This window comes from Spinacia oleracea, chromosome 1 (genome assembly GCF_020520425.1).
Source record: "Spinacia oleracea cultivar Varoflay chromosome 1, BTI_SOV_V1, whole genome shotgun sequence".
Lineage (NCBI taxonomy): Eukaryota > Viridiplantae > Streptophyta > Magnoliopsida > Caryophyllales > Amaranthaceae > Spinacia > Spinacia oleracea.
The window spans coordinates 93,119,549-93,191,637 of record NC_079487.1 but is presented as its reverse complement, the minus strand read 5'-3'; the positions used below and the strand labels follow the sequence as shown (position 1 = coordinate 93,191,637).

Below are 72,089 nucleotides of genomic sequence, written 5' to 3'. Positions count from 1 at the left end.
ATCGATTACAGATCGGGTTTCGGTCCGGAACTTTCCGGATCAAAACAGTTCGGTTAGAGTTCGAAACAGATGGTTTTTCAGAGTCGGGTCAGCTTCTGACACCTCTAGTCTGAACTAGATTATAAAATATAAAGAGCCCAATTTTAATTTTAGATCAGGGTAGTAAAGCGCTAGCACTCCCTAGAGTAAGGCTCGTTTCCCAAAATCTTCAAGACGACCTTGTTTTTCCCGCCTTCTATGATAACCGAAGCTCATACTTTGTTAGTCGTAACTGTTAGGTTAATTCAATTTGTGGAATTGTCAAAAATGAAATAAAAATATCAATTTGTTGAAGGTTAGACAGTTAGTGGAATACTAGGTTAGCACCCGTGCGATGCACGGTTTTATACAAAAATATTGTAAATTTTGTTTACTACTACGTATAATTTTTTTTCTAACCTCTGAACATTAGTAAATTGTATTTTGTATAACATATATATTTTCAGATATACTCGTATGAGGAATATTATTTTATGTTGCTCCGTAATCCGTAAAACATGATATGAAGTAGCAATTACAATTTTGAATAATTATCCTCCAAAAAATTTATTTTTAAATTCGGTTTTTTAAATATCTCATTTAACAGCAATCATTAAAAATCTCAACCAAGTAATTCCGAAAACAAAAAATCTCAACCAAGCTTTCCTCTAACTTCTTTTCTTTTTTACGGGAGCTTTGCACCAACTCAAATGGAGGAAGCTCCAAAAAATTGTACCACTAAATTGATTTTCTTTGTAGTACAATCGATTTAATTAATAAAAAAATTATATTATCACATGTAATTAGAGATTCCCTAAATAACTACGGAGTACTTCGTATCTTCATTATCAAATTAACGATCCATGATTGGAGTTATTATCAACATGTTGGCTTCTGAATTTGCAAATTCAATCATAAGAAACAAACTAATATAACTCTATAAGTATTATTCATGTCCATGGTTAATGGAATACAAATTTAAATAAGAAGATAGAGAGGAAAAGACATACACTTGTTGGGTTTAATACTCTGTTTACTGGTAGAGGTACAACTTAAAGGGAAGTCACATCTATTTATATTTATAGTATTCTAATTGATAGATTAATGTAATTATTATTTCAGTATTTTGAAGAGTCATGCTTGTTTAAAATACCCATTAACAAATTATCTAGTACAATGAACTATTGAGTATAATCGTTTTAGAAAAATGGCTTTGTACATTTCCATCTAGAAAATTCCCCCAACTGTAATATAATAATTTATCTTCCCAATGCATGGAAATCTGATTCCAATGTGAACATATTTTTCAATTAATCTAAAAACATTAGTTTTCATTATTCCAGTGCACGGATAAATATGTACACTTTACATTCCACTTTAATGGGAACATAAATAATTAATAAAATCTGATTAATAAGAGATGATAAATTGTGTAGCAAGCAATGTACATTTGGGCGGGAAAATATTGAAGGAGATAGTGACATGTGTACAGTTTGGAGGGAAGGATGATGTCAGCGGTATTTCTTTTAGTATAGTTATAGATTTCCTCTAGTTTTTTTAAATGATACAATTATTTAGGCACGTTTGTCAATGCACGATTTCAAACATTAATATTTTCCATTATGGATAAGAAAAAAATTATAAAAAGTTGATATTTAAAAAATACTTATTGAGACGAATCTAATAAGCCCCCACACGACTATGTTTTTTCTTAAGTATAAATCACAGAAGGAATTCAAAGGAGTTTGTGTAATTAGTGTCAAAAAATCTAATTGTGTCATATAAATAAAACCAGAGGAAGTATGTAGTAAGAGTTTGGGTACCACTCTATTGTGGGTTGGCCTAAACCTATCAAAAATTAACACGCCCCGTAGATCTGACCTGAACCCGACCCAAATTTTTAGTTTTGGAGCACGATTTTCCAACTCAAAACCCAAATAAAACCCGAACCCTACAACGTACTTGTACTAAATTGCAGGTCTTAACGGGTTGGTTTAGGATTGACCCGATGGGTCAAGGGAAAAAAAGAATTGCAGTTGTAAAATGAAGAAATCCTATTTTAACGACAGTATTTTTCAAGCCTCACTCAGAGATGGCCTCGCATTCGGAAAACATTTGTATTCAGCGACACTATTAAGTTTTTATTATTGAACATTGAAAATAATATGATTGTATCATTTTATTGATTTAAGTCATATATTGTTACTAATATGATTGATATATCGCTATATAGACGAAACAAGTAGTTAGATAAACAAAGATTACTCATTTTTATGAAAAATATAAAAACAAAAAAGTTAATGAAAAGGCGTCACAAACCCATATTTGAACCCTAATACCAAGTTAAACTCATACACGTTCAAGCGTTCAACCCGTATTTACCAAATCCGAAATACACCCGACTCGTTTTCAACCCGAACCTGTTTTAACCCGACTCGAACCCGACCCACCTAACCGTTTGACAAGTCCTTGCCACTATTTTTGGGCTTAGTGACGGATGGATGCCGTGAGGGTTAAACGGGTGACGGGTGGATGCGGGTGGTGTGGGTTGATAAACAGGTGGATGTGGGGAATTTCCACATGATCACGGCTATACTGATACTCCCTCCATCCCTAAAATATTGCCGCATAGCCAAAAATCACTTTATTAAGAATTGAGTGTAAATATGCACATGAGTTGTTAGTTTTGGACCCATGAGTAAAGAGATAGAGAGAAAACAAATGGAAAAAATGTAACATTTAATATATAAGACAAATTTAAAAGAGCATCTATAAAAGAAATATTACATGAGCCCCGATGTACGGTGCACCCTCTCACATTTTCTCCTTACATATGAGGAGATATGTGATACGCCAGAGGCGGAACTAAGGGGGGCTGGCGGGGCCATGCCCCCCCCCCCCCCCCCTATGATTTATCTTAAAAATAAAATCTGCATAAATAAATCATAAAATTTGCTTGGCTAAGTTGGCAAACTCATTGAAACGGAACTACTAGTTAGACGATCAATCCCAGGTTCAATTCTCGCCTGCCTACTTCCCTTCATTTTATCCTTTTTTTGCAATCAACATTCAAATGATTAAGCCATTTTCAGTTTACAACTCTTTTTTTGTAGACTATATCATTACTAATAAGGTTCTGCAGGGTAAGGGAGCTGGTAACTTTTTGCAGAGAAGTCCAACCTGGAAACCACCCCCAAAAGGCTATCTTAAGCTGAATGTTGATGGCAGTTGGAAAGCGAAGGATGTAGCAGGTGGGGGAGGAGTTTTCGGGAGTGATACAGGCAACTGGTATATTGGGTTCACCAGCAAGTACAATGTTGTTACTCCATTGGTAGCTGAGCTATATACAATAAGAGAAGGGTTACAGATGGCTGTTGATTACGATGTCAAGCAATTAGAGGTGGAGACAGATGCAGAGATCTTGGTGAAGTTGTTGGGTTCCATGGATGAACAATATCATCACGAATTGACACCAGTTTTAAAGGATGTGGCATGTCTCATGACAAGGTTTAACTCATTGGAGGTGCGTCACATTCCGCGTATGTATAACAAGCTTGCATATCAGTTAGCGCACTTTGCAATAAAAATGGCAGTTGGCCACAAGATGTTCCTTAACCCACCCCAGTTTATTTCGCTGATTTATGAGGGGGAGTTGGAACATGTCAAAAACAAACTTAGGGAGGAAGGTGAGTCGTCAAGAGCAGGTACCAGTGCAAAGTCTCATTCAGTGATTGATTTGGAAGCACTTCCTCCGCCTGAGGACAGTTTAGGAGTGGTTACAACGGAGATTCTATTTGGCACTATAGCAACAAGGGTCACCACTTCAGCTGTCACCAAGAAGAATGCAAGTGGTTCAGTTATGGGAAACCAGAAGGGGGACGACAGCAGCGGGAAGTAGAAGACGTACTTTGGGTTCAATCTCCTCAGCCATGTTTAAATTGGACTTATAGTTATGTACTTTAACGTCAGTGGGGGGATATATTTTGGGCTTTTGGTTGGTGGGTTAAACTTAGGATTTCTTTTGTAAGTCAGGTTGTAAGTTTTTGGTGCTGTCCCGACTCTTTTGTATCGTTGTTGGACTAATGCCTTATTAATATAAATTTCTTCGTTGTGTGCGTAAAAAAAAAAAAAAAAAAGACACATTCAATTCATTTTTTCATATATCGTATAAAACTTATATCATGTATTTAATGCATATTTGAGTATCTATACTAATATATTAAAAGGCGTTTTGAAGAGCGTATACGTGTCACGTAGATCTCTCCTTATTACGTACGCCATGTCACCACTAATTAGCATCATGACATGTCATTACAACCAAAAAATATCTAACAAGGATCGAACACCAAACCTTTGTGTTAAAAGTTACACTTCTTACCATGTTAACCAACTACAACTTATGTAATATCTTTCTATATAAGCCTATGTATTCTTTTAACAATAAACAATACATTGAATAAAAGTGAATGCAAATAAAGGAATGAATACTTAATCCATAAATTTACAATTATTATTTTGAAGAAAAGGATATGACATTGTTTAGATTTTTGGATGTGGGGTTTAATCGGGGAGGTTGTTGATCGCCACTAATCTTATTTCACCACCGTAATTTGATGATGACACCATCTCTACGTGCAACCGCCCGAATAAAAGTCAAAATCCGGGGCAACCGCCCGGTTACATACTAGTTACTTTTTTAATTTGTGAAATATTATGTGTCTATGTGCAATGAAGTACCCCGTAATTTCTTTTTGTTTTTTTTTTCTTCTGATGCATATTTAATCTTGTCCAGTCGGCCCCCAAATAATTTTTTTTGGTTCCGCCTAACGCATCATTAATGGACATAAAAATACTCGTATGTGATGCACCCGATTACACCTAATAACTTTCAAATAAATATGGGCTAATCTCTTGAGACAATAATTTGTTCCTCACATTTGATTTGTACTCCCTCCATTTCTTTTTGTTGTATCCGTTTCTATTTTAAGCGTTTCTTTTTGTTGTATCCGTTTCTGTTTTTAGACATACATTTTATCCTAAAATACCCTTACATTTCTATCTAATTACCAAAATACCTAAAGATTCTACCCATATTCCCACCTAAATTTCCCCACCCCTATTATTTACTCCCTCCGTCCCGGAATACTCGACCCGGTTTGACCGGCACAGAGTTTAAGGGACTTGAATTGACTTATTTAATTTAATAGGTAGTAGTTGATAGTGGGGTATTATTTTATTGTAGTTAGTGGGAAATGTGTAAAGGGGTGGGGTTGGGGGAGAGTAGGGGTTGAATTTTTAATTATTTTTTGTATGGAGTAGGGGGTAAGTGGGTTAATATGGGTGGAGTGAGAAATAATATAATATTGTTAGAATATTTCCATTTTTAGAAACAGGTCAAGTATTAAGGGACGGCCCGATAAGGAAAACAAGTCAAGTATTCCGGGACGGAGGGAGTAATTCTTTTCCTTTCCCCATATACCCACTCTCTCACCTCCTTTATCACCCATCATTATCACTCATCTCTCTTACCTTATTTCTTTATTATTTTCTCTCTTCTTTTCTTTATTATAATCTCTTACATACAATCATTTTTCTTACACCCAATCATTACACTTATACCAATACAAACCAAGATTCCAATTTTCTTAAAAACTCCCCACTTTTTGAAATGGATACATAAAAAAAAATGGAGGGAGTATTACTCAATTGTCCACATAGTTTATGATTTAACACATTGAGACAAAAAAAGTCTCCAAATCATTATTTTTACGGTCAAAAGTCCGCAGACATTGTGACAAACTGACAATGACTATAAGAAGAAGACAAATCTCATGTTGGAGCACACTAGCAAAGCGAGAAGCAAGTAAAAGCAACCCCATCTCTACCTTTTTTTATTTTTTATTTTTTATTTTTATAATTCTCCGCTAATCCCCTAGTCTAACACGTGGTGTCTACGCACGCATCTTACCCTCTATTCAAACAAAGAAAGATATTTTAATATTAACTCATCCAAAAAAGTCATATGACATTTACAAACATATCGAATCCAAAAAATACATAAATAATGAACTAAATATCGATTTTTTAATTTCATCTTTTATATTTGATGTATTTTACAATCTTTTTCGACGATAGGGTCTATATATCTATTGTAGTCGTGGTTAAAATATTTCTATGTGTTTTATCTTATTGTACTGGAATGGTTGACATGTCTTTCGACCCGACATAACTCTTTACCAAAAAAATAACATGCACTCCGTGCTATTCTAAACTCAAAAAATGTACTCAACTTGAACGTAGGGCACTTACTTCACTTTAAAAAAAATAGATTTATTGAAGAAAAAAAAAACCAAACTAAAGAAAAAAGGTCGGAAATAACTAAATTTCTTAGAAATTTGGTGTTTTCGGCGAGGAGACTATAATATATGTGAACCCTAGATAGAGGAGGAGAGGAGAAAACAAAGAGAGATTAGTACTCAGATTAATCTAATATGGTAAATTTGTTATGAAATTATAGAGAAAGAGAGAGAGAGAAAGAGAGAAATGGGCGGTTATAATCTTATTCCCATCAATATAATGTGTACACATACGTACATTATATAGGATAATGATGTCAAGGTCTAATGGGCATCCACAATACAATATATTTATAACACTCCCCCTTGGATGTCCATTATCAAAAATAATACAATGACTCTGTAATGTACATGAGATGATGCCTCATTAAAAACCTTTCTAGGAAAACCCTGTGGGATAAAACCCTAGTGAAGGAAAAGAGTACAACACTCATCATAATACACTTGGGATGTTGCCTCGTTAAAAACCTTACCAGGAAAACCCAATGGGACAAAACCATGGTTAAGGGAAAAAGAGTGCAACGCGTATTTTCTCCCCCTGATGAATACATCACTTGAGATCTTCTAGTTCAATGAATCTAATACCGTTGATAACTTTCCAAATGTAGCAACATGAAGCTCCTTGGAAGTTGATTCTCCACAATTTGAGTTGAATTTTCAAATCCTCACTTGTATGCACTAGGTGAGTATATATCACCAAACTTTTGAAAAAAAATACCTGAAATAAATATATATTCTTGCATATAATATTACAAAATGTATCCTTTCATATTGGACATATGTAAACCTTCTTCTGGAAGTCATAAGTAGTAGTAATCATCAATGTTGATCAAAATTTCTCTAGCCATATTTTCATGACAATACATGATAAATAATAATATCACTGTCCAACTTAGGATCTAATGTGATTTATGGTTCTTCTGGACCATAAAATAAAACTCAATGTAAGGACATTACATACTCTTATCTTATAATTCTGAATCAATTTATATTTGAACAAGAATTCTTTCGCGAATAAACTAATATGTATATTTCATAAGTCTCAAGTACTCAAACTACTGGTTGAGAACTTGATATGACATTTCAAAAACACTCTTTTAGAGTTTTGATAATATTTTATCAATGTTATGATATTCATATGTAAAACTTAAAGGGCTAGATGTTTAAGAACATCATGTATAAGTTCTTCAGGAACTCTCCTTATTTGCATGATTCATAACATGCTATTAAATCAATAATACATATATACTTCTTTCGCAACTATTCGCCCATTGGAGTAAGAAACTCCTCTTATAATGCTCATAAAGTTGCAAATTCGTCTTACCTTTCTTTGGATGCATATTCATATACGACATCATAATAGTTTTGAAACATGTAATATGAAATTATAACTGGATCATCTACATCATACCATGTACATAAACACAAACTAAATGTATGATGAATGATGCATTTACCTATTAACTACACATGTATATGAATGTAAGACTCAAATGCGAAACACTGTACAATGTGGATATTTCAAATCCATAACTTGTTGGACTTCAGGCCCATGAGCTCATTTGATCATCATAGTTATGTCTACGTCGAAACATACATAGATTCGCGATCCCCTATTCAAAATCCATTATTTTTCGCATATGCATTATATTTCGGTTCCATCATCTACCGGTATCATCAAAATTATTCAACATATATTTTGCATGCTTTTTATCAATGATATCTGAATACTTATTCAATAGGTACCATTCATCTTTTCTCACGGGCCATCTATTATAGTTCAGATATCTATACCGCTTCAAGGGTATTTCATACACTATATAATAGTGTTTTCTTTCTTTTCAATAATATCATCAACTGCATTATCTTGCCCTTTTCATATAAATAAATCTATATCTCATCATTGTGTTGGAACCGTATATATAATCTACACTTCAGGTGCAGAGATTTAAATAAATATTGGCAAGATCATTATAGTAACATCGAGCACTATGACCATTATACACATTTATGCATCTGAACTTGTAACAATTTAACATAATCAAGTCATAGATATTTATGTCCAAACATACTTCGAGGACATATAGTTGGCATTTACACTTACTCATATGGGGATCAATATATTATCTTTCAATTTTGCCAACTTATTCTAGCTCGTCTCCCCTTAAATTGGGAAAATATTTTCAATATATTATGGGACATAAAATCTTTCACCAACTAATAATACACTTTTCAGCGTGTATTTTAATAAATGTTTCTTATTTTTTGTTCTCTCCTGGAGATTAACATTGATCAAGGGGAGTAGATACACTGTGAAGTTGTATTTTTTTCTTCATATTTTCTCATTTCGTGTTGACGTATGATCGCCCCAATCAAAAGATTTATGATACTTAGATCAATTACAAAACACTTGTAAACTCCTAGGTGATCTTCAAGTCACCTACTATCATTATGGTGAATTTCGGGTCACTTACTATCATGGTGAACTTCAAGTCACCTATCATATCATTATACAAGTCACTTACTATCATGTTTCATTTTTTGTAAACTTTTTGGTGATATTCAAGTCACCTACTATCATTCTGGTGAACTTCAGGTCACTTACTATCATGGTGAACTTCATATCACCTATCATTATAAAAGTTTTCAAAGCTATTAATATCTCTTGTATTTATTTTCTCAATCGATTCATTATAACTATTCGATTGAAATACAACTCAACCTCATCAATATGTCTTGCCTTTGAATATATATACAACATATGAGGGAATGTCAACACATAAATTCTTATTTGACAAGAATTTTCAAATTCTCATGACGGGTGTTCTTAAACCCGGATGGCCTAAATTATCACATCATATACGTATATAATATCATATAAAATATTTCGTTTGATAACTGCTGGTTATCTTCCCTAAGTGATCACTTACTTTAATTATAAAATACTATAATTTGGACATGTTGTGATGTGATATAACGACACAAACTGGTGTCTCATTTCTAATAGCAAGACAATTTAACAAAAGTTGTGGAAAGATAGCGTGTACTCTTCTGGAATATACATTGTAAATGTGGTACATATCAATTTCAATAAACATATATATCTTTCTTCATCTGGTACATATCAATTTCAATAAACATATACATCTTTCTTCATCTTCGGGATGATATCAATATCATAAGCTCATACTCGTATTCATAAAAGGAGTCATTGATTTATGAACAAAAACTAGTACCACATTTAACATCCATGTATCATTTTAATCCATATACCACTATTTTTAAACTAAAAAGCTATCTCCCACTGATCTTTATATATATTATATTCTTAACTATTGTAAGAAATATTGTTTTCCCCACTAAATACATCTCTTCATAATTATTCTCATTGATGTATGAGGGGGCATTCATAAACTTTAATAACTAATTATTTTCTTCAGGAGTGGTGATCAAGAAATCAACCATGATCAAATGATTCCAAAATCAATTTCTCCAAAATTACAAACATGATTTATATATCATAATATAAACCACCCAAAATAATACAATGTCTAACTTAAACATAAAATCACAATACAACCATAAGACTCGCAACATAAAAACACAATTAGTGTAGGTAAACTATTGGTGTTTCATACTTAGAATTCAAGTGGCGGACTATTTTCCTTTTCAAGGATAATAGCAGACTAGTGGCGCATTATCACAAGAATTCACGATGAACAACTAAAAAAATCAAAACTATGACAAAATTAAAAATAGTAACCGCAAATTATAAGAATTGTGAATACCGTAATAATTTATTAAATTAATAGCAACTTGGTATCAAAAAGATAATTACGGAGTAACTGCTTGCAATCGAGAAACATAATATTGGCAGTCCTAATGCATAATATTCTTGCAATATGATATTACCAAATAAATCAAATCAAACCGCCACAAAGAAACTAATATGAAAAGATAATCTGTAACAAATAGTACCGCATGTCCACATATATGTATCAACAAATAAAAGTTAAAGAATTATAAAAACAAGAGAAAACTAAATTTTATAAAAAGAATCAGAATTGGCGTACCATTGGGGGGTTTAATCTTGCAGTTTGCTTTGATTGCGGCTAACGATTATCAACGGGAGTGATAACCATCAAATTTAAATAATCAGACAATTAAAATCTAAACTTACATTAATGATTATTATCTCCTTTGCTTTTCCTTTTCGTTCTCATTGTTATCTCCTGTCGGTAAGCGATGGTGCTGATAACGTGTTATGAAATTATAGAGAAAGAGAGAGAGAAAGAGAGAAATGGGCGGTTATAATCTTATTCCCATCAATATAATATGTACACATACGTACATTATATAGGATAATGATGTCAAGGTCTAATGGGCATCCACAATACAATATATTTATAACAAAATTTAAATTATTCGTTGGTCTAGTACTAAAGACCAATCATGTACAAATTAAAGTATGTGATAAAGTATGTGATAAATTTAAATTATCCTTCTCGCATTTGTAATTCTTAATGCTTCGGTCACGCATTTAGACAAAAAATATAATAATAATAATTTAAATTGTATTTCGGCTTCCCACTAACTATTTGTAAAGTATTTGACTTTGTTGGCATTTGATTTATAATAATAATAATAATAATAATAATAATAATAATAATAATAATAATAACAAGTCTCAATCAGGTCATATCATTCCAATCAGGTTACTCATGTTTGATAAGTTCAGATAAGTCCTAACAAGTTCATATAAATTCCAATAAGTTTTAATAAGTTCCAATGAGTTCAGATGAGTCGAGATAAGCAAGTTCAGGTCATATTAGTTGAATAAAACGCATCCTAGGAGAAAATATAATTATACTTAAATAATTTAACTACATTTTGTATCTTAGATTCATTTTTATACTCTGTGAAAATTTTATACAGTAATTAGTAACCACACGTTAAAATAAATCTAACAAGACCTCGTGCTACGTATTATCATATCTATCAGTAGCAATAATCCGTGGTCAAGATTTAAGATGTTCTTTTACAAGAAACTACAAGTATTGTAACAACTAAGACTATAACAAGAAAAAATCTTCTTATAAATCCACAAACGCATTATTTTCATTCAAGTTGTACATATTAAAGTTATCATGTTCAATTAACCTCTTTATCTTTTCTCATCATTTCTCAACCCTTTTCATTTTCATCCGCTTTTACTATCCACATTTTTAAGAAATCTTCCATTTGTTTTGGTTTTTGTTGTTGGTGATATGCGGTTAGAACTCTTAGGAGCTTCCAAAAATCTACTCCGTATATTATTGATCAGGAGTAATAATTTTGTCCTAAAAAAGCCTCTATAATTCATTTTCGACGCTCTATTTCCTTCCCACGCTCCACCGCACGTGCCACCACATTTCGAAGCCGGAAAACTCTCTCTCTTCGCTTTCTCTCTCCTTCAATCTGACTTTCCTATATTTATACCCAAAAAAAATCCAACACAGATCTAACACTTTACACTCTGCTAAAGCCACTCTCTCTCTTTCCAAAATACAAAAAAAAAAGAAAAAAGAAAAAAGAAGAAAAAAGGAAAAGGGGGAAAATCTTTAAAAATTTCCATTTTCTAGAAACCCTAACCCTAATTTAATGCAATTGTTGTAGATTTCGATGATTCATGCTGTACATAGAGAGAGAAACAAAAGTCGTTTTCACTTCACAAGATTTCCGAGGAACTCAATTCGCTTTTTTTGAATTCTTCTCCTAAATTTGAAATTTGTATTTATTTCTAATTTTGTCAATTTTCCAAAGCTTTTAATTGCCCTATTTTATGTTAATTTTTTATAGGTAGATTTCTCTCAAGCTTCAATTATTTCAAAAAAACATTTGCGAAAAACAGAATAGATGTTTTTGTTCGGATTTCAGTTTTCAATTGTTGTAGAGAAACCAAAATTGTGATCATATCCAGCTAATTTATACGTTTATTTATTAAAATGGGGGCGGTGACATCGACAATGGCGGCGAAATTCGCGTTCTTTCCACCAGACCCGCCGTCGTATAAGGTGGTGGCAGAGGAAGGAACGGGAAAGTTGAAAATGACTGAAGTGGCGGAGAGAGAAAATGCTGATGTATTGAAGCTAGGTACAAAAAGAGGGAATGAGATTGTAGCAGTGTTTATGAGAAATCCAATGGCAAAGCTAACTGTTCTGTATTCACATGGTAATGCTGCTGATTTGGGACAAATGTATGAGCTTTTTGGAGAGCTCAGTATTCATCTCAAAGTTAATTTGATGGGGTAAATTGATTAACCAATTAAATTTTATGTTTCTAATTAGAGGAATCTGCATTCAATATTTTTATTTTGGGTTTTTTCTGTAGGTTGATTTGATTGGATTGTCTATTTGTGATTATAAATTTGTAATTGCTCTTTGATTTGATGGGTGGTTTATTTATTTAATTGCTTTTGAGTGTTTGTTTGCTGTAACTAATGGGGGCAAGAACTGTTTGATTGATATTTTTTTCCCAATTATTTGGGAGAACAAGAAAAAATACGTCTGAAATAGCAACAGTTCGGTGTTTATTACAGTCTGCAGTGTTGCAGGACGTGTCTGATTGTTTATATACTAGTGGAAGTTAGGGAGCATTCGTTATACAAAGTTATTTGTAGAAGGATTATCCGGTTGAGGTGATTAGGTCGAGCTGTTGAGGTGATTGGACACCTAGAATGTGTTTGTTATTTACATTTGTGAAGTTTTGCAGTGATCGAGTTTCTATCTGGCAACCGAACTGAAATTTACTGTTAGAATTACATATTGTCTGTGGCTGCTGTAATTGGATTTTTGGTGACATTATTGTAGCTGATTTGACCAGTGATCACACTGTTTGTTGGAATCTACTCAACAGTTGGTTAGCTTATGATTGAAGGTTGATCCTTTGAATTTTTGTTGTTGCATTGCAGATATGATTATTCCGGATATGGACAATCTACAGGCAAGGTATGTTAATGCATCACCAAATGCTGCCTCTTTATATCCACCTTTCATAGATGAATTGTGATTCTGTTCTTATGGATTCAACAAATGAAGATATAGTTCTTTGATTTATGTTCTTGTAGCCGAGTGAGCAGAATACTTATGCAGACATAGAAGCCGCATATAGATGTCTTGTGGAAAGATATGGAGTGAAGGAGGAAGATGTTATATTGTATGGGCAATCCGTCGGAAGTGGGCCTACATTAGATTTAGCTACTCGATTACCGAAATTAAGAGCTGTTGTTCTTCATAGTCCAATTATGTCTGGCTTACGGGTTATGTACCCAGTAAAGAGGTCATATTGGTTTGACATATATAAGGTGAGAGTGTTTGTTGACGGTTAAACATGACATTGATTTTTATTTTGGTTTTCTAAAAGGTTTGAACACATGATATTCTAACTTTAATTCTATGTAATGCAGAATATTGACAAAATTCCATTGGTCATTTGCCCTGTTTTAGTTATTCACGTAAGTATCCTCTGACCCGTTGAATCTTTTCAATTCCGAAGTATCTGCATTCAATTGTTTTTCTTGAAGCGTGTCTCTCTTCAAATCCTTTGAATTGGAATAAATGTGTGCCTTTGGCCCTTTATTTTAGAACCTTACTGCAGTGTAAGTTTTGTTTTGTGGTGATGTGTTTGCTGATCTTCTACGGGGTAAATATTGACTCGAGATTAGAAATCCTTTGGGAGATGTTTTACTTGTAATTATGAGACTTTTAGCACACCGTTGACTCTTTGGGTAAAGGAAGAGATCTACAGCTCCAGAAGGGTGTTTGGACATATGTATGCTGCTTATTTATAGCAACTCACATAAGAAGCAAATAAAGAAAGCAATCAGCTTCAGACACTGTCGGGCAATTGCAATCAACGAGTCATTTACTTACAGAATGTACAAAAGCAGATCAGACAATGATAAAAAGAGAACTAAATATTATTAAGACGGAGCTAATGATTAGAGGAGTAATGGTTTTTGAGCTACAGACTGTGAGGAACATGTTCAATCAGCTAATCATTTACTTGTTTTGAATACAAGCAGCTTCCAACTGTACTAATCTGCTTGGCCAACATGATACAAGACTGTTATACTGTTACTTGCCTTCTCTTACTTGATTACATGGGTGTGTAATGGTTATTTTTGCACATCTCCTTTCTATTGCGTCCAGCCAAGGTCCAAGGGCATACAAGTAAAATCTAGTGAGTTGTAGCAAAAATAATACAAGATAGGAAGACGAGGGGAGGGGGGGGGGGGATCCTAGCTGACAGAAGTCATAGAAGTGCATGCACAGGAAAGCGGATGTTTCTGAGGTCTGGTTCCGCACATGGTTCCAAGCCTGTTGGAAAATTTTATGAAATGGATTTGAAGCTTGCTGAATTATTGGATGGCAGTACATCAACTAAGTTCTTGTTGTTGCTGTTGAATGGACGAACTCCTGTATTATCTTCTTTGTACTTCTTGAGATTAGGAAGAGAACCTAATGTGGGATATTCGGATCCTGTTGTTAATGTTGTGGGCCTTGTGGCAGCTAACATCCTTTGTACTTCACTCTTCACTTGGTACTTCTGGTGAAGCGTATTCTGTATTATTAACAAAGCAAAAACTACTGTTGAACTGTTAGTTGCCATAATAGCGTGGACAAGGACAACTGTTGATTTTAAACTATGCAAGTCGGAAGTCCTTTGTGCCAATGTATTGACTTGGGAATGTCTCTCTGCCATTCTCTCCTACACATTACAATTGTCTCTTATTGTTATTTGAGTGCAAGATGGAACAACCAATTATCTAAACCTATACTAATCAGTGAAGAAGTATGATCTGGGGCCTCGTGAAGAAGTATGATTTTGGGAGCCGCAAAGCGCATAGTTTTATCTCCAATTCTCCACAGAAACTTTCCCATGCTAGTTTACTATTACAGTTTTCCTAGTCAAGGAATAAGATGTATAGTTCAGCTAAAGGGAGTTAACTGGCTCTACTAGCTTCCATTGTTGTGTGACCATGCTATTGAATTCTTGAAGGGTAGATAGTTTAAAGTTACTGACCAGGCTGGGAGTACAAGGGTTTATGGTGCTTATTCAAGTCCAGGGGATTTTTAGTAACTACCTGTAGATTATCTTATACCAACTCAAATACAAGGCACATTTTACTTAGTTTGTCTATTGATGTGTTAAAGCATGCATTGATCTTTGATACTAAAATCATGTGAAACATTGTTCAACTTGTCTCTAGGAGTGCTTTGCTTGTGGCGTTTAAATAGCTTTGTACATGTAAATAGCAATATAAGTTGAAAAAACTCATTATTTTGATACGGAATAGGTGTTGGAAAATGGGAGAAGGTGTTGATCCTTTGATATCCCTGAGCTAGTCAATATTTATGATTGCCGACAGGTGATGTGAAGCATACCATCCGTGTAGAACATGAACGTGATATCCTATCAATTATACCAGGAACTTGCCTTCGATTTCTTTGTTCAGTTCTTCCAAATAATAGAAAACCACCAACTCATTATATTGCTTCGTAGTTTTTATAACAGTTGGAAGATGAAATGTTCACATTCTGTTGGTGCTGCAGGGGACATCTGATGATGTGGTGGATTGGTCTCATGGTAAGCAGCTGTGGGAACATTGTAAAGAAAAGTATGAACCATTGTGGGTTAAAGGTGGAAATCACTGTGACTTGGAGCTTTATCCAGAGTACATTAAACATCTTAAAAAGTTCATATCCGTTATTGAGAAATCACCAAGTTTACGAAGTGGATCTGGATTGAGTTCAGAACGATCAGATCATCCTCGGAGGAGCAGCACAGATTGCCGTGATAATAAATCAAGACCAAGTGCTGATCAAAGGGAGATGCCTAGAGCGAGTATGGACATGAAAGAGAAACCTAGGAAAAGCTCAGATCAAAGAGACAAGTCAAGGACTAGTACTGATAAGAGAGAAAAGTCAAGAAAGAGTGTAGATTTACCAGATAAAGCAAATAACTCCATTGAACGTCCTGATAAAGCTCGCAACAGTGTTGATAGGTTAGCTGAACACATAACATGCAACTTGAAATTCTTTTGATCATCGTCATTTGTTTTCCTTCTTCAATTTTTTTGCATATCCTCTAAACTGTTACTTGTTGCAAATCATTGATTGCAGATTTGGAGGGATGATCAGATCCGTGGGATTGTGCAATATAGATTGTTTCAGACCTTCAGCCACAGGGTAAGGCAGAAGGGGAGAGGCCGGGCACACGAATTGGGATTTATTCTAATTTTATTTTTCCTTTTATATATTTGATACTGTTCTGGGGGTTTGGGATTATTTTTCCTCGTCTTTGATAGAAATAACAGGAAGTTGTTGAGCAAGGCAGATTGTATACTGTATGTCAGTTTTTTTGATCTGTTGGGATCAATGAAGTCTGCCCTGTTGTGTCTTTATTGTCCAGTTGTGTACTTGTGTATGCTGAGCAAGACCAAGAGCGGTTTGTGTAAGCTTTGTTTTTCTCATGTAAATATACTAATTGAACATCATTGTTCTATATTACTCCGGAATTCTCAAGTACAGCTTCTCTGTTGGTGTTTGTAGAGTTTAACCCTTGAGTTTGATTCTTCTACTTCTTCTTATTCTTATTTTTGCCACTCTACTACTCTGCTCTTTGCAAGTTGCAGGCTAGAGTTGATCAGGTGACTGTAAAAATAAAAAATGTCCCATACGGGCCTTGGAGATTGCGGTCAATCTTGTATTACAGGCTGATACCAGATGTTTGAGAGTTCTAATTAACCCAGGCAGCACTGAAAATTGCCCCAGTCATAAAGGATGGTTGGATGGGTTCTTAATTTCTTATTTGTTAGACAATGTATTAATTAAACAAATAATGTACTTGGTAAAGATAAAATATTAATTGGTCTAACAAAAATTTCAGTTAGACTATTTGACATAAAAACCCACCCTATGAATTCAACTAATTGAATTGTTATTATTTATACAACTTTGTCCTAGTATGATTATGGATTATAAGAACTTAAAATAACAACTTTTTATAATAATGTTTTTTTCAATACAATTAGCATGCATATTAGTTAACCAACAGTTATTTATAACCTTTTGCCAAACATTGTCTAAACACAAAAAAATCTTCTTTTATGAAAGGTTTTTCAAAAATTAACTTCAACATAATTATCATTCCATCTAAATACTTGTAGTATTCTAAAAATAAGAACACAAAATAGTAATTAAAGGTCCAGCTAAACAAATTAGCAATTGTTCAACTAAGGAACACAAACTCACAAACTCGTGTTTTCGGCACTCAAAAGTATTATTTTCACAAAACCAATGTAAAGTGAGATTTTTCTATCAGACCTTAAAACCCTAATCACTACTCCTACTCGAATTCAAACCTCATTACACTACTCATTACACTATTGGTTGTTTGAGGAAGAGAAACAAACAATGGAAATAGAAGTACCAATTTTGATTGGTCTGCAATATTTCTCCAAACCTCATGGTAAAAATTCTTGAAGATATTTTGGCCAATGTAGAAAAATCCCAGATTTCCTACATTTCACTTTCAATCTTGTAAGTCGGCTGTTTCACTGAAAACAAAAGGCACGAAGGACTTGAGCTGGGGTTTTAGAAGGGTTTTCAAGCACCAAAACTTATGTACTTCTCCTGTTCTTCTTTTACCAATCGAATCAGGTTTCAGTATCTCCAATTAATTGGTCTGGTAATTCCTATTTATTATTTTTCCTCTAATTCTTCATTTGCCCCAGATATCCCTGTTAATCGATTAATTTGATGTCCAGTAGTAATATCTCTTCATTCCCTGCAGTTTTATCGCAGAATTTTGACCCTTATATTCAAATTTATAAGTCAAGGAGTAATTTTTTGATAAACCCTTGTTTTGATTCCACAATCATGTGGAGAAACTTTGCTAAACAAGCAATTTCAAGAACCCCTAATTTGTGTTTGAGGAAATTTTCTATTTCACGTAGTTACAGCTTTTTGGGGGGTACCCATGATTGTGGGTTTTCTGACAGGTTGAAATTTAGGCCGTTTGAGCTGGGTTTTTGTAAAAATCGCAGCTTTTCTGAGGTGGGTTTTTGTAGGGAGGGTGGGTCGTTGGTGAAGGAAGGGATTGGGGAGAGACCCGTTTCAGGGTGTTTGGGTAACCGACTTAATTTTAATGTTGTGTGTCCTAAAGGGTATGCTAGTGTCGTTGAGGCTGAAGTGGACTCTTCGACAGATTTGGAGGATGATGTTTCGGTTTTTGATGAGATTCAAGAGTTGGTGGAGGAGATGAGAAAGGAAGAGAAGAGGGCGAAGTGGCGTGAATCGCACCAAAGACAACAGAAAATGGTGGCGGGTATGCCACTTTACAAGTACCAAAAGCTTAGGAATAGGCAGATAAAGCTTGAGACTGAGTCATGGCAACAGGCAGCTAATGAGTATAAGGAGCTTTTAGCTGATATGTGTAAGCTTAAGTTGGCACCTAATTTGCCTTATGTGAAGTCACTGTTTCTTGGTTGGTTTGAGCCATTTAGAGATAGCATTATAGAGGATCAAGAATTAATCAGGCAAGGGAAGTGTAGAGGTGCATATGGAACATATTTTGATCAGTTACCTGCAGATATGATGGCAATCATTACAATGCATAAGTTGATGGGGATGTTAATGACTGGAAGTGGACATGGCTCTGTCAAAGTTGTTCAAGCTGCTTGTGCTTTAGGCGAAGCCATTGAACAGGAAGTGAGTCTGCTTGTATTTTCTTCCTTTGGGTTCGTACTAATACAGTAATACCAAGTACTAACACATTTATTATGATTCTTTTGCATAGGTTAGGATACACACGTTTTTAGAAAAAGCAAAGAAGAAAAAGGGTGACCGAAGTAAAAAACCCGACGATGCTGCCTCTGATGCTGAGATTCAAGAGCAACAGCATCTGAGAAAAAACGTAAATAATTTAATCAAGAAGCAAAAGCGTCGACAAGCCCTGAAAATCGTCGATTCTCAAGGTGACCTGAAGCCTTGGGGTTCGGAAACAAGGGCTAAGGTAGTTCTGTTTCCTGACCATGAATCGTATCTCATTTATGAAAAAGTAGCATCATCCTTTCCTTGTTGCAGGTTGGGAGCCGTCTGATCGAGTTGCTGATCCAAACAGCATATATACAACCTCCAGCTAGTCAATCAGCTTGTGATCCTCCCGACCTTCGACCTGCATTTGTGCATTCATTGAAAAGTGTTGGCCCTGAGAACAAGTAATGAATGATCTCTAATATGCATTAACTTGTTTAATATCGTCTGTTTGATTGGCTGTGTAAATAAGAAAGATCACTGGGTTCATTCAACAGGAAAACCGGGAGAAGATTTGGGATGATTGAATGTGACCCACTGATTATCAAAGGTCTTGAGAAAACTGTAAGTTATTACCTGTAAAAGCTGGAAGAAAATATTATTTTAATGAGCTTTGGTATTCATTTTATCATGTACTAGTTTTTTGTGCACTTGGTGAATTCTCTGCTGAGTATACTTGCTTGCTGCCGTGAATCCTTGATGCTCCCTTGCCCTGTTAAACTGTATACGAAGTATAATATTTGGAACACAGGTCAACATAAATATCTCCTGTTTCTTTGCAGCCAAGGCATATTGTGATCCCTTATATGCCAATGTTGGTACCACCAGAAAAATGGACCGGGTATGGCTCTATGACTCATAGTTTTATATACTTCTTGTAGTGCATGTTATTCTTTATGTTCAGCAATTCCTTAATTGTGTCGGAAGTAACTAGTATGCATCAAATTTTGTGTATGAATCTCAAATTCTTTGATTGGTCTCATTTGTAAGTCCTGTCTGAATTTTATGTATCACACTTCCTCTTATGTAGTAATTGATTATAGCCTCTTAATTAAATACTCTATTCTTCTTATAAGACTTCTTATCCCTTGCATCCTGTTAGACTGGTTCTTTGAGGTCCACCAAAATGCAATGCCATCTGAATCTTTCAGTATGCATCAACTTTTGTTTGTCACACTTCCAAATTCTTTGGCTAGTTCCATAATATTTGTGACGAAATTTCAGCTTATCGCTTAATATAATTTTGAAGCTTTCCAAGCATGGTGTAAAAACTAGCCCGAGTTAACTCGTATCGCCCGAGTTAACAAGGTTTTGGAGGCTGGCGATATGAGATATCTCGAGTTGTAAAGGTGTTTTTAAAAACGGCGAGATCTCGACCGGTTCAACCGATCCGAACGAATTTTGTCCGCATTAAACGTTATAAACCTCACATCTACTCGGTTTTCAGCCGAATTTCCCATGTTTTCGACAAAAAGAAAGGGAAAAGGGAAAGAAATGGAGAAACTCCATTGAAATAGAGTAGAGAACTCCATTTTCAAATCTAAAACAAGAGAGGAGAGAGAAGGTAGACAAAGGAATTCATTTTAATTATGTCACGTGTACGGTTTAGGGGAGGGGGACTAGGGTAGGTAGTGAATGGGGCTGACATGGGGCTTATTTTTAGATTTCAAATTCCTACGCGACAACCGCGACACGGTCCGCGACTAACGCATCATTTCCGTTACCGAGACTCCGCGACCGATCCCGCGACCGTGACCGGTACCGCATTTTTTATCTATGTTTCCAAGTCCTCATGTCCATTAAGGTACACAGGTTTTGTATTTGATTCTGTTGAAACTTTTGCGAGTGCAGTTTCTGCTAGAGGCATTTGGAAGACCGTGTGGTCTTTGACCCTAAGATGTTATTCTAGAACTTTTGACGTCAAAGAATTTTTTGCATATTTATTTACTTGTGACTGATGATTTGTGAGAGTTAGGAGATGCAATCAACTTGTTACTAGTGCAAGAAATACAGTTATAGTATGAAAAATTTGCCAGTGAAGGAGTAAGAGAAAAAAGCAGAGTCAGTAGTAAGACACAGAAAAGGGGAATGATGAACCTAGATGAAGAAACAGAAAGTAGATCAAGAAGTAAAAACTTAAGGGAACAACAGCTGCACCTAGTATGTGAGAGGTGGAGGTTCATTGAGGTGTTTTTTCTCTCTAGTGTGTGGGACGGGCTGTTATTCTGCAGTTCCTTAGACATGTATTGATATTTATGAAGTTTGGTGTTTTCTTTGGAAAACTGACCTAAGTAAATTCAGAAAAAAAATCAATATTGCTTAAAAAGTTACGTACTTGATCTTTTGGTCTACGTGCCTGGTACTTCGGCTTGTCTGGGTTTGGTTAATTAGATTTTTAGGTTAAAACTCAAAACCTTGTGCTCATGAAACTTTTCGTGGATCGGTTTTTGGATCTGTTGAATCAAGTTCACTTTTTTGTTTTACCTTAGAGCTCCTATTTTAGACTCAAAGGGGAGATTGTTGATCCAGCAATGATTAGGCCACCGTATAGCATAATAGAGGTTTTAATGCGCGATGCATTTTGCAGAGGCTAATTAAAGTCTGTTTGTGCCTCTTACTTTTGTATGGTTTTCTTTTCTAGTTATGATAAAGGAGCATACTTGGTTTTGAGATCATTTGTCATGCGAACTCATGGATCCAAACATCAGCGAGTAGCAGTTAGGAGGGCCTCTGAGGAACAGCTAAAATCAGTTTTTGAGGTCAGAGAAGGATCCAATTCCATTTTGCTTAACCTGCTTTTGCACTTCATTCCTCTGTGTATTTCTTGTAATCTCAATGTACTGCTACTGAATATAGAAAGTCAAAAAGTATGAAATTGTAGCTGTTTTACCTTTGCAGCAACATTGATGTTTTCTATTAATACTCTCAGGCCTTGGATACACTTGGAAACACAAAATGGAGGGTAAATAAAAAGGTTCTTAGCATTGTAGACAGGGTATGGGCTAATGGAGGTCGTCTGGCTGACTTAGTTGATCGGGATGATGTGAGTTATCTCTTTTCTTTTCATTCTAAATATATTTGGGTTTCACTCCCTTTGTTAACTTGCAGGTGTTTTTCCTGTCTATACCAGTTCTCATATATCACTCCCTTCCTTTTCCTTTATGTTTTACTTCTGTTGGTGTCTTTATTTCAGGTTCCTTTGCCAGAAAAGCCTGATACAGAGGATGAATCCGAGCTTAAGAGATGGAAGTGGAAAGTCAGGTCTTTGAAAAAAGAGAATCGAGAGCGACATTCTCAACGTTGTGATGTAGAACTCAAACTTGCGGTTAGTAATATTATGCTTGAGCAGTCCACTTCAAGCATGTCATAGTACAGACATGACTCTAGTACCCTTTTTCATCAAATAGGTTGCTCGAAAGATGAAGGATGAGGAAGGCTTCTTCTATCCGCATAATGTCGATTTTCGTGGTCGGGCATATCCTATGCATCCATACTTAAACCATCTAGGGTCTGACATGTGTCGAGGCATTTTGGAGTTCGCAGAGGGTCGAGCTCTTGGAAAATCAGGATTGCGCTGGTTGAAAATACACGTAGCCAATTTATATGCTGGTGGCATTGACAAATTATCTCTTGAGGGTCGAATAGCATTTACTGAAAACCATTTGGATGATATATTTGACTCTGTGGATAAGCCACTGGAAGGAAGGTGTTGGTGGTTGAAAGCTGAAGATCCTTTTCAGTGTTTGGCTGTTTGTATTGAGTTAGCTGAAGCTCTGAGAAGTACCCGCCCCGAGGCATTCAAATCACATATTCCCGTTCATCAGGTGGGCAAATTAATGACTTTCTGCTTAAAAGTTCATTTCTTGAATGGTATATTGGAAAGGTTATTAGTCTTATTACAATAGGATTTCTGTAAGTTAGCTTAATTGATTTATTTTATTTATCTATTTTTGTGTTGTTATATGATTGTTGCTGACAAACCTTCTCCTTCTAATCATCTGTGAAGGAGCTTTGGACACTTAAACAGGTATATAGTGGCCAAAGTTGGTTCAACCAGTTTGAGGAAAGCTCCCCAAGCTGGTTGGTCTTTCTATGTCCGGAAAGAGGAACCCTGCAAATAAAATAATTACTTCGTTATGGACTTGTCTCACTTCTTTACTTGAGTGATTTTAAAATTTTGAACAATGGGATTGTGTCTCCTTGATCTGGCCATAAGTTCTGATTAAATGATTCTTGCAAGACCTAATGAGGTCAACAGGATTTCCAAATGTAAACTAACAAGGTAGACCATCCAATCAAAGAACCCCTATTCAGCGGGAAGTGATAAATCCAAGAAATTTTCTACTTCTTCCAAGGAAATCCACATTTTTTGACAAATTATTTCTTTGGAAGAAGTGAATTATTCCTTGGATTTATCATTTCCCCTATTCAGCAGCCAAAGCAGAGGTACCCTAGAAGCAGCTTTTTACAAACTAATATACTTCTATCATCAGCCCTATGCTAAATGAACTACCAAGACCTGGAAAACTGCTTTTATGGAATTCATCAAAAAGGTTAACTTAAAATCTATCCTTCTTTTGTGCATTGCTGTTGGAGGCTAAGAGATTTCAGCACATGCTTTCTTATCTTTTCTCAAAATTCCTTCATTATGGAAGTCCTTACGGTTGTTGAATATGCAGACAGTGGATAGTAATGGTAGATTGCACCGTTCTGTGTGTAGTTGTGTACGATGTAACATGTAAGAAACAGATGTTTACTTGATGTTCCAGGATAAAACCCCATTGTGCGTTAACTGATTGGAGGATTGTACATGACAGATCGGGTTTTGCATCATGTGAAATAAGATTCAGTAAAAGAGTTATTTTTATTTTCTTACTCTGTAGTTTGTAGGTTGCTAAGTATCAAAGACAGTCTTTTTTATAGTAACACTTTCTGTACACTCCGGAAATCATGGGAATTACGTTCTATTTCAATAAGATGTTGCTAACGTTGACTTGCCACCAATAGATATTTGCATTTAATCCTCTTTCAAAAATTAACCATTAATGCACAGCTCTTTCTAGATTGCAGGGCTGATCAACTGCTTGTTCCTGTTAACTGAAATTCATTGCTTTGGATCACAGTTTGTTTGAAATTTTATTTCCTTGAACTCAACATCTCTAATCTTTCATCACAGGAGAAAAGAAGACATCTTTAGACTATTCGTTTGATTCAGCACTGTTCATATGATTATTTGTTTTACTTCTCATTTAGAATGGTAAGTGTGAGTACATTTCTGCTACATATGAATGATAAATATTTCCCCCTCTCTGTTTAAACAGGATGGTTCATGCAATGGTTTACAACATTATGCTGCTCTTGGAAGAGATGAGGTAGTTTCCACTTTTCCTTATTTTGTAGTCTTGCTACATTGACTTTGTTATTTAGTATATCGTCCATTTAATGTATTCTTAATTGTCTGATCTTCTTTCCTCCATCTCCCCCCTCCCCTCAACCCCAAATAAAAAAAGTTATATGATATGAAAAGGCCGTTTAATAAGATCAGAGTCTGTAGAGATTAGAGAACTCTTTCCCCTGTTAAGTTTTTCCCAAATTATATTGAAAGTGGAGGGGGTGATCTATGTTGAAAATCATATTAAAACAATGCCATGGTGATTTGGCAGGCAAAATTACTGTTTTCTCATAGAAGTATTTGTATTTCAGTTGGGAGCAACTGCTGTCAATCTTGTTGCTGGGGAAAAGCCTGCAGATGTTTATTCAGGCATAGCTTCTAGGTGAGGGTCCTTGACTTGCTCTTGCTTTGGATATCGGTATTTATATTTAAAATTTTCTTCAGCCGTGAAAAATGACTGGAGGGACAATAATACCCTCAAAGGCTCCAAGTCTTACCTTAGATCACTTGCATATATTTGTAGGTGAAAGGTTGATTCTATGTGATAGCCAGTTACAATGACTACAATGCTGATGAGAGTTTTAATTATAACTTTTAATACTAAGAATGCAGTTAATGGACTCCATTCATTTCCAATTTAAGCATTTGCAGGTTCAGCACTGGGTTTAAAAATGTTCTGTTGGGAACTTGTGTTTCTTAGATTTATCTCCATGTCTCCCTTGAATCATTTTCATAAATTGCCGGCCTTGGCTGGCCAATAAAATTCTAACACTGTCATAGATTCTGGCAATTGAATGCATATGAATGTTTGATGCAGAGTTCTTTCTATTATGGAGGCAGATGCAAAGAAAGACCCCACTGATTTTCCAGACACAGTGCTTGCAAGGAAGCTGATCAACCAGGTTGGTTTGTGGCTTTAGAACAGCTATGTGTTGAGTTGGTTGTGATTCCCGACTTCAGCAGAATAACATAGATTTGCCACATCACTTTTGAATTTATGATCCATTAGTTATTATCTCACCTTAGTAGTCTTATGCTTCATGCAAATGTAGGTGGATAGGAAATTGGTCAAGCAGACAGTGATGACCTCAGTGTATGGTGTCACTTATATTGGTGCTAGAGAGCAGATCAAGAGGAGGTTGAAGGAACGTGCTGCGTTCAGTGATGATACAGAGATTTATGGTGCAGCTTGTTATGTTGCCAGAGTAAGATACTCTGTGGATGACTTGGAGCTTAGTTTCTATGAAGTGCAAAATCTGTTTATGTTAGAAATAGTTCTGGGCTTTCTGACTTTCTCTAGATTTTACTGATGATTTTTCTTTTACTGTTTCGATAGATTACATTAACTGCGCTCGGAGAGATGTTTCAAGCTGCCCGTAGTATCATGAGCTGGCTTGGTGATTGTGCAAAGGTTCGCCCTACCTACAAATATGCATACACACATTCTTTTATGTCTTACTGCCTGCTTATCTACAAGTATGTTCTATGTTTACTGCATTCCTTTATGCTACACATTCTTTCATACTTTAATGCATGCTTGTGAATTGAGTTTCTTAGCCATGCAAGTTGAAATCTATGTGGTTGAAATGTTAAAATTTTCTTTTTACTTTTCTAGTCAGTTAGTGAATAAAGGTGGGCTATTGGCCCATTGCCACTTCTTTCAGCATGGAGTGCAACTTTGTGTGTGTGTGTGTGTTTTTTTTTTTGGGGGGGGGGGGGGGGGGGGGGGGGTTAGGCTAAAAGACGCCCATGAATCCAATATCCTTTCTCAAGACGAAGACATAGGCTCCGTTTGGTTTGGTGTAAAACGTTTTCAGTGCAAAATGATTTTCATGGAAAACATTTTCCCAAGAGAAAACACAATTCCAAACTAGTTTTCCTTTGTTTGGTTCCTTAAAAGAAAATGGGAGAAGATGGTGAAGACTGAGGAGAAGAAGGGAGAGGGAGGTAAGGAGGAAGGGTGGAAAAGTGGTTTCCCTCCTTTTCAAATGGAAAAGGTTTTTCCACCTTTGAAAGAGTTATGGAAAATTGTTTTCCATCCCTTGCTAAACCAAACAACGTAAAATGATTGAAAAGGGGAAAATCGTTTTCCATGAAAACATTTTACACCCTACCAAACGGAGCCATAGTGATAGTTTGGATTCAAACCCCCAGTCCCTTTGTTAGAACTTAGAAGGCAGAAATTTCCTAATTCGTGTTTGTTTATCTGGAGTAGGAATCAATCTTTAAAATCTCAAACTTCTGTTACTAATTACTTTGTAATTTGCCCTAAGAATATCCTGTCCTTCAATTAGTGCATTTCTGATTCCGTATTTAGATTGCGATAATATGTGAGCTGTTGCTTTGAATTATTTTGGAGGTGGCCTCCCCAATATCATCCTATTCTTCATCCTTTGTGGGTGTTACCTTATTCTGGACGATTTGTGCAGATTATTGCATCTGAAAATCAGCCTGTGAGGTGGATAACGCCACTGGGTCTTCCTGTCGTGCAACCTTACTGTAAGAAAGGCAGGCATCTGGTACAGAATCATCTAACTTTTTCTATTATTGCCTTTCCTTTTCTGTTTGAAATTTGTTGCGTGAAGAATAATATTCACTTGGTCGATAAATATGATGCAGATCAAAACCTCCCTTCAAATGTTGACGCTGGAAAAGGAAACTGAAAAGGTAATTTGCTCTTGGTTTCCATCTTATATTTCTGGCTTTCCAGTTTTATTTGCTGAACAGTAATTTGGACCAAACAAATCTTGATAGTTATGTGATGTCCAAGCGTTAAGTTGCTTAGAAGAGCTTTATTGATCACATAATTTTTACAAAAGATATATTTTCTGATGACAAAAGAAGACCACCATATTTTGCTTTGAAAGAAACCTTAGATGGCATAATTTCTATGGTGTGCAGATTCTTTTCGTTTCTCTTTGCAAAAATATCCATGTTGTGAATAAAGTAATTATCATGATATCACTGCCTTTTGTTATTTTTGAGATTGCTGCAGCCTGTACCCTTGTTTAGGCGAATCCTTCTTTGTTTACTGCAGTCTTATAATTTATGAATCCTTCTTTTGATTTTGATGAACCAAAAATTTATTGTTCCGAATGTCTGAAGAAATAGAAAAAATATATTATCGCGCATCAATCTACGTCACATGCGAAAACAGCGCACAGTTATTTGTTCAGTATAGTTAAAATGTAACTTTGTGAAAAAGGCTTGAATCAAGACGAGTTCCTTTTTCATTGCAGATTATGGTTAGGCGACAGAAGTCAGCTTTTCCCCCAAATTTTGTTCACTCCCTTGATGGTTCACATATGATGATGACTGCAGTGGCCTGCAAACACGCAGGCTTGAACTTTGCAGGTCTTTTTTTAAAGAACATATACGATTGCATATTTTCTTTCCCAATTATTTAAGGTGATTTAGAAGTGATTACTGCTTAGCGTTTACCTCTTTTTTTAATTTACTGTAGGAGTTCATGATTCATATTGGACTCATGCATGCGATGTGGATCAGATGAGCAGCATACTTCGCGAAAAGTTTGTAGAACTTTATGACCAACCAATATTGGAAAATGTAAGTTGTTTTTATGTATCTTTGAGTTACTTTTTTGTGTGCCATTATCAGAGTATTATCTAATTGGCCACATGCATCCATTTTAGAATAAAAAGGTCTTGCAGGTAGTTAATGAACATAATAGCAAAAAACTGTCTTCAATTGTAGCGCAAAGTCCTCCCTGTGGTGTTTAAGATTTACATTCACCTTCTTAAGTTAGTTGGAAATTTGTTGCTAGAGTTGAAACTAAAGACTAATTGCTTGATCTGCATTATATTCTTTTTTATCTTTTTTCTTTTGAAGGAATCTGCATTATATTCTTAATTGTTGTTAAATTTGCAAAACTGACTCCTTACATAAATTTTTTCTTTGGATCATTAACAGTTGTTGGAAACTTTCCAGCAATCTTACCCCACACTATCTTTCCCTCCTTTGCCTGATCGAGGAGACTTTGAACTGAGGGACGTTTTAGACTCTCCATATTTCTTCAACTGAGAGCTAACAGAAGAAACTGTCACTGTTAATTATCATCCCCACTTGCGCCACCCACCGGAGAAGGAAGGAACACCATCCTTTTGCCTGCCTTGGAAGTTGTAACACGAACAGCTTCTATGTACTACACTTACAAGGATTGAGATGATCTTCAGTAATCAGTTGCTGGTTTCTGCTTTTTTTACCAAGACATAATTATCTGCAGACGAGAGCACTGTTACTTTTTTGTGGTAGGTGAGAGGAGAATGGCCGTGGATTCGAGCAATTCGATCTTGATATTCTTTATAGTTGATCAACATGTAATGTAGCCAACATAGGTAGCTGATTCTTTTATCTAATGTACATAATTAGAGAGCTTCGTCTGAGAAACAGTCTTTGACATACTGTAAATATTTATAAAGCTAAATAATATCCTCCCCCCTTTTGCATTTATGTAACAACAATTTCTTCATACTATATTGGTAAATTTCTGTTGTTTTTAGCCGATTCGTCGGGTAGTTGGACTGGTAAATGGATTGATTGATACTTTTCCAAAAATGATATACTAGCATACTTCTCATGTTCTTATTTACATGGTACAATTGTGTTATGGATACTATTTATACAAGCTCATTTGACTTTTATTTGTGTTTTCGTGTTGTTCTTATTAGTTCATCTCAATAAGTAATTAAGTATATTTTAAATATCAACTTTTTATAAATTTTTGTTATCATAATTGTATATATTAGTGTTCATTATCAAACGTGCTTAAATAGTTGTCTCATTTAAAAAATAATAGAGGAAGTGTATTATTGTATCAGGTTCTTATAGAGAAAGTCTTAGCCTATACTCCCTCCGTATTTTTTAAAGAGTCACACATTTACCATTTCCAGCCGTATTTTATTACGAGTCATACTTCCATTTTTAGTAACTTTTCTACCACACCTTCTCAATAATTATATTCCCTCAGTCCCAAAATTATACTCCCTCCGTCCCAAAATTATCTTCCTGCTTTCCTAAACGAGCGTCCCAAAATTATCTTCCTGTTTCTAATTTTGGCTACTAAGGTCTCCACTTTCTCATGTACTATATTAATTAAAATTGAATTGAAAACCCCACTCATGTACTATATTCCATTTTCCCATGTACTATATTCTATTTCACATGTACTTTATTCTACTTTTCCATACAACTCAATTATCATTTGTACTTTATTCCACTTTCTCATGTATTATATTCCATTTTTCTTAAAATCTGTATTTTTGGTCAAACAGGAAGATAATTATGGGACGGAGGGAGTAGTCTGTATTTCACAATAGGGCTTCTCATAATTACAGTATTTTTCCTTATTTGAACATAAAATACTTCACATATCACCCTCATCTGGGACCACAAAAAAATGCATTGAAAATCTTTCATGTACTACATTCTCCTTCCCCACATACTTTATTCATTTCTATGTGTACTCCTATATTCTACTTTCTCATACAAATTAATCATTAATGTACTATATTTCAATTTTCCACCCACTATATTCCTTTTTCTTAAAATTCATGATTTTAGTCAAACAGAACTATAACTTTGGAACGAAGAGATATATCTAATTTCCTCTAGGGACCAGGACGGACCACCACAACTTTAAACTCCCTATCTACTTTGATTAAAATATTTTTCTCATTATTTTTTTCTATTTGTTTATTACTCCCTCCCCTTTGATTTATTATTTTTACTAGTATAGTACCCGTGCGATGCACGGTTTATAATCTAAAAATAAATTTATATGAAATCTGGTAGATTATGGATGTTCTCCAAATTAAAATTGATGGTGGATAATTTGTTATTGCTCATGCCACGTCAAGAATAAAGTTATCGCTTTCACCCTTCACTTCGATAGTAAAACCCACTTAATACATACACGTTCCCCCATCAACCTCATTACCAGATCATTTAACACGTACCTACACCATTTACTTTATTCATTTAGAGATGACTTTAAGGCAGGGTGTGAAGGAAATAATGCTATTGGTCCAAGTATGCATTCAATGTTAAGTCTAATAAATGCGGTTCAGTATTAATTAACAAGTTAATAATTCAGTGAGATCAAGTGAGCTGAATGCCTAGCTAGAGGCCGCTTCAGTTCAAGTGGAATTAATGATATTAATCCACAGCTTACTCTTGACTGAACCCGTAGGGTCACACAAATAGTACGTAAACGGATCAAGTATTTAATGACATTAAATACTCCATCTATGGATATTCGGAATCGACGGATCTTGGTTTCAGTAGGAGCTGAGATCGTCACAGGCAAGAAATAAATACTCCGGAAACGATGATATTGCCGGAAACGGAAATATGGATCGTATCGGAAATATAAATATTATCCAAGTCGTAGATGTTGCCGGAAACGGAAACATGGTACGTATCGGAAAATATTATCGGAAATGGAAATATTGCCGGAATCGGAAATATTGTCGGAAACGGAAATATTGTCAGAATCGGAAATATTATCGGAATCGGAAAATAGTTCCGGAAACGGAAATATTAAATATTTGTTCGAAACGGAAATTAATTCCGGAATCGGAAATATTAAATATTGTTCGTATCGGAAATGAATTCCGGAATCGAGAATTTAATCGGAAGCGCATCGTACGAATTAGCATCGGACGAGGCCTGCCAGACGAAGGCCCAGCACGAAGCCGGGCCATCGCCCAGCAAGCCAAGCGCAACAACCACACGCCAAGCATGCGACCAGGCCCAACGCAAAAGCCAGGCCCAGCCGAAGCTTGGGCGCGCGCGCGGGGCTGCGACGAGTGGGCTGGCGCTGTGCGTGGGCCGCAAGGCCTGCGTGCGGTGCTAGCGTATTACTCGAAGTGTGTTGCTCGAATCCTAAGGCTACCGGGATTCGTCATATGATTAAATCTAATCCTAAAAGATTTAGTTTATTTAATTAGAGTCCTAGTAGGATTATAATTAAATAAATTAGTATCCTAATAGGATTCCGAATCCTTTTCCATAACTCTATAAATAGGTGCCTAGGGTCACATATTTATGACGAGTTTTTAAGTATTCAAAGTGAGTTTTTGAGAGAAAAATTCAGTCACACAATTGCCTAAAAGTGCCGAAAATAATAGTACCTTAAGGGCGATTCTAGTTGGTCAATCTTAAGGCGGATCCGGACGTGCTGTGGACTATCTACGGAGGGACGACACTTGGAGTCCTAAAGACTTGTTCTTGTTCGGTTCGGGCGCAGCTAGGGAAGGCACGCAACAAAGAGTATGCATCTAAACTATGCTATATGATTATGTGTAAATAATATGTATTCATGGCTAAATGGTTTTTCCGCATGATTTATGAATTGTCATATGTATCATAACCTAACAGTGGTATCACGAGCCCCTTATTATTTTCATAATCTAAATTGCATGAACATGGTTAAATATTACGAATTTGCATGAATTAAAAGGGGTGATTAATTTTCGTAATTGTTAATTAATTGCAAATTGCGTTTATTTAATTATACGTACGCAGTTTTTCGGCAGTTTCTTCGTTACTCATTCAAATCGAGTAATTTTTGTGTCAATTCCGCATGTAAAAGGCATTCTAAAATTTTGACAAAAATAAAATTTTTCTGCCGAACCCAGAATTCTCAAATTCGAAGCCTAACTATGACTTTTCGAAGGTTTTAGTTTTTCGAATGCAAAATTTCGTAAATTTAAGATGTTAAATTAAATATTTGCGATTCTTGTTGATAAATCTTGAATTTTTGATTGACCTACTGTATATGTTTAACAAGTTTGAATGCCTAGCCTTGTTAATTATGCAATCTAATTTGTAATTATGATTAATTTGTTGAAAATTAGAATAATTTAGAATTAATTTGATTTTCATAATTAATTATAATTTAATTAGAAACCTATGATTAAAAACCACCATAAAAATTGTAAATTTATGATAAATTTTAAATTTTTATGACCTAGGCTTGAATCCATAATAATCGGAAATCAATTGAATAATAAATTTTCGATTTTTCGCCCTAAAATTATGAAATTAATATTATTTATTAATTTGTCATTAATTTTAAATATAAATTTTAAATTTTTTATGCGATTCGTTCATATAACTTGCACGCACAAAGCAATGGACGCTTCGTGTTACCCTTAAGGGGTGTTGTATAGTGCGAGCATGCGACGACGAGCAAGGGAGCTCGTCGCCCGTGCGGCACGAATGCAATGAGCAGGGGCATGGTGCACGAGCACAAGGCAGTAGCCCTGCCTTGTGTCGTGGGCCACGAGCTATGGACGAATGGGCATGGGCGAAGGCAAGGCACGGCAGTCGCGTGTGGGCAGCAAGCGAGCTGCGCCACAACGCGCACTGCCTCGCGCAAGCGCGCGCAGCCTCGCGCGCAGCGAGCGCAAGCTCGCGTGCCACGAGTGCTGCACCCAGCGTCGATGCCTCGCGCAGCGAGCGCTGGCTCGCACAAAGCAAGCGCTGGCGAGCGCGCGCAGCGAGCGCTGGCTCGCATCAAGCGAGCGCTGGCTCGCATCAAGCGAGCGCTGGCGAGCGCGCACAGCGAGCGCTGGCGAGCGAACGCAGCGAGCGATGGCTCGCGTGCATCGAGCGCTGGCGCGCGCGCAGCGAGCACCAGCTCGCGCGATGGCTTGCGAAGGATAGCAGCAGCAGCTATGCGACGCAGCGCATGGGCTGCGCGCACATGGCCAGCGATGGCTGTGTGCGTGTGGCCCATGGGCGTACGTTGCGTAGGGTGTTTGTGTTGCGATTAGATCGTTTTGAAATTTTAATTTGAAATTTTTCAGTTTGCGTAATTTTAATTAATTTTAAAATTAATAATTTAAATTATTTTCTTGGATTTTAATTTTGAATATTGTAATTATAATAAATTTTATTTATTCTAATTATTTTACTAAAATTAAAATCATGAATTAATTTTAATACAACTGAAATTAAATTAAACCTTTTGGATTCAATTATAAATTTATATGAGCTTTAAATTTTAATTAAATTTGTATGTTTCCGGTTAGACTAGAAATACATTTTTATGTTTAAAATTATTAAAGCATATGAATTTATTGGTTTAAGTGGGAGCGCTTTTAGTCATAAACTCTTGATTAGGTCTACAAATCCTTAAGGTTAAAACAATTTGATTAGAATTAATAAGGACTGAATAATTGGTAGATTATTGGTGCCCTTGATTAATTGCTGCAAATGTTTACGTGATGCATAATGTGTTTTACTAACCAGCTATGTGGGCCATTCATGATAATGAATGGGTGAATGGTATATATTGTATATGTACTGTTTTGCAGGTTATGAAGTGACTAGTATGGCCCAAATAGGATAGAAAATATGGTCTGGGTACCATTAATTTGAATGTAATTGGTCTAAAGAACCAAAGTTGTTTTTCAATTCAAATATGGTCTGCGTACCATCAAATAGTTGTAATTAGTTTTAATTATAGCTTATCCTATTTGAAGAAAATGGTGCCTCCCACGGAGATTTTCAAGACGGACTTTGAAGTTAAAGCTTCAAGATGAAGTCGGGCCATACTAGATCACATTTATCTTATGCATGTTTTAAGTTATTTATTGCTTTTAAATATGTCTTAAAATGCATGAGATCAAAAGCTTGATTATGTTGCATGATTAAGGATTTTAGTTCACTTAAAATCTAACCAACATAGTAAGAGCCTTAAGTTCCAAAGTTAAAAAATTGAGTTAAAAGGTGCCATGCCAAAATATACACTTGCTTGGATATCCTTTACATCAATCTAGTAATAGTTTTCGCTCAGCGAGGTGTTACTTATTGGTCCTAAAGGGGCAAGGTACACAAATAATTGTGAGTACACGTTAGTTTTGGTGAAACTCAACGATATAAGTAAGGAGTCCTTTTATGTCGTGGCAAAATCGATAGGTTTACCTAATAAGTTCTTAGACGTACCTATCAACCAAGAGTAGTTTCTAGACTATTAGCAAAAGGCTTTTGCTTACCTAAAATGTTTTAGAATTGAGTCGACAAACTGTGCTTAATTCTTCAATGGTTTTAGGGTCTTGGAATCATTTTATTCACACCTGCCGGAACACATAATTCGAATAAAATGCTAATGACTTGTTTAAATTGCATGATTGCTTTAATTTTCAAGTTATTACTCATGATAAATGTTTAGACTTTGCATGCTTCAATGTATGTTTTAATTATTGTTTATAATTAAATATCTTGCACTGCAAAAAATCCTTTTAGAAAGGTAACAGTAAATTTCCTCGATTGGTAGTGAATTCAAGAACGATTCACGGAAATGAGAGAAAATAAGCGATTTAAAATGTACGTTTCTTTTAGCGACTTTTATGGTTGTTTTCGAGTATCAAAGTCGAATGGCAAACCGATTGGTGCTTGTGAATTCAAAATACAATGTAGTTTTGAGATCATAAAGCATTGAGTTTAAACACTCAGCTTTACCAATGGTTAACAACCTAATATCTTTGTCCATTTAATTCTCGAATGAGTCTAGTCCCTAGACATTCGAATAGATTGATGCTTAGAGAACTTTAGAAGCTTCTGGTAAGATCATCTAGTTGAAATAGATTATTCAACATAAATAAAATGGTAAGAACTCTGTTGGAATGACATCGGACATGTCTAACAAAGTATAAAAGTCAACACTATAGAATTCAATTCTTAAGACTATGAGAAAGGGTACAAGAAATAGGAAAACAAGGAACAAATGAAAGGAATTTACGATTCCGTTTCTACCTATAAGTTTATGTTTAAAGAGAAGTGACCTAGCAATCAAACTTCCTTGGTATCATATACCGCTTGAGGTTCTTACTTCGGTAATAACTCAAACAATGGAAGCTAGGATACACTAATGACCTACAAGTGGGAAATGAAGCATGTCAATGCTACATTAGTTGTAGGGTCATCTAGTTTGTTTTAAAGTCCTTTCAAAGGCTGGAACTTAATGGCTATTTTGTTCCATAATCAACATACCTAAATTTCTGTTTTCAAACACAGAAAGACTCGCATTCAAGAAAAACAAAAACAATGTTTGTTTGTTTATTTGAATGAAATGGTCAATTACAGGTTGAGTCAATATGCTTGATTAAAACAAACAACTCTTTAAAGAACTTTACTAGGTTCAAATCAACCCCTTGATTTGAGTTCCACTAATCTTTGGCATTGTTGCTTAGACCATATCAACAAATTAACATTCAAAAGCTCTATTTTGATGGACTTTTGAAAGTTCATTGATTTCTAGATCAATTTAAGACGACTAGTCTTACTTGTTGAAAGAAACAAAAGATATGAACTATTGTTAGAACGCCTAGACAATAGAGTTCAAAGCTAAAGAAAGGTTTTATGACTTTATTATTTCACACACATTTGAGTGAATAAAGGTTTATTTACTCAATGTGATATAAGTTTGAATCTGTTTGCCTAGTTCAAAGATTCAGAAGTATAAATCCCACTTGGTAAGAAATCATAAAGATCTAGATTAGATCATGTTGATGATTACTTAAATCAAGAATGATCATCAATGATTGTGTAGTAAAATTCACAATCTAGCTCCATAAGATATGGCATATCTAAGTTGGAATGATCGAAGTCGATTAGTACTTGATTCGATCAATGATGGATCATAAAGACTTTTCCTTTAATTTCTAAAACAAAATGCTCAACTACCACCAAACTAAACTAAATTCGTCAAAGCTATAGAAAAGAAATTTCAGAATATCTTTTCGATAATATATATCTAGAGAGTTGCTAAACTCAGTGGGAGCTTAGTGTTTGTTATTCAACAAACTAAGGCCCAAGTATAGATATATGTTTCATTGTGATTTATTCAAATGAGACACATGGGTATTGTTTCTACCACGAATTTTTGAGAACATAATGTTTGTTTGCTTGAAATGATGTCCTTTTGGAGATTCGTTTCCAAAATGACAAGTGGGAGAAAATAGACCTCGAAAGTCTTTGAGGCGAACAACAAACATAAACGGACATTCCGGAGGCTTTTCGAAGTTCTTTAGAAAATCCGAACACGTATTCTTTAAGGACTTTAGAAGTGGCTTTAAAGAATAGACATCTCTTAGAAGACTTTACAAGTTCTTCAAGGAGAACAGATTATTCAAAGGACTTTTAAGTGGCTATTGACATTCTGTTGTTTGATGTTCTATACCCTTGTAGGCATAGAGTTCAAGTCACTGAAACTATGAGATTCTTCTATTAGATAGTGAAGAAACATGGAGTTCAGGTCACTGAAACTATGCAATTCTTCTATTAGATAGTGAAGAAACCTACAACTTGCAGTCAAACTATTATCATGTAGATTAATGAGTTTGTGACTTGTAAGAAAGCTATGACGAAACCCAGATTCCCTAAAATGGTTAGAGGCCATATATAGACTCAAATGTTTTAAATGGTTAGAGGCCATAAAACATACTCAATGTTTTGATGATAAAATTGAAATTTTGTTGATTTGCAAGAATAGTTTCACACCTATTGGTTGCAAAGTTTGTTTTAAGGATAAAAACCATCAAACATGAAATTGTGTTCACACACAAAGCTAGATTAGTTGCTAAAGGTTAAAAGCAAATTCACGATGTGGATTGTGTTGAAACCTCATGCAAAATCGTAATGCTTAAGTCTATAATTCAAGCAATGATTGCATATTGGTACATATGGCAATTGGATGACAAAACATCTTCCTCAGTCAAATGTTGGAAGAAACTATGTACATGCTATGTCATAGGATTTGTGGATCCAAATAAATGCTTGAAAAGAAAAGCTAGTTTATAAAATCTAAGTACAGATTTAAGCAAGCAATTGGGAATTAGAAATGTATTTTAGTGAAGCTAATAAGTATTTTAGTTTCATAAAATGTACATGATTCTTATAGATATATAAGAAGTTTAGTGGGAGTACATAAAACTTAATTGGTCCTATGTGTATCACACACATATCTCTCTATTGTGAAATAACATTCAAATGCTAAATACTTAGATTTGAGATTATTCATCATTTTAACTAAAACGGAATTAATAGAAAAAGTACCCGCTATGACGTCAGAGGAAGTCTCCGCTTCTTGCCTAGATATCACATTCAACTTTCCTTGGGCAACTCCTTTGTTATAGCCACCTCCATTGGAGTTCCCATTGTTGTTTCGGTTCCCATTCTGCTGTTGGTTCCCTCCAGGCTTTCCATGGTTCTGGTGATTGCCATTGCTATTGCCATTGTTATTGCCATTGTTACCACCTTGGTAGTTCCTTTGGTTTCCACCTCCATTTCCCCCATTCCGGTTCTGAATGTTCCGGTTATTGCCTTGGTGATGGACCAAGGCGAAAGTTAGTACATACTGGGTACTAAGATCTATTTACAAAGATCTTATAATATTGTTTTGGATTAAGTAATGGCATTTACTAAATCAAACACGAAATACTCCATTGGAGATATTCGACCCATGTGAATAAATCTAAGTAAAATAATGTTTGAACTATGTATAAGCATTTACTAAGTTAAAACATCAAAGGATCTAAGTGAGATTCTTAACCTATATTATATGTCAAAGAATTTAGCTGGATTCAGTATCTACTGAAATTGAATGAGCTAAAGTTACATGAATAGAATTCAATTGGGAATTATTCTGCAAAAGAATTTATCATGTATGATATAATATGAGGATCGCCAAAAATGTATCGTATGACTTTAGGCATGACGAACATATACCAATCTCTATTGATCTAAGTGAAGATCAACTAGATTGAGATCAAGAACACTTATGGTACTTGAAAAGGTACATAGGAATAGTTCTTGATTCAAGGAAATAAAGATATGCTAAATATTGATGCTACACGCATAAAGACTGGCAAAGGATCAAGCAAGACCCTTTGGAGTTAACCATTGACAAGGACGAGCTAAAGAGCATCGTGTTTTGAAATGGCAACATGGATTGAAGACCATGAGTTGTTGCGTGGGAAATTAAAATAATAATTTATATGTTCTAAGATATAGTTGGAGAGTCTTCCACATATCTGTGAACTGCTTGGATAAGTAGATCCAAACAAAGCATCACTAGCAACCTATACAGTTGAAGTAAAAGTAATTATTGCCTAAGAAGCAATAAAATAGAGTTGTTTATATGAGTTCTTCATTGAACTTGGGAAGATCACATGTCTGTTGACTTAATGGTTCTTCATTGCAAAATGCGTAGAACCACTAATGTAGCAAGAAAGACTAGATCACAAAATAAACATACTCAAAAGATCTTATCATCATATCTCGAAGAACATTCGATGAAAAGGATGTTAATATTGGCAAAGCGTGATAACTAAACCTATGCAACAAGTGAGAAGCAACACTCACGTTGTAGCACTGGAAATCAAGCATAGCTTTGAATTCCATGAAATGTTTTAAAGATGGGTTTGAGGCCCATGTTTGTAAAACATTAGGGTTGAACATTTATCATATATGAAATGTATTTTCATATTCCATTTAATCTTGGTTTAGTATTAAATGATGAGTCCCTTCAATTTGACGATATATTCAAGATAGACTGTCAGGACCAGTCCTGTGACTAAGAAATGTCTATCAAGTGAACTTGAATGTCAAAGGTTGAAAATGGTCCCTAGTCGGAGTTTTCTGTAAAATTGGACGCATAGAAAACGTTAGACGACTAGAATGCAAGATGACTAGTAGTTCTGTTTCTTGAACTATGTGGACATGGCAATGTCATAATCATTTGCATAGATACTTACTTTGGGAAGACTAGTATCGGACAAGACCCATGAAACTTTACTGTAAGAGATGAAAATCTGTCATAAGTAAATTTCATTAAAATTATTAGACACTAAATCCTCAATACCTGAGTGATTTGAGATTACTTGTTTGAGAACTGGTTACTTTGACGTTGACCAACCGTCGCACCGTAAAAGGAGGCTATAAAGGCAACGCTCAGGTAATCACCTATCAAACGAAGTCTAATCTCAAGATCGCAAGATTGGGATTGTCCTCCCATAAATCGGGATGAGATGCTTAAAAGTTGTACAAGGCCACTCGGAGAGCTAGAAACTGTGAAATGCATGGCCGTGCTCGGATGAATCATAGGCTATGATTATCTGTTTATTTGATCAGTTGAACTCTGAAACCGAGAAACACCTCTGGACATAATAAGGATGACAACTCTTACCTTATGTTCAAAAGCAAGCATCGATCGACAAAGGAATTAGGAAATGCACACTTGTCCCTAAGGACAAGTGGGAGACTGAAGGAAATAATGCCCTTGGTCCAAGTATGCATTCAATGTTAAGTCTAATAAATGCGGTTCAGTATTAATTAACAAGTTAATAATTCAGTGAGATCAAGTGAGCTGAATGCCTAGCTAGAGGTCGCTTCAGTTCAAGTGGAATTAATGATATTAATCCACAGCTTACTCTTGACTGAACCCGTAGGGTCACACAAATAGTACGTAAACGGATCAAGTATTTAATGGCATTAAATACTCTATCTATGGATATTCGGAATCGACGGATCTTGGTTTCAGTGGGAGCTGAGATCGTCACAAGCAAGAAAAGAATACTCCGGAAACGATGATATTGCCGGAAACGGAAATATGGATCGTATCGGAAATATAAATATTATCCAAGTCGTAGATGTTGCCGGAAACGGAAACATGGTACGTATCGGAAAATATTATCGGAAATGGAAATATTGCCGGAATCGGAAATATTGCCGGAAACGGAAATATTGTCAGAATCGGAAATATTATCGGAATCGGAAAATAGTTCCGGAAACGGAAATATTAAATATTTGTTCGAAACGGAAATTAATTCCGGAATCGGAAATATTAAATATTGTTCGTATCGGAAATGAATTCCGGAATTGAGAATTTAATCGGAAGCGCATCGTACGAATTAGCATCGGACGAGGCCTGCCAGACGAAGGCCCAGCACGAAGCCGGGCCATCGCCCAGCAAGCCAAGCGCAACAACCACACGCCAAGCATGCGACCAGGCCCAACGCAAAAGCCAGGCCCAGCCGAAGCTTGGGCGCGCGCGCGGGGCTGCGACGAGTGGGCTGGCGCTGTGCGTGGGCCGCAAGGCCTGCGTGCGGTGCTAGCGTATTACTCGAAGTGTGTTGCTCGAATCCTAAGGCTACCGGGATTCGTCAAATGATTAAATCTAATCCTAAAAGATTTAGTTAATTTAATTAGAGTCCTAGTAGGATTATAATTAAATAAATTAGTATCCTAATAGGATTCCGAATCCTTTTCCATAACTCTATAAATAGGTGCCTAGGGTCACATATTTACGACGAGTTTTTAAGTATTCAAAGTGAGTTTTTGAGGGAAAAATTCAGTCACACAATTGCCTAAAAGTGCCGAAAATAATAGTACCTTAAGGGCGATTCTAGTTGGTCAATCTTAAGGCGGATCCGGACGTGCTGTGGACTATCTACGGAGGGACGACACTTGGAGTCCTAAAGACTTGTTCTTGTTCGGTTCGGGCGCAGCTAGGGAAGGCACGCAACAAAGAGTATGCATCTAAACTATGCTAAATGATTATGTGTAAATAATATGTATTCCTGGCTTAATGGTTTTTTCCGCATGATTTATGAATTGTCATATGTATCATAACCTAACAGGGTGAGACCTGCACACCGTACCCGCCTTTAATTCTCATCCCCATCCACGCCGTTCACGATAGGTATGATACCCACCCCTCCCAATCCCTATTTTGATAGATACAAAATAAAATTCATCCTCACTTCATCACCCTCCATGTATCCACATCCGCCTCAAACTCAGCTCTAGACTCAACATTTTTTTTTTGGCAAAGGAGCTTTGAATTTTAAAACTTGGATCTAGAGCCTTTGACATTTCGTTTGTTTAATTAGAATAATTAAGTAAACAAAACATTATAATATGCACTATTAAGTTAGTACCGAGTAGTATTTTTTTTCTATATATTCATAATAAATTATATGTATGATTAGTGGCACAGGCGAGTCCAATCAAAAATCCATCATCGCCCTATCACCCCACAACATATACATTTTTAAACCCCATCACCCACCAAACTTTCCTCTATCCCCGTCCCTTAGGAAGGATGCACATGGGGATCCACAAAAAAACTTGATCCACAGGCAATCTGACACCCCTATATTTGATAAATAATCCATTTTTGGCCTGCACATCCATACTCCTCTTACAATTCTCATCCCTATCCCCTCCATCCACGATAGTAATAATACTCACCCCTCCCAATCCCCGTTTCGAGAGGTACAAAATAAAATGTATCCCCTATTCATGACTCCTCCTCATGTATTCACACCCGCCTCAAACCCACCTCTAGACTCAATTCTTTTGTTGGTAAGACAATTTTGAAATTTAAAACTCTATTATAGAGTGTTTGGCAATTTGTTTTTATGATTAGAGTAACTAAGTAAATGGACAAAATATTATAATATGTAAGTTATTAGTAACATTTTTTTTATATTCATAATTAACGTGTTAGCACTTTTAGTAAGTGTCAGTTACGCATATTATATTTGGTAGAAATTAGTGAACCGTTTGATATTACGTTTCTCAACCCTATATTTAGGAATTTGCATACTATTTGCTTCAGATCGATTATAGGACTGTATTGTTGTAATTTCTTTTTTAAGTTTAATTATTTATATTAAAAGAGAGATAGACAATCATAGAGTGACATTTGTCATCACCACGTTGTAAATATTTTAGTATATTATATAGATAGATAGATAGATTACGATAGATTAGTCAAAATTTCAATCAACATGCCCTTAAGACTTCAATAATATAAGTGAATAAACTATTATCCGTGTTCTATATAAAAATATTACGATAACGAGATTGTGGAAAAATTTATTTTTGACATTTAAGATTAAGTCTAGGCTAAGACCCGTCATAAAAAAGTAGTATTTCTTTTTATATTCATAATCAACGTAGTAACATTTTTAGTAAGTGTCAGTACGTTATGCATATTATATTTCGTAAAAAGCAATTAACCTTTGATATTACGATTCTCACCCCCTATATTTGAGAATCTTTATACTATTTGCGTGAAATTATAGAGTTGTACAATATTTGACGTTGTAATTTTTTATTTTGTTTAATCAACATATTATATTAAAAGAGAGGAAATCAGTGTGGTGATGACAAATGTCACTCATTGACGAATCAATGAGTGACCTTTTTCATCACAACATTGATTTCCTCTCTGTTAGTACGTAGAATATATAGATAGATTACGATATATTAGTCAAAATTCCAATCAAAATGCTCTTAAGACTTCAATAATATGAGTGAATAATTATTATTCGTCATAAAAAAGTAGTTTTTAGAATGTCGGTGGCTGTGGATGATATTGTAAATCTTGCATCGCACAGGTGGGTGATGAAGTGTGGATGAATTTTATTTTGTAGCCGACTTCTCAAGACGGATTGAGAGAGGTGGGTAGGCGTTAAGTGATCAAATAATGAGGTAAATGAGTACTAAGTGGTATGACTACCAAAGAAAGGGTGAATGAGATAACTTAATGCTTGACATGGGGTAAAAATAATTTTTCTATGTATCATTATTTGTTTACTTTTTTAATAAATAAGACACTGATAGGGGCAATAACAATTTATCCGTCATTGTTTCAATTAAGAGAATATCTATATATAAGTACTATTTTAATGATAATTGTCTACCAGATTTTCATAAAAATTTATATTTAGATTATAAGTCATGAATTGCACAGGTACTATACTACACAGTACAAATCACGAATAATAATTACCGTTAGACGTAGTGTTAGGATCTTCCACCGTGATGGCAGAGGAGTTTGGGAGAGAGTAGAGATACAATATATGATTGTGCTTGATAATGATTATAAATGATTAACAGTTTTTCATTTTTGTATGGAAATTTACATAGATTTCATGGTGGTGAGCAGTAGAAGTTTGCAGAATTGCAATAACTCAATAAGGGATTAGGGAGGAGAGGAAAGAGACGGTAAAAATTTACCCAGTTAAACAAAAAAGTGCATGAATAAATTGAGTACTTTCATGATGTGGACTAATGCATGGTATTAAGTTGTACATAGTGGGATAAAAGAGTGGGATAGAGAATTGAACGCGTAAAGTATATGATGTTTTCATTTTTTTTAAGTTAAATTATTTATATTAAAGGAGGGACCAATCAATGAATGACATTTGTCATCACCACATTGATTTACTCTCCTTTCGTATAATACTCCCCCCGTCCCGAAATACTTGAAATCGTTTGACCGGCACAGAGTTTAATTCATTATAATTGACTTCTTATTTAATTGAAAGGTAGTTAGTAGTGTGGTATTTTTTTAATATAGATAGTGGGATGTGGTGGGGGATCATGAATTTTTAAATGTTTATTTGGGGTAGTAGGGTTGCTGGTGAGCCCTTAGGTAAGGTGAGAAAATAATAAAATATTATGTAAAGTTTTCATTTTTAGAAGCGTTTCAAGTAATCCGGGACGGCCCGATAAGGAAAGCGTTTCAAGTATTCCGGGACGGAGAGAGTATATATATTATAAGATAATCAAATAAAATAACGACCCTTGTCATCACTATGTAATCAGATTTGTACGTAGTTTGAGGGAAAAATAACATATAAGAAAATTAATTTAAAAATGTAAATCTTGGTAAGTTACATTTTTACGGTATATTTTTAGGATGTTATATTATCAACAGAATTTAAAGATTTATAATGACAATCAATAATATTTTCTTTGTGCATATTTTTCCTTAAATAAAACAAATAAATTTTGACTAATATTTTTAATTATTATTTTTATATATTAAAAGGAAGGCCAATCAATGAGTGACATTTGTCATCACCACATTGATTTCCTCTCTTTTAGTATATTATATAGATTAGATTTAACTCTTTTTCCTTAATACGTGTGCCGGTCAATATGTGACTCCTAATAAAATACGGAGGGAGTAATTGGAATAGAATTGAAATGCTATACTAAAATAAAATAATATTTTACTGTTTTTTCTGCAATTGTTGCACTTTCATTTGTTATCAAACAACATAGTTTGGTAGAAGAAAGAAAATTGCATTTTCTCATTTGGTACCAAACACCATACTTTGGTAACGTGGTTACATTTTTATTTGGTATCAAACAACATAGTTTGTTACTCACAAGTCAAATGTACATGTTTTATTTGGTGAGTCAAACTCAATGTATTACCTAAAATTATCATTTAACCTTAAGTATAGATTTTCAAATCTATACCGATTACCGTATTAGAAACCCTCGGTTCTTATATTGTGACACAACTATTAGTGAACAAAATATGGTTTATACACCCAGGTGTACAATGTTCACCGTGCACCCTGTTTTTAAATGAACATGTAATTCAAATACAAAGAACATATTGTTCATATCCAAAGAACATATAGCCAATGAACATATAGTTCAAATCCATAGAACATATAGTTTAAATATTTCACTAGTATATGTACATTGAAATCATTCTCAATGTTCTTTAGATTTTCAATAAATGTTCAACAGGGTGCACAATGAGCACTGTGCACCCGGGTGTATAATCCAAATTGCGATTAGTGAACTGAAGAGTTTTGCGTCTAATTAATGCGAAATTCTTTCCCAAAATATGTAGTGTAATTGATTAATTTGATTTGATACGGAATATTTCCTAAATTAAAACACCGCACTTTTGTAAAGTTTCCAAAATACTGTTATTTTTGCACTTGACTTCCAAGTTACTCCCTGTTTGATCCGCAAACCAATAATTAAAAGAAAACCAACACTAATGGCCGACTTATATTTTTATTCGGAAACCAACACCAATGCCAAACAACTTCAAAATCAAATCTAAATAGGTTTTCGATTACTCTATATAAGTAACTATTCCATTGGCCTTGTTTACTCAAACATAACCTAAAAACCCAAACCAGAGAAAACCCCGAACCATCTTACCATGGCAGTTCCGTTTCATGTTCCTTCATTACCTAAACCTCAAACAAAATACAATTTCCAGGTCGATAACTCGAATACTAGTCCCTATCTTCATCCACGACTCCCTAAATTCGGATCAACACTCATACACCCAGCAATGCGTTTCAATCCCCTCGATTTCGCTCACTTTCAATTGAATGTTACTAAACCTAATCAAATAGATTCCACCCCTTTTAAACTAGTTGAAAATATCAGTGATTTGAACTACATGGCTACGAAGTTATCTGAGGCCGATGAATTTGCGGTCGATTTAGAGCATAATTCTTACCGTTCCTTCCAAGGCATGACTTGCCTGATGCAAATTTCTACCAGAGAAGAAGATTTTGTGGTCGATACACTCAAGTTACGTGATAACATTGGTGATTATCTGAGGCAAGTGTTTCAAGATCCAAATAAGAGGAAGGTTATGCACGGTGCAAGCAATGATATATTGTGGCTTCAAAGAGATTTCGATATTTACGTCTGCAATTTGTTCGATACTATGCAAGCGTCAAAAGTTTTGGGATTGGAAAGAAATTCACTTGAATTCTTATTGAAACACTATTGCGGTGTAATTGCCAACAAAAAATATCAGACGTCCGATTGGAGAATGCGACCCCTACCCTGTGATATGGTCCGGTACGCGAGAGAAGATACGCACTACTTGCTCTACATTCATGATGTGATGAAAAACACACTCGTTCACGAGTATGGCGGTGATTTCTTGGCTGAAGTTTATAGAAAAAGTTACGAGGTTTGTGTTCAGTTGTACAAAAAAGAAGTCTTCAGTAACACAACATCATATCTATACCTACATGGACTACCAGAAGCTAATCTGAATGCTACACAACTCTTTGTCCTCTCGGCTCTCTTTGAATGGCGTGATACAGTAGCAAGACAAGACGATGAAAGTACCGGTTATGTTCTCCCCAATAAGCAACTCCTCGAAATTGCTAAAAGACTACCAGAAAAGAAGGAAGATTTGTTGGAGATTGTGGGATACAATAAACCTTATGTTTTAAAGAATGCTGATTCAATGGTCAAGTCTATTCAAGCGTTGATCCGTAACGAGGCTACCATTGCCAAGTTTGAAGGGGTGTCACAACTGTTGAAACAAAGGATGCATGTATCAGATATTGCAACACACGTTCAACAAGCGGAAAGATATGACAATGAAGCAGGGAGATTGGGGATGATGTATTACAGTAATCCAAGGTGTTATCCCAATTTTCGTGTTATCAATCCAGCTTATATACAATTTGTTACTATGGTTCCAAGTATATGTCATTGAAATTAATTTTTTGTAGTTTGTTGTTATTTTACAAAAACTATTGCTACTTGCATATATATATATATATATGAATATGTAATTTTTGGTTTATGCTTTTTTCAATTCTAATCAAAATATTGATTGAATAGTTTTAAATTTGGCGTATTCTGTATTCAATATAGTATGCTACAGTAACTCTATGTATACCTATAAACAAGTTGTATTACTGGTAAGCGGCTAGTTTATTGGTAAACAAGTAAGCTTTCACGCTACAAAAATGCATATACGTGGCATTAACCGGTTAGTTTGTTGATTTGGTGAGTATTTTTTTATCATTTATTTATTGAGTTATAGTTTATGTGGAATGAGCAATAGAAGCAAAATCAGTTGATTTTGTTTGTGGGTTGTGTGCTTGTGTAATATGATGAGATTTCCAATTTTGAGTGAACATGAAGTCTAACCCAGTTGCTGATTTGGTGGAAACTTGGGCTGAAATAAAGTCAACCCACAAATGAAAGCCAAATAAGTGATGTATAACTACATTTTGTTGGATGATTTTAAGTATCTGATATTCTGATGGTTTGTTAAATTCATAATTTCCGAGTAATGGAACAAATTAAAAAAACTCACAAGTCATATATTCTTTTCTTTTTTGACATAGGATGATTTTACATAAAATAAAAAGTATTACAACTATACGCTAACTTCTACAACAATACTAAGGTCTTTATAGACCATTATACGTATTAAACCAACAAAATACACATGAATTAACAAAGAAAGGGCAAAGTGCTCTTCTCGCTTGAGTCCGTGATTGTTGAAAATGCGCGCCTTGCTTACACCACCTACGATTTGTCATGCCAAGGCAATTTGCGACTGAGTATTCTTTATTGAAGATGGTACTGATGTTAGGCCAATTTTGACTAGGAATCTCCTGAAAGTACCTGTAGAACTTGGAAAACAAGGAAATGAGAGACATAGAGAGAATGCTACGAGCTAGGCTCATAGACCTTGTGCTTTTCTCACAAGCGTCGAAACATAAATGGTTTAGCATACTATGAAACCCCATAAAATGGGGAGCAGCGTTCAGATATTGAGTTTTGAAGCGCTAAGAACTACTCTAAACGCTAACCTAAAAGAAGGGAGAACAAGAACTACCCTCCAAGACCAAAGGACAACCCAACCCCAATAACACCAGACTTTCCCATAATCTATTACTCCTTCCTTAAAGGAACAACTAAAACTACAACCTCCAATCCTACACCCAACTCCGAAGGACAAACCCATTATTCCAACATCATCTACGGTAGAGTGAGGGCACACACAGCAACACATTAACTCCCCCCACCTAACAACCCGCCTACAGACTAAATATATCTTCAAGATACATCCAATCAACACCAGAAAACTCAGACGAACACCAACAATCTTATACAGACAATACTTATCCAAACCAAGAAGAAAACAACACAAAATTTCCCAAAACAAAGTGTTAATCCAAGACATATTAAAAACAAACCTATAAACTAACACAAGGCAAAGCAGGGGAGGTGTGGGCATAAGCACAATAGGCAAAACTTAACCCAAAAACTGAAACCCTAAACTAACCTTTACCTTTACCGTCAAGGTCGGGGTGGTTCGACACTACAAAACGGCGGCAACTACCTTTACAGTCAAGATCGGGGTGGTTCAACACTACAAGACTGCGGCGACTACCTTTACCGTCCAGATCGGGGTGGTCCGACACACACAAGACGGCGGCGATTGTAAGGGTTTGGGAAAAACAAGCCACGAAATCCCAAAACAAGGGAGTTCCGAAAACAACCCACACAAAAACCAACGATTCTTCCAAACAAAAACCCTAACCCTAATAGATTACCTTTACCGACGTCGGCGGCGACGATTAAAGCAGGGCTGGAAGATGACCCGATTTTTTAACCTCCGAACCCAAAATTCACGAGCTTTGCTTGCTAATTCCGATACTCCGGTAACACGAACAAGAAAATCTGGCGACCTAAACAACAAACCCGGCGAGAGGAGCACGAACTAAGAGGAGGTGGAAGCAAAGCTTGGTTCCTCTTTCAACCCTCAACCGAGTGAACACAACCCTTACTAGGCTAAAGAGACAACAAAACTACTACAGAAGCGACGCACAAGCTCGCCGGCGGCCGTTAAGGCGACGACCACCAGCGAGCTTGTGGTGGCGGCGGTTAGGGTTTTGAGGTTTTGGGTTTTCTTTGGAGGAGAGGAAGTTAGAGAGACATAACTAAACCAATCAATTTTCGTAACGTTACAAGTCATATATTCATGGAAACTTATCTGAAACTCAATGAATATTGTGTATTCTGGTCAGAACATGTACGTGTATGTTGAGTTAATTGCAATACTCCATAATAGTTGGGTCTTCTGTTTGGAATTCACTTTGTTTTTTATGAGTAGAGATGAATGGCAAATTTGACCCCTGACTGAGTGACTGAATTGATAGTTCGAGCCATGAATCTGTATGTTTCTCCATAGTCATGGAAGTTTATTAGACTCGTTTCTCCTTATTCACTTTCCTGTCATTTCACATAATCGCGTGTTTCAGGTGATCCTGGGATAGATTCTCATCCACGCCATTGTGGCTCATTTACACCCAAAAAAACAAAAAAAAAAAACATAATCGCGTGTTTCAAGTGCTATATTACACAATGTCAGGATACGTTTAAATTACTTAGTGCTAACATACATGATGCAGTTCAAAATTCGTCCATCTGCACAGAACACAATCTCTGCTCAATTGTAATAACATATGGTGTATTACATACATGATACATGTACAATGTTCTCCATCATTCAGGATCTCATCTTTCACAGATACCTCTTTCAATCTGTCATCTCTTTTGCAATCAAGTTTTGCTGAATGGCTTTGTTTGAAATGGCTATCTTTTTCATTTCACTATTTCACAGATACTCCGTATTAGTTCAAGTTACATTGCTAATATGTGTACGGTATACCCCAAAATTCAACAACTCAATAAACATTGCACTGGGTTAAACTAATTTCTTTTTGAAAATACCTCTATTTCGTCTTTACTTTCCCCGTCTAAATATATAATTTCACAATAGCTCGATTCTTAGGGTGAGTTTATCCTCAGACTCACCTCCAATCTTCAAACTCTGCCACATCAGCTTTTCACTAACTTTTTCATTATCCAGACACACAAAAAACTCACCCTATTTTTACACATTATCCCCAGACTCACCTCAGACTCACCTAACTCTTAAAATTATATTTTTTGTATATATCTTTTTTTTTGTACATTTTCTAAATAATATTGAAACTATGTTTTCTTATATACAAACAAAGTAGACTTGATCAACACGAGCTTGGGTCGGGCCGGGGACATAAAAATATGTCCATTATGTCGGCCGGGCGGGACGGGCCAAGCTTGTATGCGCAAAACCCGCTATTTCGAGAAATAGCGGGCTTTTCGAACCAATTTTGAGCCAGGCCAAATTTACAACTAAATTTGTTGTTTTGCGTTGACGAAAGCCCGCAATTTTTTTTATAAAAATCGAGCCGGAATCTTCTGCCCAAAACCCGGTAATTTTCGGACCGGGTCGGGCCAACCCCATGTTGAACGGCTCTAAAACAAAGTAATTTATAATTCGAGAAAAAAATGAAAAAAGCATAAAATGTTAATTTCGAAATTGACATATATTCTGTATAAATTAGAAAAATAATACAACATATTAAATTCAAAAGATCTAGAACATGAATTTAAAAGCAAATGAAACAAAATAATACATAAACCATCAATAATTTAGTAGGGTGAAATAAGATAAATTAATTTTAATGATGTGGCATAATTCGATTGGAGGAAGAAAAAAGTGGAGTCTTAAATGAGTCTGACTCTTAAATTAGTCTTGGATTTTCAAACTCACTTCAAAACTTAGGGTAATCTTTTACCACATTATCCCAAGGTTTAGACTTGAGACTCAACTCAAGACTCACTTCAAGACTAGGGATAAACTCACCCTTACAACCATGAATAGCCAACAATAATTTGCCAAAAATATTTCCATATATGCTATAACTAATAAACATAATTGAAGCAAGACAGTATTTGGTGACAGTATAAATAGGACAGAACAATTTCCCACAAACACGGGTCATTTCAATCAAAATTTTCTTCTACGCGACATTCTTAAGCAAAAGCAACACAGATATAGCAATCTTCAACAAAATTAACCTCCAAAACTGATGATATGCTTTGCTATAACTAATAATATGCTTTGCTAATATCAAGGAAAACCAACACACAAAACGAAATAGTACATATCGATTGACAAAAGTCTTAAACATAGATGAATTAGCTCTTCTATCTTGAAACTGGACTTAATTTCTGTAACCACGGCTGTTACGTCTACCTCTAGCCTTCTCGAACTTCCTGCCAGTAGATCGCACGTATGGCTTGGTGTGACTGCCAGGAACACCAGGAGCTTTGCCAAAGTGCTTGACAGCCTCTCTAGCGTTCTTAGGACCCCTAAGCAACACCTGCGGCATTCCATAGTAAAAAAAAAAGTTAAACAACGCCCCAGTCATATTGAAGAAAACTATACTTGTATAAATTTCCTCACTAAACAAAATCTCTTATTCAAATCCACATCACATTCAACCATTTCACACACATATGTAACAAAAGCATGCAAGCCATCATGTTTGCCAGATTAACTCATTTGTTTCAAAGGGGAAGCGTGGAGGTATTACAGGGTGGGGAAATTCACACAAGAAGCTTGACCTAGAGAACTACAGGGCCAGAAAAGGGCCAAAACATAGTACAGAGAACTGCTATACATTATTGATATCAAGCAACGGCAATTTCAGATAAATGCAAAAAAGGCAATATTAATGACAACAAAAAAACATTTAAAGTCGGATAAATCATCATGATCAGAAAAGATAAAACAGTTTTTGACTGCTTGAATTGATTGATTAGGCAATAAGATCAGTCTTAGAAAAAAAGGTAAGAGTTAGTTTTATCAAGACCACAAACCACCATCCACCCGTCTAATATTGCATTTTAATTGATAGATAGAAAAACATTTGGTGTTCTGTATACTGTATTGTTTTCATATCAATCATTTCTAGCAGTCAAAAACGTAATATCTTTGCTGCTTCATGATCATTTCATGACAATAAAAGACAGTTAACCTCATAACTTCATAAGTGGGTATTATGATACCAACAAACACAGAAAAGAAAACACTGTTGAATTTACCCACACTCTTTGAGAAAATGATTTCCAATGATCTCACAAAAAGAAGGAAATATAATAGATTGAGGGCTAAACCATTCTCCAACAGCCATTGGATTACTGAAGACTAGTGCCATTTTTACATAATGTATGTTAGGGCTAGATTGGTTGACATTATAATGCATGGGAAGTCTCATTTCCTAGAAGTAAATGGCAAAGGGGTTGTTTGGTTGAGCCTAGGAAGTTTCAGTTCTTACTTACCCGAAATTGGGGAAGTTGCTTACCTAGTCCCCCAGGTAAGTAGGATTTCCTATGGGAATTCTAACTTCCTTTGCTCAACCAAACAAGAACACTCAATTCCTAAGAAAAAATACCCCCTAAATAAACAAACAGAGATCTTATGCTTAATTAAAATCTCCTAAGACATATTCAATAACCACAATAGAAACAAACGATACATGCAATTCAACACATTTCTAATCGACATCAGAGTCTAAACAAACAACAACGCACCGGCAATGCAAAGAAAGTGAGCTGCAACAACACTTCAAGCAAATTTATGAATTGCATCAAACATCATAGATGTTCAAATGGCAACATCTAAACACCAAACATATGCACAACAAAAGTAACACAATAAATTAGATTAAAGGAATTATACCGTGTTCTGGCCAAGAGGAGCTCTCAAAGCCAACTGATCGAAAGTAAGGCACTCGCCACCGGCCTTCTCAATACGAGCCCTGGCAGTTTCAGTGAACCTCAGTGCACAAACCTTGATGGAAGGCACCTCATAAACCCTAATATCATCAGTCACAGTTCCCACCAAAACTGCGGTCTTCTCATCCTATACAACAAACATTTCAATTCAATAACCCACCATACCCCATTTTAAATCACAAACAAATAAAAACAATTGTATACCTTGCCCTGCATATACTCAACAAGTCTGGAGAGAGAAAGAGGGGCTTTATTGGTCTTGCTCATAAAAAGCCTCTTCAAAACCACAGCATTGAAATCGCTACCAGTTCTTCGAACCAAAAAACGGTAAAGCTGCAAAAAGAAATTAACCAAATCCCAGATCAACACACCATTTAAATTCATACATTACATCGAAAAGAAAAATCATATTCAAAATTAAACTAGGTTGTTGAGAAATTTTATGGGTATTAAGAATTGTACCTTAACAAGTAGCTTTAGGTAAACATCGTTGGATTTAGGCGCAGTGCGCTTGGTCTTCTTGCTCTTACCTCCGGCCTTCAAATCAATACCCTAAAACCACAACAACAAGCAAATTATGATTAGGGAGGAGGAAGAAAGAAGCTGGAAGGTGAAGAAATGGAGGAGACAGGAAGAGAGAGTGTTACCATGGTTGCGCTGGTGATCTGGTGTGCGGGAATCGGCAGAAGCTAATGAACTAGGGTTTTTGCCCTTTTATATTTGGGAGCGGGCTTTGGGTGGCGTTGTAGGTTGGAGATATGGTCACCAGTAGACTTGTTAAAACGGGACGGTCGCGTCGGGTTATAGAAAATATTTTTGAGTTCGGGTTCATTCGCCATAGGCAATTTTGATTTTGAGTTTACAAATGCTTGTTCAAGATTCGGATTTGGGTGGGCCCAACGAGTTAAAAATTTAAAATTCGTATTACATTTTCATTAATTTGTGTAATACATATAAAATTTCTTAAAATCTCATTTATTACTATAAGGCTCTGTTCTTCTGAACTTTTTTTGGCTGAACTGAACTGAACTGAACTGAATGGAGCTGAACTGAATTGAACTGAACTGAATGGAGCTGAACTGAATTGAACTGAACTGAACTGAACTTAATGGAACTGAATGAATAGTAAATAGTAAATAATAAATAATGAATAATGAATAATGAATAATGAATAATGAATAATGAATAATAATAATAAATAATAAATTATAATTTGTGTAATACATATAAAATTTCTTAAAATCTCATTTATTACTATAAGGCCCTGTTCTTCTGAACTTTATTTGGCTGAACTAAACTGAACTGAATGGAGCTGAACTGAACTGAATTGAATGGAGCTGAACTGAATTGAACTAAACTGAACTGAACTTAATGGAACTGAATGAATAGTAAATAGTAAATAATAAATAATAAATAATGAATAATGAATAATGAATAATAATAATAAATTATAATTATAAAATAATAAAATTATAAATTATAAAATTATAAAATTATAAATTATAAAATAATTAATAATTAATAATAAATATAACGTTAATATTTATAACAATACTCATAATGATAAATAATAACTACAATAATCACAACTATTTATTAATAACAATAATTACATATAATATTAATATAATAATAGTAATATTTAAGTAATAGTAACGATTATAATAATAATTATATATATATATATATATATATATATATATATATAAGTAATAAATGTCAATTTTAATTGCAATATCAAGAATAAAAATAATTACAAAGAAAGATGAATCCGTTCTTTTGAACTGAACTGAATTGAACTGAATGAAGCTGAACTGAATGGAGCTGAACTGAACTGAACTGAACTGAACTAAACTGAACTGAACTTAATGGAGCTGAACTGAACTGAAATTAATGGAACTGCAAAAAAGTCCAAAAGAACAGGGCCTAAATATAACAACTTTTAACCGGTTTGATTGGGCTTTGACCAATTACTTTTTGGGTTGTTCAGGTTCGGAAAAAATAGTGTTATGGGTCGCAAATTCTTGTTCAAGACCCGGTATTTTAGGCTCGATTTTCTAGGTCGGGTCGGCTTTGGACGGGTGTGGTCACCAGTCACGTAAGCTTGTTAAAAGCAGATGGGTTCAAAAGTTAAGATTATTAAATAAAAATAAAAACTCATACGAAAGTAGTTGGGATTATTATAAGAAAATCGCCTGATCTTAAGATTATTATAATCAATTTTTTCTTTTATGGGGCAGTCTTATGGAAGGTTGCAATACCTCATATTTTTAAGTAATTATAGACTAGTATGTGCCCGTGCTAATGCACAGAATATATGTAAAAATATAAAGTAGATAAAAGAATATAAAAATTACAATCTTTACCCATAAACATCAAATTAGACATGATCTAAATATGGACTTGTAGTATATTTAGTTACCGGAATATGGAACTAACCAATGACAATAATATTCAATAAAAATCACGATGATAAACAAATAGATGTAACAAAGATGACTGAATGTTTAAATATGCAGATGTCTTGTTGCAAATAATATATAATAAGTAAAAAAATCATCTCGTCTTACTTTTCCATTCTCTGCATATATGGTTTAAGCGCGCAAATGACTTAATTAGACACTAAGTTAAATATTACTTCAAAATGTATGTGTTTGATAATTATGCATAAAATATTATGATTAGTACATTTTGTGATTAAAAAAAAAACTATCAAATTCAACCGTGTACTTTAAACTTACATGTACATGTGACGCAAATTCTTTAACACTTAACCAGAGATCAAGCTGATAATTAATTTCAACAACATGTCTAATAGTAATAGAAATTGTAGCATTGTGTATATCCTTAGCTCATTGGACTTTGTTATGCTGGATAACCTCCATCGTGTATTTGTTAATGTTTGTTTTAATGTTCCAACCACAAAATTGTTATAAGGCAATTTCAACAATCAAGGGAATTCCGGGAAAAGCCAATAACCTTTTTCGTTTATTAGGCCTATTATTTTCGTTTGTTTTGTAATATGTATAGTAGTCTATAAATGCAAATATAATTTTTTTAATACCAAATAAATTTAGTCGCACCCTCTGAGTATTGAAAAAATCAATGTTTTGGATAGATATATGTATTGGCCAACACGTCCCAAAAACGCATGATGATGAAATATGGAACTATTTGAGAAAAATGATAAATCTTCTAGCAGTAATTCTTCGGAGTACGGACTTATAACATAAGATAGAGATTCAACAAACATATATTAGTCTATTATTAGCATAAAAAAACATTCAAGGTTAATCTTGTTGTTTCGGGGTTGAAACGATAGTAGGAGCGTCCTTGGTATCTTGAGTTCCGGTCTCGTGCGGTGCCTGCAAGATGAACTCCGGGCCAAGGGGGGGTCCTCGAGGCGGAGCCTCCGACGCTCAAGTCAGTACAATTGATGTATAAAATGAGGTGTTTAGGGGAGAGAGAGTAGGGTGGCTTCTCTAGGGTTAGAGAATGACCCCTTTTACCTTGCCCTTTGAGGGGTATATATAGTGCCTTGTTGGGCCTTTGAGGCCTTGTAAGTGATATTGGGCTTGAGTGGATTTTATTGGCTTTTGAGTTAAAATGGTGGGCCCATTTTAACACCCCAACAAATTCCCCCCAGACCCAATTCTATTTGAAAAATGGGTTGGGTTTTGATTTTGATCACTTCCAAGTGAAAGTCAATTTCAGCTCAGAATTTTAACCTCGGCTCGGATTGTAACATCGGTTCGAGTTGTAATCTCGGCTCGGATTTTACCTTCGGTTTTTTACCTTCGGATTTTCACCTTCGGCTCGGTTTTATCCTTCGGATTTTTACCTTCGGCTCGGTTTTATCCTTCGGATTTTTACCTTCGGATTTTACCTTCGGCTCGGACTGTAACAATGATTCGAGTTGTAATCTCGGAGCGATTTTTAACCTCGCTCTTCAAATCCGGAGATCTGTTTAAGAACGTGCTTCTAAAATCGGCTCGGATTGTAACATCGGTTCGAGTTGTAATCTCGGAGCGGCTTTTTACCTTCGGCTCGGATTGTAACATCGATTCGAGTTGTAATCTTTGAGCGATTTTTAACCTCGTTCTTCAAATCCGGAGATCTGTTTAAGAACGTGCTTCTAAAATCGGCTCGGATTGTAACATCGGTTCGAGTTGTAATCTCGGAGCGGCTTTTTACCTTCGGCTCGGATTGTAACATCGATTCGAGTTGTAATCTTTGAGCGATTTTTAACCTCGTTCTTCAAATCCGGAGATCTGTTTAAGAACGTACTTCTAAAATCGGCTCGGATTGTAACATCGATTCGAGTTGTAATCTTTGAGCGATTTTTAACCTCGTTCTTCAAATCCGGAGATCTGTTTAAGAACGTGCTTCTAAAATCGGCTCGGATTGTAACATCGGTTCGAGTTGTAATCTCGGAGCAGTTTTTTAGTCTTCTTTCAAATCCGTAGACTTGTTCGGAGACTTGCTACACAATTTTGATCTTCAATATTTGATGTATTTATGTTTGTCAAACATGAATTTATAATTCGTTTTGAACATGATTAACAATTTGAGGTGTATGCTCTTGCAAAATGACTTATTGCTAGACAATGTCTGTCAAATTAAGTCTCCAAGAATATTTTGCACTTTACCAAATTAATCAAGTCAAGTAAATTATATGCTGACAAAATATAAAGCACAAAGCTTAAATAAATAGATGACTTAGCTTTGTAGTCGGATGAATTCAAGCAAATGACATCCACTTATATAGCATCCACTTGGGTAAATGTGTAGATGAATCATGCATGAGCTAGCACCGATTTAATATAGTCGGCAAATATTGACCGAATTTGACATTGTCGGCAAAAGAGATTTGGCTTGCTGCTTGGATCCTTTGACTTTTACTTTCATTTATTTGTCACTAATTATGTCACCAAATAACCCAAAAGTAAGAAATTATTATTTGTGATGTCAGAGGTATATATAACCACAGGATCCTCTTGATAGCCACCTCCTTTTTGTGATAAATCACAAACCATTACCACCACTCATTTTGATATCACAAACCATTGCCATCGCTCATGCTTGATATCACAACACTCATTGAAGATAGAAATATCTTGGTGAATAGATATGAATCGCTTTTCAGAGAAATGAACTTAGGAACGATAAATACCGTTCCTCATTATTTCAGGTAGATTTCGGTGATTGACTTCGGACGGTCAACTTCGGGGTGCTGAAACTCATGCTTTAACACCCAATTTATTATGCTTTGTTGATGCTGGATTTATATTGCCTTCATTATCAACCAAGGCTAGGCTACTGTCCGGCATTGCTCGGGAGCTTTGGGACTGCCCGGGAACTTCGGTCCTAAGCTCGGCTTGGAGTTTCGGCACTGCTGCTCGGCACTGCTCGAGAGCTTCGGCCTTGCTCTGGAGCTTCGGCATTGCTCGGGAGCTGAATTTTCACCTTCAATTGGTCATTGAAGCATTTTATCAAACACTTGATGGGCAGCAACTGAACTTTTGTAATCATGTCACTCCTTTGTAAGCTAGTAGCTGCTTTGCTAATGAGCTCGGCCTCGAGAGCTTAAACTCCGGGAGACGAGCTATGGCTTGATACCACATTCAACTCTGATGTTGGAGATAACCCTGCTTTTGGCAACTCTGCTTTCGGCTCCGATGTTGGTGACATGAATTACTTTGAGCACTGAACTTGGCTCGGAGCTTCGGCACTGAGCTCGGCTGGGAGCTGGTGTGCTCGGCACTTCCCTCCGGCATTGAGTTTGGCAACAAACTCGATTATGGGCTTTGGGACTTTGCCTTGATTTTGAGTTTCTCGATTGCAGTAATGATCATTTCCTCATTTGTGAGATGAGTTTATTTTCAATATTGTCGGCAAATATTGAGTTAGCTTGCTGCTCGGTCATCCTTAGCAAATGAGCTTTGGAATTGTCTGAACTGAGTTTTGGTGCTGAGCTAGGGAGCTGCTGACCCCGGCAGTAACTTTCAGGTACTGAGTTTAGCCTCGGGGACGAGGGCTCGGACCGTGGCTCCACCTTCGGACGAGTTAACCTCGGCGGGTCAACTTCGGATCTCTGAGTACTTGCCTCGTGTGAGTTAACCTCGGAAGCGAAGCTATGCTCGGCATTGACCTCGGTACTGAGTTTGGACCTCGGGAAGCTCTTCGGGAGGTCACCTCGGGGTACCTTTGGCTAGTCTTTGAGGTATTTTGCCAAACACCTTGTGGGCGTCAACTAAAGTTGTAGTCATGAAGTTTCTCTTGTAGTAGCTTTCACGACCAAGTTGATTATTATGAACTCAACCATGAGGTTTAGCTTTGAGCTTGCAACTGGGCTATGGAAATGAAGTTGTAACTCATAGTTGTGAAGTGTTTCACTTCTTCGTATGTGGATTAACATATTGGATGTATTCTGGTTACCCTCGGCACTGCTTTTCGGCAACGAACTCGGCACTGAGCTTCTGATTTCCTCCAATCATTTATTGGCCTTTGAGTTGATCAAGCAAATGATGCTTGTTGTGCGTACTACTCGCCCATTGGGCCACAAAATGCAGCAACAATTTAACATTCACTATTTGCGAGTCAACTATTACAATTTACAGGCAAGAGCATTAATTTGCGGCTTTGGCCGATCTTGAAACTTCAGCTCCTTTTGAGATGTAGTACCCGAAATGGTAGATCTTGGCCAAACATATTGAGTTTTTCAACCCGTTTATGTAAACACCAAATAAGTTTACCATCACACTACCCATTTTGATAACGTGAGTTTGTTGGCCAGCAACGGTTTGTGGTCGGCTATTTTGAATTTCCGGCCATTTTTTGTGGTAGAACACGTTAGTATGAAAATGTGGATTTTCATGGGTTATTTCTCTCGATCCCCACAGACGGCGCCAAATTGTTTCGGGGTTGAAACGATAGTAGGAGCGTCCTTGGTATCTTGAGTTCCGGTCTCGTGCGGTGCCTGCAAGATGAACTCCGGGCCAGGGGGGGTCCCCGAGGCGGAGCCTCCGACGCTCAAGTCAGTACAATTGATGTATAAAATGAGGTGTTTAGGGGAGAGAGAGTAGGGTGGCTTCTCTAGGGTTAGAGAATGACCCCTTTTACCTTGCCCTTTGAGGGGTATATATAGTGCCTTGTTGGGCCTTTGAGGCCTTGTAAGTGATATTGGGCTTGAGTGGATTTTATTGGCTTTTGAGTTAAAATGGTGGGCCCATTTTAACACCCCAACACTTGTTATAACATTTGACTATTTCAATCTATAAGCCTTGTTAAAAATGACGAATATGATATACATGATTAGACGAATAACAATGATCGCTCTAATTGATAATTGGTCATTTTAATTTCAATACTTCATCCTATAGGATATATCATGGATCGTCATTGATCGTCATGAACTTCATTATGATGCATACTTAGGAAATTTTGATTTTGACCACTTAAGTGAAATTTGATATTTACGTAAATATGAAAAATATACTCTGTAATTGATTATTTACTAAATTTAAAATTTAATTGATTTAGTTACTAAATTTATGACTCTTAGATTGTATATAAAATATTATCAATGGTTGTCATTTAATCACATAAAATCAATGGTCTAGAATCTTAATTGTGCGAGATGGCTTGGATGGACTTTTGCTCAACTCTCATTATTCACCACTCTGCTTTAATAATATAGATATATTTAATTATATTTATAAAACATTTTTTTATTATTTTATGAATTTAAATCGCATTTAAATAGTTATTTAAATGTATTTTTATTAATTAAAAATATATATTATTTCAATTAGTTACGAAACGAATTTAAATTCTAAGTTGGGAATTAATTGGGTTTTGAAATTAAAACGAGTTGAATTATTCTAAAGCTCGATCCAGTTTTTATAAGGAGCCAAAACGAATATTCAATAAACTTGTTTTATTAAAACCCAACTTCAATATTCCTAATCCTAGCCCACCTAGGATATGAAAACTATAAATACACCCCACTCCTCATTAAATCCCCACTTTCATTAAATCTCCCAAACCCTCACAATTCTCTCTCCTCTCCTTCCTTCTCCATCATGTCACTTTCCTTCCTCTCTTTTCTCTTCTCTTGTGAGTTGCTGCCAAGCCAAGACAATAGCCCAACCTCGGTGCTGCTGCCTCGCCCCTGCACTCCCTCGCGTCGCCTCACCTGTCCCCGTGCGCACGCCTGCCATGTTGCCTTCTCGGGTCCATGTGGCACGCAACGAAGCACTAGCAACAGCAGTCGCGCCCAACAGCGCCGATGTGTTGTACCACAAGCACTCACCTCCATTTCTTTGTTATTTTGCGCCCGGTCACACTCATTCGTGATCGTGTTGTGCTATAGGTCGGCTTTGTATAATTCCTCTTATTCTAAATCTTCTCTATTTTAAATTATGTTTTTTAAATTATGAAATTATGATTATTATTTTGATTTTGATTATTAATTGTATTTGGGATTGATTATGAACACCAAAGTTGAGGATTTGGATGATTAGATTGTTGAGGACAATTTTTATTTGAAGGATATGAATTTTTATATTTGATAGAGCTTCAATTTTTATGGGTTTAAATGATTTTAATGTTGATTTAGGGTTAGGGTTTTAATTAAACTCATATGATTGATTGATTAACATAACTAGATGTCAATTTCAATTATGGTAATCAATAATAATTTTCAGAGTCATTTAAAGTCTTAAAGTGTCAATTTTTAATGGTTTTAATAAATTTCATGCTAGGGTTTTAATCGATTAATTAGAATTATTATTTTAATGATTAACGATTAGTTTCTATTTAATTCAAGCGTTTTAAAACTAAATAAAGTTTCTGGAAATTTTATGAACATGGATAATAATTAAGTTTCATTATTTTAATGATAGGAGGAGTTTTTTGAAGGTAATAATGCCCTTGGTCCAAGTATACATTCAATGCTAAGTCTAATAAAAGCGGTTCAGTATTAATTAAATTAAACTAGTTAATAATTCAGTGAGATCAAGTGAGCTGTATGTCTAGCTAGAGGCCGCTTCAGTTCAAGTGGAATTAATAATATTAATCCACAACTTACTCTTGACTGGAACCGTAGGGTCACACAAATAGTACGTGAACAGATCAAGTATTTAAGTGAATTAAATACTCTATTTATGAACATTCAGAAACGACGGATCTCGGTTACAGTGGGAGCTGAAATCGTCAAAAGGCAAAATATGAATACTCCGAAAATGATGATATTGCCGGAAACGGAAATATGGATCATAACGGAAATATAAATATTTTCTAAGTCGTAGATGTTGCCGGAAACGGAAACAAGTTACGTATCGGAAAATGTTATCGGTGTTAGGTTATGATACATATGACAATTCATAAATCATGCGGAAAAACCATAAAGCCAGGAAAACATATTATTTACACATAATCATTTAGCATAGTTTAGATGCATACACTTTGTTGCGTGCCTTCCCTAGCTGCGCCCGAACCGAACAAGAACAAGTCTTTAGGACTCCAAATGTCGTCCCTCCGTAGATAGTCCACAGCACGTCCGGATCCGCCTTAAGCTTGACCAACTAGGATCGCCCTTAAGGTACTTAGAATTTTCGGCTAGTATAGGCAATTGTATGACTGAATTTTTGCTCTCAAAAATCACTTTGAATACTTGAATACTCTATGCAAAATAATGACCCTAGGCCTTTATTTATAGAGGTATGGAAAGGGAATCGTAATCCTATTAGGATACGAATTAATTAAACTAGAATCCTAATAGAATTCTTATTTAATTAATTCATCCTTTTAGGTTTAGGAATTTAATCATATGTCGAAACCTGATTGCTTTGGGATTCGTATAGCACACAAACACACACGCACGCACAGCAGCCCACGAGGGGCGCCATGCGCGCGCGCAGCCCGCGAGCTCGCAGCCCATTGCTGCGAGGCCCACACGCTGCCGCAGCGTTGGCGCGCGCTGGGCCTGCCTTGCGGTGGGCCTGGCGCAGCCTTGGCTGGTGCGTTTGTGGCGCGCTGGCTTGCTGGGCGATGGCCCGACTTCGTGCTGGGCCTTCGTCTGGCAGGCCTCGTCCGATGCTAATTCGTACGATACGCTTCCGATTAATTTCCCGATTCCGGAATTCATTTCCGATACGAACAATATTCAATATTTCCGATTCCGGAATTAATTTCCGTTTCGAACAAATATTTAATATTTCCGTTTCCGGAATTATTTTCCGATTCCGATAATATTTCCGATTCTGACAATATTTCCGTTTCCGGCAATATTTCCGATTCCGGCAATATTTCCATTTCCGATAATATTTTCCGATACGTACCATGTTTCCGTTTCCGGCAACATCTACGACTTGGATAATATTTATATTTCCGATACGATCCATATTTCCGTTTCCGGCAATATCATCGTTTCCGGAGCATTCATTTCTTGCCTGTGACGATCTCAGCTCCCACTGAAACCAAGATCCGTCGATTCCGAATATCCATAGATGGAGTATTTAATGCCATTAAATACTTGATCCGTTTACGTACTATTTGTGTGATCCTACGGGTTCAGTCAAGAGTAAGCTGTGGATTAATATCATGAATTCCACTTGAACTGAAGCGGCCTCTAGCTAGGCATTCAGCTCACTTGATCTCACTGAATTATTAACTTGTTAATTAATACTGAACCGCATTTATTAGACTTAACATAGAATGCATACTTGGACCAAGGGCATTATTTCCTTCAGTCTCCCACTTGTCCTTAGGGACAAGTGTGCATTTCCTAATTCCTTTGTCGCTCGATGCTTGCTCTTGAACATAAGGTAAGAGTTGTCATCCTTATTATGTCCAGAGGTGTTTCTCGGTTTCAGAGTTCAACTGATCAAATAAACAGATAATCATAGCCTATGATTCATCCGAGCACGGCCATGCATTTCACAGTTTCTAGCTCTCCGAGTGGCCTTGTACAACTTTTAAGCATCTCATCCCGATATATGGGAGGACAATCCCAATCTTGCGATCTTGAGATTAGACTTCGTTTGATAGGTGATTACCTGAGCGTTGCCTTTATAGCCTCCTTTTACGGTGTGACGGTTGGTCAACGTCAAAGCAACCAGTTCTCAAACAAGTAATCTCAAATCACTCAGGTATTGAGGATTTAGTGTCTAATAATTTTAATGAAATTTACTTATGACAGATTTTCATCTCTTACAGTAAAGTTTCATAGGTCTGTCCGATACTAGTCTTCCCAAAGTAAGTATCTATGCAAATGATTATGACATTGCCATGTCCACATAGTTCAAGAAACAGAACTACTAGTCATCTTGCATTCTAGTCGTCTAACGTTTTCTATGCGTCCAATTTTATAGAAAACTCCGACCAGGGACCATTTTCAACTTTTGACATTCAAGTTCACTTGATAGACATTTCTTAGTCACAGGACTGGTCCTGACAGTCTATCTTGAATATATCGTCAAATTGAAGGGACTCATCATTTAATACTAAACCAAGATTAAATGGAATATGAAAATACATTTCATATATGATAAATGTTTAACCCTGATGTTTTACAACCATGGGCCTCAAACCCATCTTTAAAACATTTCATGGAATTCAAAGCTATGCTTGATTTCCAGTGCTACAACGTGAGTGTTGCTTCTCACTTGTTGCATAGGTTTAGTTATCATGCTTTGCCAATCTTAATATCTTTTTTATCGAATGTTCTTCGAGATATGATGATAAGATCTTTTCGAGTTTGTTTATTATGTGATCTAGTCTTTCTTACTTTGATGGTGGTTTTACTCATTTTGTAATGAAGAACCATCAAGTTAGCAGACGTTTTTCTTGCTTCAAGAGTGGTTCTACGCATTTTTCAATGAAGAACCATCAAGCCAGCAGATAGGTGATCTACCCAAGTTCAGTGAAGAACTTTAAACAACCCTGTTTTATTGCTTCTTAGGCAATAATTACTTTTACTTCAACTGTATAGGTTGCTAGTGATGCTTTGTTTGGATTTACCTATCCAAGCAGTTCATAGATATGTGGAAGAATCTCCAACTATATCTTAGAACATAGAAATTATTATTTTAATTTCCCATGCAACAACTCATGGTCTTCAATCCATGTTGCCATTTCAAAACACGATGCTCTTTAGCTCGTCCTTGTCAATGGTTAACTCCAAAGGGTCTTGCTTGATCCTTTGCCATTGTTTATGCGTGTAGCATCAATATTTAGCATATCTTTATTTCCTTGAATCAAGAACTATTCCTATGTACCTTTTCAAGTACCATAAGTGTTCTTGATCTCAATCTAGTTGATCTTCACTTAGATCAATAGAGATTGGTATATGTTCGTCATGCCTAAAGTCATACGATACGTTTTTGGCGATCCTCATATTATATTATATACATGATAAATTCTTTTGCCGAATAATTCCCAATTGAATTCTATTCATGTAACTTTAGCTCATTCAGTTACAGTAGATACCGAATCCAACTAAATTCTTTGACATATAATATAGGTGAAGAATCTCATTAGATTCTTTGATGTTTAACTTAGTAAATGCTTATACATAGTTCAAACATTCATTACTTAGATTTATTCATATGGATCGAATATCTCCAATGGAGTCTTTCGTGTTTGATTTAGTAAATGCCATTACTAAACAATATCATAAGATCTTTGTAAATAGATCTTAATACCCAGTATGTACTAAGTTTCGCCTTGGTCCATCATTGATGAATAATTTCAAACCTAAGTCATTAGCATTTGAATGTTATTTCACAATAGAGAGATATGTGTGATACACATAGGACCAAATAAGTTTTACGTACTCCCACTAAACTTCTTATATATCTATAAGAATCATGTATATTTTATGAAACTAAAATGCTTATTAGCTTCACTAAAATACAGTTCCAATTCCCAATTGCTTGCTTAAATCTGTACTTAGATTTCATAAGTTAGCATTCCTTTTCAAGCATTTATTTGGATCCACAAATCCTATGACATGCCATGTACATAGTTTTCTTCCAACATTTGATTGAGGAATACGTTTTGTCATCCAATTGTCATATGTACCAATATGCAATCATTGCTTGAGTTATAGACTTGAGCATTACGATTATGCATGAGGTTTCAACACAATCCATGCCATGAATTTGCTTGTAACCTTTAGAAACTAATCTAGCTTTGTGTGTGAACACAATTCCATGTTTGATAGTTTTTATCCTTAAAACAAACTTGCAACCAATAGGTGTGAAACTATTCTTGCAAATCAACAAAATTTCAATTTTGTCATCAAAACATTGGTTATGTTTTATGGCCTTTAACCATCTAAAACATTTGAGTCTATATATGGCCTCTAACCATTTTAGGGAATCTGGGTTTCGTCATAGCTTTCTTACAGGTCACAAACTCATTAATCTACATGATAATAGTTTGACTGCAAGTTGTAGGTTTCTTCACTATCTAATAGAAGAATTGCATAGTTTTAGTGATTTGAACTCTATGCCTACTTGGGTATAGAACATCAAACAATAGAATATCAATAGCCACTTGAAAGTCCTTTGAATATTCTGTTCTCCTTGAAGCACTTGTAAAGTCTTCTAAGAGATGTCTATTCTTTAAAGCCACTTCTAAAGTCTTTAAAGAATAAGTTCGGATTTTCTGAAGCACTTCGAAAAGCCTCCCGAATGTCCGTTTATGTTTGTTGTTCGCCTCGAAAACTTTCGAGGTCTATTTTCTCCCACTTGTCATTTTGGAAACGAATCTCCAAAAGGACATTATTTCGAGCAAACAAACATTATGTTCTCAAAAATTCGTGGTAGAAACAATACCCTTGTGTCTCATTTGAATAAATCACAATGAAACATATATCTTTACTTGGGCCTTAGTTTGTTGAATAACAAACACTAAGCTCCCACTGAGTTTAGGAACTCTTTAGATATATTATGAAAAGATATTCTGAAATTACTTTTCAATAGCTTTGACGAATTTGGTTTAGTTTGGTGGTAGTTGAGCATTTTGTTTTAGAAATTATAGGAAAATTCTTTATGATTCATCATTGATCGAATCAAGTACTAATTGACTTCGATTATTCCAACTAAGATATGCCATATCTTATGGAGCTAGATCGTGAAATTGCAACACACAATCATTGATGATCATTTTTGGTCTCAAGTAATCATCAACATGATCTAACCTAGATCTTTATGATTTCTTGCCAAGTGGATTTTATACTTCTGAATCTTTGATCTAGCCAAACAGATTCAAACTTATATCACATTGAGTAAATAAACCTATATTCACTCAAATCCATGTGAAATAAATAAAGTCATAAAATCTTTCTTTAGCTTTGAACTCTATTGTCTAGGCGTTCTAACAATAGTTCATATCTTTTGTTACTTTCAACAAGTAAGATTAGCTCGTCTTGAATTGATCTAGAAATCAATGAACTTTCAAAAGTCCATCAAAATAGAGCTTTTGAAGTTTAACTTGTTGATATGGTCTAAGCAACAATGCCAAAGATTAGTGGAACTCAAATCAAGGGGTTGATTTGAACCTAGTAAAGTTCTTTATTGTTAAAGAGTTGTTTGTTTTAATCAAGCAAATTGACTCAGATCGTAAATGACCATTTCATTCAAATTAACAAACAAACAAGCATTGTTTTCGTTCTTCTGAATATGAGTCTTTCTGTGTTTGAAGCAGAAATTTAGGTATGCTGATTATGGAACAAAATAGCCATTAAGTTCCAACCTTTGAAAGGACTTAAAACAAACTAGATGACCCTACAACTAATGTAGCATTGCCATGCTTCATTTCCCACTTGTAGGTCATTAGTGTATCCTAGCTTCCATTATTTGAGTTATTACCGAAGTAAGAACCTCAAGCGGTATATGATACCAAGGAAGTTTGATTCCTAGGTCACTTCTCTTTAAACATAAACTTATAGGTAGAAATGGAATTGTAAATTCCTGTCATCTGTTCCTTTGTTTTCCTATTTCTTGTACCCTTTCTTATAGTCTTAAGAATTGAATTCTTTAGTGTTGACTTTTATACTTTGTTAGACATGTCCAATGTCACCAACAAGGTTCTTTACCATTTTAATTTATGTTGAATATTTTGTTTCAACTAGATGATCTTACTAGAAGCTTCTAAAGTTCTCTAAGCATCGATCTACTCGAATGTCTAGGGACTAGACTCATTCGAGAATTAAATGGACAAAGATATTAGGTTGTTAACCATTGGTAAGGCTGAGCGTTTAAACTCAATGCTTTATGATCTCAAAACTACATTGTATTTTGAATTCACAAGCACCAATTGGTTTGCCATTCGATTTTGATATTCGAAAACAACCATAAAAGTCGCGAAAAGAAACGTACATTTTAAATTGCTCATTTTCTCTCATTTCCGTGAATCGTTCTTGGATTCATTACCAATCGAGGAAATTTACTGTTACCTTTCTAAAAGGATTTACCGCAGTGCAAGATATTTAATTATAAACAATAATTAAAACATTCATTGAAGCATGCAAAGTCTAAACATTTATCATGAATAATAACTTAAACAAGTCATTAGCATTTTATTCGAATTATGTGTTTCGGCAGGTGTGAATAAAATGATTCCAAGATCCTAAAATCATTGAAGAATTAAGCACAGTTTGTCGACTTAATTCTAAAACATCTTAGGTAAGCAAAAACCTTTTGCTAATAGTCTAGAAACTATTCTTGGTTGATAGGCACGTCTAAGAACTTATTAGGTAAACCTATCGATTTTGCCACGACATAAAAGGACTCCTTACTTATATCGTTGAGTTTCACCAAAACTAACATGTACTCACAATTATTTGCGTACCTTGCCCCTTTAGGACCAATAAGTAACACCTCGCTGAGCGAAAACTATTACTCGATTGATGTAAAGGATATCCAAGCAAGTGTATATTTTGGCATGGCACCTTTTAACTCAATTTTTAAGTTTGGAACTTAAGGCTCTTACTATGTTGGTTAGATTTTAAGTGAACTAAAATCCTTAATCATGCAACATAATCAAGCTTTTGATCTCATGCATTTTAAGACATATTTAAAAGCAATAAATAACTTAAAACATGCATAAGATAAATGTGATGTAGTATGGCCCGACTTCATCTTGAAGCTTTAACTTCAAAGTCCGTCTTGAAAATCTCCGTGGGAGGCACCATTTTCTTCAAATAGGATAAGCTATAATTAAAACTAATTACAACTATTTGATGGTACGCAGACCATATTTGAATTGAAAAACAACTTTGGTACTTTAGACCAATTACATTCAAATTAATGGTACGCAGACCATATTTTCTATCCTATTTGGGCCATACTAGTCACTTCATAACCTGCAAAACAGTACATATACAATATATATACCATTCACCCATTCATTAACATGAATGGCCCACATAGCTGGTTAGTAAAACACATTATGCATCACGTAAACATTTGCAGCAATTAATCAAGGGCACCAATAATCTACCAATTATTCAGTCCTTATTAATTCTAATCAAGTTGTTTTAACCTTAAGGAATTGTAGACCTAATCAAGAGTTTATGACTAAAAAGGGCTCCCACTTAAACCAATAAATTCATATGCTTTACTAATTTTAAACATAAAAATGTATTTCTAGTCTAACCGGAAACATACAAATTTAATTAAAATTTAAAGCTCATATAAATTTATAATTGAATCCAAAAAGTTTAATTTAATTTCAGCCGTATTTAAATTAATTCATGATTTTAATTTTAGTAAAATAATTAGAATAAATAAAATTTATTATAATTACAATATTCAAAATTAAAATCCAAGAAAATAATTTAAATTATTAATTTTAAAATTAATTAAAATTACGTAAACTGAAAATTTCAAATTAAAATTTCAAAACGATTTAATCGCAATGCAACAATCCTACGCAACGCACGCCCATGGGCCACACGCACACAGCCATCGCTGGCCATGTGCGCGCAGCCCATGCGCTGCGTCGCATCGCTGCTGCTCACCATCGCAAGGCATCACGCGAGCTGGTGCTCGCTGCGCGCGCCAGCGCTCGACGCAACAAGCATGCTGCCGCAGCCCATCGCTGGGCGCAGCGCTCGTCGCACGTCGCAACAAGCACGCTGCTTGCCATCGCTGGGCGCAGCGCTCGTCGCACGTCGCAACAAGCACGCTGCACGCCATCGCTGGGCGCAGCGCTTGTCGCACGCACAATAGCGCTCGCTGCGCGCGAGCGATCGATGCTGGGCGTAGCACTCGTGGCACGCGAGCTTGCGCTCGCTGCGCGCGAGGCTCTGCACGCTTGCGCGAGGCAGTGCGCGCTGTGGCGCAGCTCGCTTGCTGCCCACACGCGACTGCTCGTGCCTCGCTCTCGCCCTCGCCCATTCGCCCATCGCACACAGCCCACGACACAAGGCATGGCTGCTGCCTTGTGCTCGTGCACCATGGCCTTGCTTATTGCATTCGTACCGCATGGGCGACGAGCTCCCTTGCTCGTCGTCGCATGCCCGCATTATACAACACCCCACGTAGCGTCCATTGCTTTGTGCGTGCAAGTTATATGAGCGAATCGCATAAAAATTTAAAATTTTTATTCAAAATTAATGACAAATTAATAAATAATATTAATTTCATAATTTTAGGGCGAAAAATCGAAAATTTATTATTTAATTGATTTCCGATTAAATGGATTCAAGTCTAGGTCATAAAAATTTAAATTTTAACATAAATTTACAATTTTTATGGTGGTTTTTAATCATAGGTATCTAATTAAATTATAACTAATTATGAAAATCAAATTAATTCTAAATTATTCCAATTTTCAACAAATTAATCATAATTACAAATTAGATTGCATAATTAACAAGGCTAGGCATTCAAACTTGTTAAACATATACAGTAGGTCAATCAAAAATTCAAGATTTATCAACAAGAATCGCAAATATTTAATTTAACATCTTAAATTTACGAAATTTTGCATTCGAAAAACTAAAACCTCCGAAAAGTCATAGTTAGGCTTCGAATTTGAGAATTCTGGGTTCGGCCGAAAAATATTGTTTTTGTCAAAATTTTAGAATGTCTTTTACATGCGGAATTGACACAAAAATCACTCGATTTGGATGAGTAACGAAGAAACTGCCGAAAAACTGCGTACGTATAATTAAATAAACGCAATTTGCAATTAATTAACAATTACGAAAATTAATCACCCCTTTTAATTCTTGCAAATTTGTAATATTTAACCATGTTATGCAATTTAGATTATGAAAATAATAAGAGGCTCGTGATACCAATGTTAGGTTATGATACATATGACAATTCATAAACCTGATTGCTTTGGGATTCGTATAGCACACAAACACACACGCACGCACAGCAGCCCACGAGGGGCGCCATGCGCGCGCGCGCAGCCCGCGAGCTCGCAGCCCATTGCTGCGAGGCCCACACGCTGCCGCAGGGTTGGCGCGCGCTGGGCCTGCCTTGCGGTGGGCCTGGCGTAGCCTTGGCTGGTGCGTTTGTGGCGCGCTGGCTTGCTGGGCGATGGCCCGGCTTCGTGCTGGGCCTTCGTCTGGCAGGCCTCGTCCGATGCTAATTCGTACAATACGCTTCCGATTAATTTCCCGATTCCGAAATTCATTTCCGATACGAACAATATTCAATATTTCCGATTCCGGAATTAATTTCCGTTTCGAACAAATATTTAATATTTCCGTTTCCGGAATTATTTTCCGATTCCGATAATATTTCCGATTCTGACAATATTTCCGTTTCCGGCAATATTTCCGATTCCGGCAATATTTCCATTTCCGATAATATTTTCCGATACGTACCATGTTTCCGTTTCCGGCAACATCTACGACTTGGATAATATTTATATTTCCGATACGATCCATATTTCCGTTTCCGGCAATATCATCATTTCCGGAGCATTCATTTCTTGCCTGTGACGATCTCAGCTCCCACTGAAACCAAGATCCGTCGATTCCGAATATCCATAGATGGAGTATTTAATGCCATTAAATACTTGATCCGTTTATGTACTATTTGTGTGACCCTACGGGTTCAGTCAAGAGTAAGCTGTGGATTAATATCATGAATTCCACTTGAACTGAAGCGGCCTCTAGCTAGGCATTCAGCTCACTTGATCTCACTGAATTATTAACTTGTTAATTAATACTGA

The 72,089-nt window shown here is 35.7% G+C and overlaps 4 protein-coding genes across 4 annotated transcripts; 3 read left to right on the top strand and 1 right to left on the bottom strand.

Annotated features, from left to right (window-relative positions):
• The first annotated feature begins 11,647 nt into the window (after positions 1 to 11,647).
• On the top strand, positions 11,648 to 16,939 carry LOC110806065 (uncharacterized). Its single transcript, XM_022011701.2, has 6 exons — positions 11,648 to 12,660; positions 13,324 to 13,360; positions 13,480 to 13,716; positions 13,819 to 13,866; positions 15,968 to 16,419; positions 16,538 to 16,939. Exons 1-6 carry the CDS (start codon positions 12,359 to 12,361, stop codon positions 16,605 to 16,607), a joined length of 1,146 nt encoding a protein of 381 aa, XP_021867393.1. The 5' UTR covers positions 11,648 to 12,358; the 3' UTR covers positions 16,608 to 16,939.
• A 756-nt stretch (positions 16,940 to 17,695) lies between these two features.
• LOC110806073 (DNA-directed RNA polymerase 2, chloroplastic/mitochondrial) lies at positions 17,696 to 29,282 on the top strand. Its single transcript, XM_022011710.2, has 19 exons — positions 17,696 to 19,126; positions 19,215 to 19,430; positions 19,502 to 19,635; positions 19,729 to 19,795; positions 20,014 to 20,072; positions 21,873 to 21,990; positions 22,161 to 22,274; positions 22,425 to 22,556; positions 22,639 to 23,055; positions 24,553 to 24,603; positions 24,935 to 25,005; positions 25,441 to 25,525; positions 25,676 to 25,828; positions 25,960 to 26,034; positions 27,053 to 27,142; positions 27,243 to 27,290; positions 27,863 to 27,977; positions 28,087 to 28,190; positions 28,554 to 29,282. The coding sequence occupies exons 1-19, from the start codon at positions 18,176 to 18,178 to the stop codon at positions 28,662 to 28,664; spliced, it is 3,111 nt and encodes a 1,036-aa protein (XP_021867402.1). The 5' UTR covers positions 17,696 to 18,175; the 3' UTR covers positions 28,665 to 29,282.
• Positions 29,283 to 45,639: 16,357 nt separating this feature from the next.
• On the top strand, positions 45,640 to 46,947 carry LOC110806061 (protein RRP6-like 1). The gene has a single exon (XM_022011696.2). It carries the CDS (start codon positions 45,640 to 45,642, stop codon positions 46,945 to 46,947), a length of 1,308 nt encoding a protein of 435 aa, XP_021867388.2.
• A 4,027-nt stretch (positions 46,948 to 50,974) lies between these two features.
• On the bottom strand, positions 50,975 to 53,665 carry LOC110806066 (60S ribosomal protein L18-3). The gene is made up of 5 exons (XM_022011702.2): positions 53,531 to 53,665; positions 53,346 to 53,435; positions 53,088 to 53,216; positions 52,828 to 53,010; positions 50,975 to 51,466 (listed from the first exon to the last, which is right to left on the bottom strand). The coding sequence occupies exons 1-5, from the start codon at positions 53,531 to 53,533 to the stop codon at positions 51,308 to 51,310; spliced, it is 564 nt and encodes a 187-aa protein (XP_021867394.1). The 5' UTR covers positions 53,534 to 53,665; the 3' UTR covers positions 50,975 to 51,307.
• Positions 53,666 to 72,089: the final 18,424 nt, after the last annotated feature.

What these genes read in the sequence shown, in the direction of transcription:
- LOC110806066 (XM_022011702.2), bottom strand. An exon ending in ACCTAAAGCTACTTGTTAAG is followed by an intron (nt 53,217 to 53,345) that starts GTACAATTCTTA and finishes TTCTTTTTGCAG; the next exon opens with CTTTACCGTTTTTTGGTTCG. An exon ending in CTCCTCTTGGCCAGAACACG is followed by an intron (nt 51,467 to 52,827) that starts GTATAATTCCTT and finishes GGAATGCCGCAG; the next exon opens with GTGTTGCTTAGGGGTCCTAA.
- LOC110806065 (XM_022011701.2), top strand. Translation starts at nt 12,359, where the DNA reads ATGGGGGCGGTGACATCGACAATGGCGGCGAAATTCGCGTTCTTTCCA. An exon ending in GCCCTGTTTTAGTTATTCAC is followed by an intron (nt 13,867 to 15,967) that starts GTAAGTATCCTC and finishes TTGGTGCTGCAG; the next exon opens with GGGACATCTGATGATGTGGT. An exon ending in GCTCGCAACAGTGTTGATAG is followed by an intron (nt 16,420 to 16,537) that starts GTTAGCTGAACA and finishes CATTGATTGCAG; the next exon opens with ATTTGGAGGGATGATCAGAT.
- LOC110806061 (XM_022011696.2), top strand. Translation starts at nt 45,640, where the DNA reads ATGGCAGTTCCGTTTCATGTTCCTTCATTACCTAAACCTCAAACAAAA.
- LOC110806073 (XM_022011710.2), top strand. Translation starts at nt 18,176, where the DNA reads ATGTCCAGTAGTAATATCTCTTCATTCCCTGCAGTTTTATCGCAGAAT. An exon ending in CCACCAGAAAAATGGACCGG is followed by an intron (nt 20,073 to 21,872) that starts GTATGGCTCTAT and finishes TTTCTTTTCTAG; the next exon opens with TTATGATAAAGGAGCATACT. An exon ending in ACTTAGTTGATCGGGATGAT is followed by an intron (nt 22,275 to 22,424) that starts GTGAGTTATCTC and finishes TCTTTATTTCAG; the next exon opens with GTTCCTTTGCCAGAAAAGCC.